The sequence below is a fragment of the Uloborus diversus genome, chromosome 2 (assembly GCF_026930045.1).
Source record: "Uloborus diversus isolate 005 chromosome 2, Udiv.v.3.1, whole genome shotgun sequence".
Classification (NCBI taxonomy): Eukaryota; Metazoa; Arthropoda; class Arachnida; order Araneae; family Uloboridae; genus Uloborus; species Uloborus diversus.
This window is the reverse complement of record NC_072732.1, coordinates 131,535,108-131,607,196: the sequence shown is the minus strand read 5'-3', so window position 1 is coordinate 131,607,196 and position 72,089 is coordinate 131,535,108. Positions and strand designations below refer to the sequence as shown.

Genomic DNA, 72,089 nt, shown 5'->3' with positions numbered 1-72,089 from the left:
GTTGGTCACTTCCGAGTTCGTTCCAATCTGTGTTCTGTATTACAATTTTTTTTTCTAGAAATGATTACGCCTGACCAAGGTGTTTTTTTTTATTTGCGAAATCAGTTTGAATGAATGCGAAACAAAGATTGTGAAGGAGAAGGGAATAGAAAATCTTCAAAGATGCAGCGCAAAATGTCAAAATGAAGAACATGAGCGATTTTCGAAGGACTTAAAAGAAGTGACAATTCACACTGCCTGTCATGCTACATCAATGAGCAGTCATTCTCTTCCCTTGAAGTAATGGTTGAACCTAACATGTTAACTAAATTCCTCAAGAAAGATTTCTGGAAAATTATCACAACAAGAATCGTCTTATCCATACATTATATGGGTGTGATACGACATTTGCAATCTTTGGCCAAGGCAAAATTAAGTTGTGCAGCATAGTCAAAAGAATTCTTGAAATTAAGAAAGATATTGAAGTATTTATGGACCCAATCAGTCATCATGATGCCGTAGCTGCAGCCGGAGAAAACATTTTGAAAATATTGCACACAGGTGACGTAAAGTATTTGAACCTATCTTTGGATACTTTGCGATTTAATCTTTTTATAAAACTAGTATACAGAGCTAAAATAAATCTTGCAGAGCTACCTCTAACTTGCGATGCTGGACGTTGTCACTCATATCAGAGCTACCACCAAATTCAAAGTTGATTGGGCAACATAATTGATCCAGAGAAATGGAGTTGGGAACGCAGAACGCAAGGTCTAATGCCTGTTAACACGAAAAGAGATTCAGCTCCTCAGACTCTTTTAAAGATTGTATCTTGTACCTGCAAGAAAAATCGTACTGGAGCCTGTTCTTTTCGCAAGGCAGGTCTAAAATGCTCCAGTACGTGCAAACACTGCAGTATCACAAATTGTGAAAATGTTGCAGAAATTTCATTTTTAGATGAGACTGCCGATGAAGATGATTTGTTCCAGGAGCTTTTGGAATTATCGCAACAAGGAGATGAACAATTAAAGGACTACAGCTTCTTTCTAACCCCCTACATATTCTGAACCGGGAGAACCTGGGCCTTCAAAACGGCTTCGAAAAAGATAAACAACGTATTTTGTTGTCCTTTCTCTATTTGCTTTAAGGACGAATAAATCTCCCTGTAATTTAGATGCATGTATTAAGCTTCTACATTTGGATTTTCATTTTCAAAGGTAATTCGTTTGGGTTTTCCATGCCTCAAAAAGTCAGTTTCTGCAGAATTTTTTCAAAGTGTTTATTACGTATTGCTAGTGTACCTTCATTTATGCATTATTATGTCTATTAATATTTATTCATTCACATTTATATTCAAATATCACATTTTTGCTTATAATAGAATAGATGGTACGAATTATGTGCTTTAAATGAATGTGAAGATTATGTATTTTAATTACAAACTGCAATATAAATCATATGTTATTGGAGTCTGATGAAGACTACCTCTGTCAGACCAGAAATATTAGTTCGTGAGCGGTGGGGGAGAGTTTATTATTATTATTGTATCAGCATAGGATGCATGGTTTTGTTGACTGTTAGCTTATTAGCTACCTAATATTCATTCCTTCACATTAATATTTAAAAATCGCATCTTTGTTTGCAATAATTAGACTAGAATGTACAAATCATATGCCTCAAATGAATGTATATATTGTGTAATCCAGTTACAAACTGCAACATCTGTTGTTGGAGTCTGATGGAGACTACCTCTGTCTGAACAGAAATGTTAGTTCGTGAGCAATGGGGAAGGTTTTTTTTTATTATTGCATCGTCGTATGTGACTTTAATGAATGTCTATATATGTATTTCAGTTTCATAATACATCGTCTGTTTTTGGAGTCTAGTGGGAACTAATCTGTCAGCCAGAATTGCTACTCTGTGTCCGGTGTGTGTGTGTGGGGGGGGGGGGAGCAAGAAACTCAAACTGTCGATAAACTCTCTGAAACTAAAGCTTCTATTCAAGTTCTAATAATTGTGACGCCTTGCTTTCGGTATGAAAGCTTTTTTTTTCGGAGTGGAGGAAAACTGCCTAATTTCAAAGAGCTATAGCAAGCTTGCTATTTGTGCTACAAAAAAGATGTAAATACGAAAGTTGTAGAAAATTTAATGTTCTATAAACTTTATATTTAACACTTTTTTCTAAGTTGAACCATTTCGGAGATATTTTGGAAAAAACGCAAAAAGTCATAAATTTTTGTGGTTTTTCGGCCCCCAAAAGTTCTCCCGGGGTCTTTCGTGTTGGATAACTTGGTTTTTCCATGTCGGCACCAATATATACAAATTAAAAAAAAAAACTTTGACCCCATTTTTTGCAAGGTAAAATGTATCTATTGACTGAACTAATAAACAAAGTTTCCAACTCCTTTTTTTTTTTTTTTTGGAATTGCATAGGAGGAAGTTACTGTTTCCCATGTATACATTTAAGGGAAAACATTTGAAACCATACTTTTTATTAAAAAAAAAGAACTTTATTAACTGGCGTAACTATTCTTACCAGCAAAGATAAAAGTTTAAAATAATGCGTTATTTTTTAAATTTACTATAAAAAGTGCGAACATATACTGAGATACTTTTTTGACACTGGATCATTGGATTTAAATAAATAAACGAATAAGTAGAGGACTGTGGGGCAAAGAGAAATAGTTAAGATGACCGAGTTTTTTCAAAATGAGTGAATTGGAAATTTGTTTTGAAAATTACAGTACATAAAAAAACATTGTATTTTATAATAAAATTTGCATTGAAACAGTATTTTTTATTTTTGGCAGTAAATTTGTGCCTTCAAAAAAAAAAAAGGTGATAATTTTTCACTTTTTTTTCATGAGGAAAGTGAAAAATAAAATATTTTTCTAAAGAAATACTTTCTATTCAATTATAAAAAATATTTTTGGTTGAATGAATCAGTAAACAAAAGGTTGAACGCGTTAAGGTAAAGATACTGAAACAAACGAATAGTTTAAAAAAAAATATTTAATTAATGTATGAAGCAAAATAAATGAGCGAGTAAAACAGTGAATGAATAAGAAAATAAGTAACTGAATGAATCAATAAGTGAATTAATAAATGAAGGAAGGTAAGCGAATATTAAGTATTAAGTTATGAATGAAAATGTATGCGATGTAGTAAATAATTGAGTGAGTAAACGAAATAAACTATTTCACTTTGCCACATCCACTTTGTCCCGCATCGCATGTACTTGACTAATTGAAAAAAAAAAAAAAAACATAAATAAGCTTAACTTTAACTAAATTAATACTGCACCGAATATTAGAAGGTCTCAATTAATATTTTAAATATTAATGACAAAAACTTTATCATTTTATAGCAACAAAAATAGTTTTTGACTTACAACAAAATGTTACAATATGAGTATCAATTTTTTAAAAAATGACTTGAATTATCAAATACTTCAATCTTCGGCGATATTTTTTTCCTCACTGGAATAGACTTTTTGCATTACTACATACTTAAAATATTACCAGATAGGTGGCGCAAAAAGTAGAATAAATACTTCACCATTTCACTTTGTCACATTCCCCTACTTTTACACAAAAATGTAGACATTTAATTAAGTTTTATATTTCAAGAGAGTAAAATTATTTTTTTAAATTCTATATTTCTGTTCAAAACTTTTCATCTGCATTTCTACTTGAAGTTTATGATTAAACTGAAATGTACAAACGGAGACCTAGCACAGTTGATACAAGGTTAAATTGATAGAAGGGCTTTAACTTTTGGGTACGTATATGCTCAGAACTGAGAATCTTATGATGAACCAACTAACTAATGCTGACTTGATCAACTTGAGCGTGAGGATGTTCTTTTTTTCCTTGCGAATTATTCGTATGAATTTTGTTTTTATGCTCAAAGTGGGTAAATCGTATAGGTTGCGTATAGCTGATTATATCATATTAAGTAAGATACTACAGTGTTCCTTGATTAGGTGCCACGCCATGTTGCCACGATTTGTAGCTAATATTCGAAGTTGCATTTTCAACGTTTTTGAATTAACGTAATGACGTTGTTTAGGTCAAGTTGATACACCGCAGTTAATTCAAGTTGATGTCGTGTAATGATTTAACTCATAAGCTTTTAAATGTTTTTCTTTTTTCAGAAATGCTTAGAAATGGACAACCCGTTTCAACCCAATTCCTCTTGAAATATTTGAAATCGCGTATTTTTCAGGTGATGTACATTTACTACATATGTTTATATTAACTATAAATTAGATTTACCTTTATCATCTAACTCGGATTAAGGCGAGTCGGTACCCTGTAAACACGCAATTTTAAATTGCTCAAATTTATGTAGGCACCTTTTCTTAAAAAGTTTTAATGATACAAACTTACAAATTTTAGTATTTTCAAGAAATATCTACGATTCGATTGAAGTGAAATTTTAAGGCAGTTCTTTTTATATCATTTTTTTTTCAAATTTTAAATAATATTTACATTTCAAATTTCAAAAAAGGACCTTTTTGATCTTAAAAACAGCTGCTTAAGAAAAGTGCGTCCGAACGCAAAAACTTCATTTCTGTATAAGGTAAACACGCCAGTAGTATCCAGTTATTCAGTACCGGCCACTTCAAGGTTTAAAACGCACTGGTAGAAGCCACAGTGAAGTATATTTTTAAACTGTGGGTCTACAATATTAATTACCTCTCTTGAAACTCAATGAGCGTATTATAGCCCAATTCTTCCTTTTTCGTCCCATTTTCTAAAAATGCCAGAATTTCAATTTGTTCAATTTTTTATTCAATGTTTCCCAAACCTCAAATTTGATCCATTAGTGGTCACTCCAAAATCTGAAAATTTCAGTAGTGGCCATCTGGCATCCTCCCATCCAAAGAATTTATGTTACTTATTTTAAATTCAAATAACTGATGAATAAAATTGATTCAATATGATAGTTACATTAGATACCATTACAATATTAATCATATTATTATTGTTCATTTCTTTCTACAAAGTATATAAGTAATCTTGAAGTGGCTACTACTGGTGTGTTTATCGAAATTATGAACAGATAAATAAAATAAAGTGAAATTTTTGAAGTTAATATAAAGTAATTTTCTAGAAAAAGAACAAGAACTTTTAAAATTGACTTTTCGAGAAAATTAGAGCTTGGAAATAAAAATGTACGTACATTTTAATACATTCCTGCTTCATTAATATTAAAATTCAGTTATTTATAATCTACATAGAAACATGAATTTGGTGTCGATTGGAAGCTCTTGATTTAAATATTTTGAATATATTGAAGCCGAAAAATTATTTTTTAATGGTTTTAGAGAACCTACTCCCCTTAAAACGTCAAACAATTCGGAAGAATCTTCCTTTAAAATAACTCTTGAAAATTTCATCTCGTTGCTCATTACGTCAGCATAACAGATTATTTATTTGTATATCAGCTTGACCCACGCGTTGATACATTTTAAAAAGTTTTTTTTTTTTTTTTTAAATATTTTTACAAACATATGAAGTAAAATATGTCAACAAAGGTGTTGAAACTATTATTTGATAGGAAAATAATAATAGTATTATAGGAAGTTTCATTTTTGTACCTAACATTAGTAACAAAAATGAGAAAAATCAAAATCAAAATAGTGTATCAACTGTAACTGGTCTTCCCTGTTATAAAATGTTATGTTTATTGCCATACATTTACATATAAAATAGATAATTTTTCACAATAAGTAATATGCTTCCAGTACTCGTTTATCTACCATCGGAATTTTCAAAACGTTTGTATTCATTAGATTAAAATCAATGTTAAGATAGAAAGTCTCATTGGATATTTAACTGAGATTTTGTAACAAGAATTAGATTTGAATAATGTGTGTCAAAAATATAAGAGAAAGAGACGTTTTTTAATAAGAACATAAATCCACGTACTATAGCAACTTACTGATGAGCAGAAACTTAAGAAATATCTAGATCATATGATATAATATTGAAAATACAACTGGATAAAGCGTATGGAAAAAAAATTATCATCATTAAAAATATAATTTATGATTAAAAATGGCAATTGATTAAATGCAATATAATTTTGAATAAAGCCAAATGAATAACAAACCTTAAAAGGAGTTGGTACTCAAAACCTCAAAAAAAAAAAAAAAAAAAAAAGAAATTTTTCAGTTTTTATTCAAATTTATGTATACGTAAAAGTAAATCAATTAAAATATTAATGGGGTAGGGTACGTACAATTTTACTTTTAAACACGATTTTCTCAAAACGTCAATTTTATAAACTCATGTTTCTTTTTCTTGGAAACTACTATACATAATACTTTGAAATATTTACCACATTTTATTTATACTTTCATAATTATACTGAAATGAAACCTTTGCCTTAGGAATCACGTTTTATTTCTAAACAGCTATTTCAATGTTCATAAACTCTCCTTTTTTTTCATTTAAAGAGTAATTATTGGCTAAACCTTAATTGACACAATTACTATAAAACTTCACTTCAGTAGACTCTTATATATCTCTTGAAAACATTGTGAAAGGCAAGCTTCTATATCATTAAAGCTTTTTGAGAAAAGGGTACATAAAGTTTCAATTTAACAGTACGCGTATACAGGTTACCGACTCCCCTAAAGGGGGGGGGATTGATACATGCGGCACTTAAACCGAATGATATATTTTTTCCTCACTACTCTTTAGCATGTTACTGTTCCTTTTAGAACCCTGATAATCTGTTAGTGCGCGTTACTGACAATTTTGCTTAAAAGAAGAAACTAATTTTGATGCTGAATAACAGATTACCATCCTATTTAGTAAACCATGTTTTTTATTTCATCAAACGTAAAAATGTTTCCTTAGCTTTGGGAGTATTCTGTTACTACTAGCTTTGAAACTTTTAATACACTTAAATCGAAAAAATATAGACAAATATCAAAATTCTCATTTTGAACATAAGTGTTGAATTTTTTATACTTGTTAATATACTTATTTCTAAACGCGTTACAGTAAAACCTGTGAAGTTGACCACTCTTGTAAGTTGACCATCTGGTCTAAGTTGACCGCTATTTTCGGGCACAGAATCAGCCCTTATCATATAAATTATCCTCTGTAAGTTGATCACCTGTTTCAGTTGACCACTAAAATAGGACACCGCAAGTGGTCAACATACACAGGTTTCACTGTATTATGCATTTAATTTCAATATTTCTCAACTTAACGTTGATAAAAAAAAAAAAAAAAAAACTTGCATGCATATAATAGTTAGATATATTACTTACTGTTAAAATTTTGAACCAAGTTGATTCAATGCATCTAATAATTAGTGAAATTATAGATTACATTTTATTGAAAATGAAAACCCTACAATGTGCTATTCTGAGTGCATAATTTTAGCTATGAATTTTACCAAAATATATTGGTTAGTCTAAACTATTTTACGCTACAGATGATTAAGATTCTTCAAAAATTCAAGCAATCGGTAACCAACATGAAGCTTATTTTTATTAGTATAAAATACTGTTTTCAATCATGAAAGATGAGATTTAAATGAATAAATTTTATTGGCCATCTGAGAGTGTAGGAATAACCAAAAATATTTAATTAATCATGCATTTACAAGTCTCATATAATAATCTAATAAACAAACAAACAATAAAGAGTTAAAGGTTTCTGAAAGTGGAGGAAAGCACTTTTCTCTTTTATTTAAATTACAAACTAATAATACTTAATTAAGTTTAAGCAGCAGTAAGAGATAAAATATTAAGAGAAAATAGTTAGAGGCTTGATTTTCTAAAAATAAAACCTACAATAATTACTAAAAACACCAATACCAATTACACAATAGTTTTCTTATAAAACGGGTATTAAAGATCGGTAAAGATTTCATACATTCATGTCATCTTAACTAATACTTAATTATACTTAATCCGCAGATTATCATTCCAACTAGTACTAGTTTTTAAAAGAGCGTAAACATTAAATACTTGGACAGTAGCTTAACTTTCTAAAATATAACTTACTTTCACTATCAGAAATACCAATTCTAATTACTCAATAACTTTTCTTATGAAGCTAGTATTAAATACCCCTGATGATTTTAGCAATTCATGCCACTCACAACCAATTTGGGGACGGAAACATCTATTGGCTCCATGAATAGTTTCGTCATTTTTTAAATTTCTTTAATTGGCGGAGAACGTGTCGGAATATTGTGAAAAATAATAGAGGCGTGGTATTTCCTTTATCAGGTGCGAATGTCACTTTTAGATAGTTTGACAAGTAAGTCAACAATGCAAACTCTTATCAAATGTGTATTCACAGATAAAGTTACATGTGTACGTACATATTTTTTATAACACATCTTAAGTAAAAAGAGAAATTGCATGACATAAAGGGAAATGTATAGAAATAGTGCAAAAGGGAAATATAATTGTTTCACTAAAATACGGTAATTCGAACGGTTTTAAAATGGTTTACTAGATTTCTGATCTTTCACAATGTTAATAAGTGCATATTTTCGCACAAAAAGTCACTCAAGATCTTATGAAGCTATTTGAATAGCAATGTAAATATTTGATAAATGATTGAGATAGTATATAACATTCGTAAAATCCTTTTTTTTTTAAATTTCAGATACATATTCAATGTTCAATAACGGATTATAGTAAAAATGCATGTATAACTATAGTGTATAGTAAACCCTATCCCTTAAATAAAGACAAATTCATAAAATACAATTCACGGTAAAAACAAGAATGGGGGGGGGGGGGATTTTTTCTTTCATGTAATAATCAGCAGTATATCAAACAAAAGTTAAGGTTAATTTATTTGAGAAGTTTTCCCACTTTGAGAAATAATGTACCTTCACTTTCTCAGAAAAAATCCTTGAAATAACCTTTAATTTTTGAGTTAGCGAATTTCTATATGAATCTTTAAATTGAAATTCTTTTTGAATAATAAGCAAAAGCAAAATTATATACAAACCTTTAATATTCGTTCTTAAAGTCTTTTTTCCGCTGATACGTTAAGTCTTTGGGTAAGCAGGTACTCGCTTTGCATGCGAATAAGTACACTCATCAGGGGTGCCCAACTCCCTAGGAGCTAGGACACACCATCCCCTAAATACCGCAAAGGCCGCCTCTCCCAAAAAAAGAGAAGAAAAACCCTCGAATCCCCCCCTAAAAATTTCAATGGCTCAGTCTGCGCCAAAACCCTTCCTAGGTGGGCACCCCTGTATTCATTCGGGTTTTGAAGTCAATGGCTAAAGCCCACAACAATTCGTGGGCCCGGGGCCAGATAATGTAAACTGTCCTTCTGCTATGCTCCTCCTCTCCCCACCCGGCGACTTATACATTTTTAGACAGAGATTTTTGAAATGGTTTTCCCTTAGTGCTAAGTTATAGGCATGGGCGGATCCAGGGAGGGAACCATGGCCCCCTCCGAGAAAATTTCAAAAATAGTTAAAATCCCCTTTTTTTGAGCAAAAATGTAAAAAATTTCCCTCATAATGCATACAAAGTATAACAATAAGGAAAACAATGAGAGGGGGGCATGGTCACCCTGAAAAAGTTTCAAAAATAATTAAAAACCTTTTTTAAAGCTAAATATTAAAAAAAAAATCCTTATTAGTCCTCGAAGTCTAACATGAATATTAAAACAATGCCGTGAGTCATAAACCTAAATTCACACTGAGGAAGTTTCAAGTAGATTTTTAAGACCCTCTTTTAGAGCTTAAATTGAAAAAAATCGAATCCGTTTTTTTTCGTTCTAAGCGGACCTCCGAAACTCTTCAAACCCTTACCTTACCAAAGATAATCTAAAATGCGTTTTAAAGTCTATAAATTAGAAAAATTTCCTGCAATAAGCCGTTTAATCTCTCCTCCCCTTAACTTGTAAAAATCGTCTAAAACAGTCTTTTTAAATCTACAATTTCTAACAATTTCCAGGGGAGTGTTCCAACCTTCTTCTCCCCTACCATTACCAAAGATAATTAGAATGCATCTTTAAGACTGCAATAGTAAATTAGAAAAATTTCTTGGTGTGGACCCTCGAATCTCTCCTCCGCGTATCATCACGAAAATATCGCATTAAACTACTATTTTTCCTCTAAAACTGCAAAAAAAAAAAAAAAATCTGCCGAACCCCCGAAGCTTTTTCTTCTTAACATTATTGGAAGTAATGTTTGCGTTTTTAAAGTTTCAATTACGAAAAATGGGCGGGGGGGGGGATGGAGTCGCACCCGAGTCCTTAATGTTACGAAAGACAGTTAAAATGAATATCTAAGATTACAAATCCGAAAATTTTCCTTAGATTGGCCCTCAAATCTCTCCTCCCTCTAACACCATCAAAGATCGTCTAAAACTGCATTCTTCGAGCTACAATTTCGAAAAATAGACAGGGGAGCGCCACCAAATCTCTTCTCACCTAACATTACCAAAGATCGTCTAAAATGTGTTTTTAAGACTACAGATTCCAAAATTTTCCGGAGGAGAAACCCCCGGACCCCCTTTACTTCGGAGTTAATATTATACTTACGGTTGGTTCATATCGGCTTCCTCTTAAATCAAAAGTCCTATACAGTCGCCTCAGAACAAACAGTACTGATTACAGGAATACCACTCTGAGGCGACGATATATGCACACGTTTGTTAAGAAAAGAGGAAAATTATTGGGACGGTTACAGACTTTATGTTAAACTTGTGTCGCCTAGTAAAAATTCCTTAAAAAATACTTTGGTTAAAGGTGGGCTATATTGATATTTGTAATATTTAAAAATTTCCAAAGCATCATATTTTTCCAAATGGCCCCCTCCGAGAATTCTGTCTGGATCCGTCCATGGTTATAGGGGAATATGGGGCAAAGTGAAATAGTGAAGTATTTACTCTGCTTTTAGCGCTACATACCTAGTAATATTTTAACTATGTAAGTAACACGTGTAAGACTAATCCAGTAAAGAAAAAATTACCTCTGAAAATCAAAGCATATAGTATAAGTAATTTTAAAAAATTGATACTCATAAAAAATCTGAAATTTTATTTGTTACGAGTTTAATCAATATTTTTCAAAGAAGTGTTTCAGGTTAGTTTTTATTATTTTTTATGATAATTAATTTTTCACGTATGGTTTAACTTAAAGTTCATACAGCAACCAGAATTTTTTTAATAAAATATTATTAACAGGTGTTTAAGAGGAATGGTCCCACTTACCCCGTAAAGTTTTGCTATAAGGGGTAAGTGGGTCCCCCTATAAAAATGATAATTTCAAACTCAAAAGCAACTCTCTGTTTTAATATTTGTATTAGTGAAAAACAAGAAAACTGTGATGACCTAGTAGCCCCAGCGTAGGGCTACTTGAACCCAACTTAAAAAAAAAAAAAAATATATATATAAAGAATTAAAATTGTTGTTTCAAAAAGGCCTAAGGTGGTAGCAGAACGTCTGAAAAGTGGTAAAAACAAGGTTATCCGTTCACATTATGGGTTTAACAAAGCATTCAGTGAAAAACACGCAAAAAGTATGAAATTTCGAGTCTCAGTAACTTTACGGTATTCTCATTTATTAATTAGTTCATTTACACTATTTCATTTAATAATCCCTTATATATATTTCTTCATTCATTCACTTATTTTCTTATTTCTTTCACTATTTTATTCACTCATTAATTTATTTTTTCCATATATTTACTTATTTACATATTCGTTTATTATTCATTTTTTTTTTCATTTATTCATTCATTCTTTTATTTTATAATTTATTTTAACAAAAATAACTCACAATTGTGACTAACTGTGATCGAATAGAAAATATTTTGTTAGAAAAATATTTATTTTTCACTTTGTCCCCATGAAAAACAAAGTGAAAAATTTCCACCTTTTCTTGGAGGTGCAAAATTATTGCCAAAAATAAAAAATAATAATTCAATGCAAGTTTTATTGTTTAATATATTGTTCTTTCTTCATGTACCGAAATTTTCAGAACAATTTTCCAATTTGTTCCTTTTGAAAAAAGTAAGTTATCTTAACTATTTCACTTTACCCCACATTCCCCTACTACTTTATATGAACTTATGATAGTCGAAAAGCGTTTCAGCTTACAATTATCGCGAGATGTAGTTGAAAAGTTATGAATCAGCAAATATCATAACATATTCACAACTTACCGGAAATAACTGACGGAATATTTTATTTTAGCTGCTAGGAAAAACAAAATGTTGTTAATAAGTACATGTGCGATTCTAAAATTGAAATAAAATTTCAAAGTAAATGATTGAAACAGAATTTAAACATACATTTACTATCGTTGAAAAAAACAAAATTTTAAAGTAGCAAAATCTATTGTTTTACATTTTTCTTGCTTTCTTTAAGGAGAATGCGTCTTTTACCTCTCCAAAGTCACAAGCCGCGGTGTTCTGGAGCCACTATAGCTCATGAGTTAAGTCGTTCTTGATTCATGAATGAAATCTTCTAAGTCCAGGCCCGGATCTATAAATTTTCGGGCCCCTGCAACAAAATTTGTAGGGCTTCTCCCCAGTGGACAGCAGTGGATATTTGCAACGTTAATAAGTCTTAGTGCTAGTTTTATTATTTTAAATTTTCTATTGTTCATTTCTTGATCCCCTAAGGGACGTGGGTTCTTATGTCTTCAGTTGGTATTTTTGGCCCACACCAATGCATGGGCCTTTTAAATTAAAAAAAAAAAATCGCTAAGACCACAGACACAGCACATTTTATTTCTTTCAACATCTACCGGCTCTCATTGAAACACCCTATAGAAGAAATTACAGTTACTCTACTTTCCCAGTAAAAGTCAGAGAAAGAAGAAAAAGTATGAAAGAAGGCTTAATGCATCTTGAAAATATCGCGAAAAACAAAAAAGAAAAAAAAAATATTAGCACAAAATAAATAAATAAATATCGAAAAATAAAAAATTGGAAAGTAGGGTATTGAGATGGGGAAAAATGTCTGTCTGCCCCCCCCCTCCCAATAACTTTCTGAGTGAATAGTCAGACTCGAACAAATTTTTTTTTGTTCGAAAGATCTCAGCGAGAACACCTCATTCCTATATTTCACTTTTCTATTTGAACTATTTTTCGTTCAATTTTGAACAGTTCAAAAAAACTTAACATCAGTGCCTATGGGGAAATTCAAGGTAATTCTAAACTTAGAGGCGACTTTGCTTCAAACAAACTTTGTAGGAAAAAGTTTTTGATGAAAAACAGGTATATAAAATATCTTTTTGATTTGAACAATTTTGAACAGTTCAAATCCCTTAACATTAGCGCCTACGGGGAAACTGAAAGTCAATGTAGATTCCGCACTTGGAGGCGGATTTACTTCAAACAAATTTTGTTGGAAATAACTCTTGACGACAAACTCCTGAACTTTGGCAAACATTTTTACACAGAGGAAAAATGACTGGCTCTGATTCTTGGATCTTCGACTCCGACATCCCAAAATAAGTTTGACTCTGCAAACATTGGCAGAGTTGCGGATTTTAAGGGAAATGACTTATTTCAACTCCAAGTCATTGAATTAAATACCTTCGGCTCCCGAATCAGATTCTTTTATCCCAAAATGAGATCGACTACGACGCCATGGTTTTAACTGTAAAATATTTATTGTCAATACGACTTGTTTTTTTTTTTCACTCTAAAGTTTTAATTAATGTACTCAGTTTTCAGTGGATAAACACAAAGTCCTTTATGTTTCTACATAAAAATACCCGCAGACAATTTTTTTTTTTTTTTGAGAATGAAAATTATTTCTTTAAGTTGACATTTTATTATTTTTATTTATTTTGGAAGTACATTAATTCGTTTAAAAAATTATATTTTTTGGCAACAGGGGAAAAACAAATGATTTTTTTTTATCTGATGCATTTATTTTCATAAACTTATCAATTTTAATTATTATTTTTCTTTTTGAAAGCGGTTAAAGATTTTTTTTTAATGGACAAAAGTTTATCAGCTGCTTTGTTTAATAGGTGCTGCTATTTTATTTGTTCGTTTATTTATTTATTTATTATTTTATGCATCTAATTTTTTAGATGAGTAAAGCATATTTTATTTCTAGAAATCAGCTTATAATATTAAAAAATTATGTTTGAAACAATTTGCGGTTTTAGCTATTTTTGAGGATATTGATCAGATGCTACAAAGTAAATATGGGTATATGGGAAGGTTCGTTTAGTTCTAGACGGAACTTCTTGTTCTTCTTTCTCTGACTTTTACTGGGAAAGTAGGCTAAAAATGAATCAAAAATTTTTTATTCAGGTTAGATGTACTATAAAGAAATTATCATTTTGCAAGATATTTCTCAGTTGTCCAATAGTAAGATATGTTTTCCATTCCAAAAATTGCAGGTTCCATTTCAACAAGTCAAAATATTAAGTTATTTTTTCCCAGCTACAGTACTGTATATATAATTATAGTATTACCAATAGAGACCATGTATAACAGAAAAACTAAAAATATTAGGGAGCTTCAAAATTATTCCACAGTACCTCTATGAGAACAGGGAAAAAAATGTAACACTTTTTTAAATGGGAGGAAAAATAGACAGCAATGCAATAATCGGTAAAAAAATAAAGCCAAATCAATATAGATGGTAGTTGATAGGGATGTTATTGAAGTCAAAAGGTTAGCCAGAAAAGTGAAAGAAGGTATTTTTAGAAATAATTTTAGCCACAGAAAGCATGAGAAGGATTTTAGCAGGTGTGCGGGACAGGAAGTGGAATGTCAAAACATTTTGTTAGTAGCCCAAACAAGTTAGCGAAACGTTACTAATGTATACATTGGAAAACTGCAAATGAACTGCAACGATTAAAGAAAAATTATGAATAAAGCAGAAAGTAAAAATGTTCAAATAAATATACAGGGTGTAACAGTACAGCGTTTAGACTTTCAGGGCAGATAGAGTACACCTAGATGATGGGAAACCACATAGCAATGCGTGGTCGGAAACACTTTCCTGGCGCGGTAGTGACGACACAAATCACCAAAAAGAAAAAGACAAGACACGAACAAGAGTAGAAAACATATTTATTATTCTTGAAAAAACTAAGAAAAAAGAACATGAAGGAGCCAACGATCGTCATCAAAGTAGGTGTTCGAAATTACGACTCCGGGCCGTGATGCATGCCTCACATCTCTGGCGCATTGAAGAACGAACGTAAAAGCGAGTGCGGCAACAAAAACTGCATGTGCGCATGCATTTTCATCTGACACTTTGGGTTACGTAACGTTGTCTATCGTATACACCAGAAAAAAACTTACCAGCATTTTTGCTTTATTAGAAATAACAAACATGTCTTTTAATCTTATTTGTGTCATGTCTTCCCTATACCTTGTGTCAACACTATGTTATTGCGTCAGGAAAATGTTTCCGACCATGCATTGCTATGTGATTTCCCATCGTATAGTTGTACTCTATCTGCCCTGAAATTCTGTAAACGCTGTACTGTTACACCCTATATTGTACTGCACCGAGGAAAAGGAAATTTGAGATTGATTGAAAGTTAAAAATTTGAAGATAAATGAAACATTCAAAAAAAAAATCTTAAAAATGTGATTTTATCACCAGTGCATCAATACAATGTTCCAAACAGCTCACCATTCAAAGGTACGGTCGTTAATTTTTAAAGTGAACAAATGGATCCGTTGATTTTAAGGATTTGTTCCTTTTGATCTGTTCCTTCATCAAGGACACATCCCTGCCCTAAAACCAGTTAAACGAAAAAGTGGAAACTCTTCTTTTCCGGGAATGTAGTGCTCAAAAGTTCTAATCAGCAGTAAAAAATAAATAAAAAAGTTTTAAATTGGCATTTCTGAGAAAAACAGAAAAAAAAAGAGATTATTTTTTTCTTTTTTTTTTTAAAAAGGCTGTTGAAATAAAACTTACAGCACATATTTCAAAATGTTGCATAGAATATTAAACAAAAAACAATTATCTTTAAAATAAAATAAACCACAACAAATAATGTTGTACCGTTGCTGAGAAAAAACACTTTAAAGAAATATCACAAATCAAAAATCACAAGTGAGAAATGATGACTGGGCCAACCTCTTTAGCGGCCTGTTTCTCAGCCCAGGAATTTTTTTGCACAAAACCAAAATATACCCTGGTCTCATTTTTTCATTCCAAGACTATCAAAGTAACACCCTGGTTGGATTGACATGGATTCTACAAAGCAGATTCAAAGTAGTTGTTAAAAAAAGTTCCAATTTGTAAACTAATTGAAAAATTTAGAAGATGCAAAACGATTGAAATCTGAAAAACTGCATGCGAAGAGCAAGCTCAATGTTGACAAGTTTACAAAAATTAAAATTTTTATTAAAAGTGTTATTAATTGTGAAAATCCAGTTAATGAAAGTCTGAAATAAGTCAATTGCTTCAATGCACTAAATTTGTCGCTTGTTTAAAAAAAAAAAACGTGTGTGTGTGTGCCAAAATAGGATTTTTCTGTTTTCTGATTAAAAAAGAAAAAAAATCAGTTTTCCTTAGCACACAAATAAAATCTGTAAAATGTGAAAAACAGAACTAGTTCTTAACACACTTTTTAAAAAACAAACCACAAAATTCAAGGAATAAAGGTGCATTTAAATGTTTTTCATGGTTTTGGAACACTTGAAAATGAAACTTTTTATGCCAAACAGCATTTAGGTTTTTTAAAGAGCATATGAAACATGTTAAATGTGAAGAGGAAAATTATGGAATTCAAGAGTTTTTTTATATTTTTGTGAAAATGTATTTATTTACATCACATTAAAACATAACAGTATGTACAAAATAGTTAATCATCTTCCTGAATTTCCTTGAGAATTCGGAGCAGACTGTCCAGGTATTTGTTCACCATTATCTATTTGTCTTAACAGTCGAAACAGAGCAGCTGCCTCCCTAATGTGACTGAATCCTATACAGAAGGCTTGCACTTCAATAAATAAGTCCTAAAAATAAATACATAAATAATGCATTTATTAATACTTTCAGTAAAAATTGTTCTATCTTTCACACATAATTAAGCACATAGATGATCTTTTTTTAAGCAAACAAAGAATATCAAACATGAGCTTTTTGCAACCTAGGAGGCACTGAAGAATTTGAAGGGAGGTGTGAAAGTGTAAAAAAATTAAGTAGAACAGTAAACTAACATAATTTACTCAATTTTGTGGTCACAAGTAATTTGTTTCATCATTATGTTTTTTTTTCTTGAGATTTCAGTACATTTTTCATTCATATATTCCGGTGAGATTGCATTTCTAGCATTAGCATATATTAAGTCTAAACATTGAGCTGGACATTGAAAATTTTCTGAGGAGTGCTTTGAGTAGTCATTACCCATATTTAAAAACTTGCAGAGACACAATGGCAACCCATTCATGCTGTGAAAGTGATTGATATTAAATGACAAACTTACTCAGATACTTCAAATTAATTTGTATTCCATTTTTTATTCTTTGATTTCAAGTGTTCAAATAATGACATGTTCAAAATAAAGTTAAGTGTAATAATATTAAATTTTGTGAATGAAATTATTTGAATTTTTCATTTCAAAACCATTTTTAGCAATTCGAACTAGCTTCTGCTTCAAATTCTGACTGTACAATAGGGTGGGTCATCGTCCTTTGGTAAAAAAAAAGTTTCCGATTTCCATCGGGCAGGGCAAGAAAAAAGTGCCAAATGACGTTTTAAGGTTATATATAAAATTTCATTCAATTAGGAGTTAACTTTTTGCCAACCGATTCAGTTTGAAAAACCCGTATTTATAGAAAAGTCTATTTTCATTTAAAAAAAAAAAACTAAAAAAGAAAATTACAAAAATATATAACAAATTAAGGTTGTCCAAGTATTAATCATTTATTTACAAAAATGTTTATGATACTCATTAATTTTCAAAATTAAAAATATTCATCTTAAAATAGCTTGAAAGTCCTTATTATCTAGTTTTAGCATAAGTTTCCGGGGCTCCAGTTAGTTCTTCATAAAAGCTTCTCTTTCTGCACATTATAGATGAAACTTATGTCAGTTTCAACTGCTCTTCCACAGGGGTGGACCAGTGGCGTACCAAAACGGATGGGGGCCTGGGGCGCTACTCGAAATGGGGGCCTATCTGGTATTGAAACTGAAGTTTCTCAAACTATGTGTACGTACCATATATTACAGTAATTACTTTAAGTAGTACATTTTTACGTATTTCAGGTAGTGTTGGTTTGATTTCGGACACTATTGTAAATACCACAGTAAAACACATGGTTTTCAGTGAAATTAAATAAATACTATATTTTTAATAAAATTGTGCTCTGTCAGAAAATATCAAAAACAGAAAAAAGTCTTAAAATTATATTGTATCTTAAAAATTTATTGCATCTGAACATCCAAGTATATATTTAAAAATCAATTGAATTTTGCAATTCTTCATTACAAAATTCAATTAGTACTCATGAATTGAAATATTTTTTAAAAATATTAGCAACTACATTTTACTGACCTTTTATGCATGTGTAGAAATGAGGGCATTCAAAATATAGAACCGATTTCTAAAGCGAAGAGCGTAATTTCCCCTGATTATCGGACAAAGCGCTAGGAACTATTTCTTTCGCTTGGCCGCAGCTCATTTCTCCACAGTCAAGTAAGCTTGCAATCGGGTATAGAATGGATGGGAGGAGGTATTATACAGTCAAGGTCAAAAGTCCCGAAGGATTGACCAATTAAACAGTTTTATGCTGTCGAAAGGGGGATAGCAAAAAGGAAATCCCCTTTGCTTGAGTCAGAAGGGGTCCGTCCGATTGGCTCTTAAAAGTTATATATATAGCTTCAGGCAGAAGACGAAACTTAAAACAACAGAAGTGCAGCTGGTAAAAAAAAAAAAAAATCTGGCTGATTCTTCCAACGCCACAAAGGATAGACAATTGCTAATTAATGAATGGATTTTCTTGGTTATATGTTTGAATTTGGTTTCAAAAATAGTGTATGAATTAAGACTAGACCGTCGTAGTCTTAATACACAAAACAAAACATAAAACAGATATTTTAGCTGTATACTGTAATGATCAAAAATTATAAACGTGCATCTGTTATGCATTCGTTTTTTTTTTTTTTAATTATTAATTGTTTGAAAAAAAATGCATAAAACTGTGCTGAAAGCACTTAACGAAATAAAAGCTAACGATTTTTATAGATTTGGTTAATTTAAAAATTTGGAGCCCCCATTAAATTCGTGACCCAAGCGCTCATGTGCCTTTGTACACTAGGACGGGGCCTATGTCAAAGCGGGGCCTGTGGGACATAATTTGCCCTCTCTTTGTTTAGGCAAGAGGGACTGAGAAAATATTCACTCTACATAAAAAGACAACTTTTTATTTATCTAAACCATGACATAAGGCACGTCTGGCGAAAAAGAAAATGAATTAAAATTTTGGGGACTGTGTCAAAGCGGAGCCTGGGTATCATAAACCCTCCATTGATCCCGAAGAGGAGTCACTGTGAACAAATATTTGTTCTTAAAAAAAAATTATGATTTATTAAGCCAACTTGTTTAAGCATTCAAACCAAGATCCAAGATATGCGACAATATTGGTGAAAACCAAAAATTGAAAATTAGGGGCCTATGTCAAAGCGGGGCCTGGGGCGGACTGCCCCCTCCGCCCCCCTTCGGTACGCCACTGGGGTGGACATCCCCATAGGGTGATGGCAACCCCCCTCCACATGCTGGGAAGTACCCCCCAGAGCGAGAGCCCCTACCCCCCCCTCAAAAAAAGGTCAAAATCTGTAAAATCAACCCTCTTAAAAACTTTAATGCTGCAGTCTGCGCCATGAACCTCTGTGGGCAACCCAGCCTTTCAATAGCCTGTGTATATGGCATGGCAGCAGGATTGCTATTTTGTCCACTTTTTGTAAAAAGTCCGGAATGCCGGAAGAAACTGGACGAAATGGACAAAACTGGACGAAATGGACAAAATGAAAAATATTATAGAAATTATGAAAAATATAATATAGTACATTATTCTAATACATTTTCTATTATGAATTAATCATTTAATTAAAATAGAATCATTAACTTTAGAATTTCAAAAATGTAAAATTTTTTCAAATACACATTGGTGCAGCTAATTTTAGATCATTATTTACATAAAAGTAATAAAATTTAGCAATCTGAATATGCTATTGGGTAAGATTAGACTAATATACACAATAGTAGAAAATAAACTCAATGGGAAAGTCCAATGAAATGCTTGGAGACAGACATACAAAACAAAGATTTATATAGTCTAAAAATATTTTATAACTGATATATTTTTCGAGTTTTTATTGATGTCACTCCATAGTAAAATATTTATGTACTTGCATATTTTATGGATATGTTAATGTTATACAAATTAAGAAAAATTACTACTTTAGTAGGTTTGTGGGTACACAGAACAGTGTTCCAAAAGAGGCTATAATAGGCAAGAGGGTAGATAGTAGGGCTCGACCGATGGCATTTTTTGGCCGATGGGCCGATGCCGATTGTTGGCCCATTGTTCAAAGATGGCCGATGGCCGATTGTTTTCCTCCAAATGGCCGATTGCCGATGGCCGATGCCGTTGGCCGATGGAAAAAAAATCAAACAGAAATAAATTAATAAGATTATCAGGGATTTAAAGGATCGTTTATTCATTTCACTTTACTTCCTTTCTACGAATAAGGAATGGTATAATCACAAAAAAAAAAAAAAAACAGATTTCGACCAAAATTTCTATTTTACGATCACCCAATTTAAATTTCATAAAGTTTTTCCGGCACATTTGTATATGCATAACTACTTAAGAACATATAGATGACCGAAATATCCATTTTGAACGCCTCCTCAGTTAATTATCGCAAATTCTCGCGTAAACTTGCGTCACTCAAAAACGTTATGAAATAGTATGTTAAAAACACATACGTACGTAGTATGATCTAAAAGTTCAGGGACAAGTTGTATAAAACCTTATCCTGAATAGTTCACATTACCGAAGCACATCTATCAACAAAATAGTCGCCTTGGACGACTATGCACTTCTGCCAACGTTCGTGTAGCTTTTAGAAGCACTCCTGTGGAAGACATTTTTCGCAACCTCCTGTAAGGCCTCTTGCGCTGCTTAAACTTCATTGTGGGGAAGAAGGCAAGTTTCATGTTGAGGCTTAGCTCCGAGTGACTTTTACTTGTTCCCAGCCAAAAAAAAAAACATTTGCATGGACGTCGCTTTCTTCCGTCAGGAGAAGATAAAGCTGCATCATAGAAGGTAGCGAAAAACGGCTTCCAGGACTGATTCCAGAAGTTTCATGAACACTGGCAGAAGTACATAGTCCCTCAAGGTGACCTTTTAAAGGTGAACGTGCTTCAGCAATGTGAACTATTTTGAGTAAGGTTCTATACAGCTTGTTCCCGAACTTTTGGATCGTATCACGTACAATCTGTATAGGGTGTAGTTATGCTTCCCCTTTTTTGACTGCTGTGTGATGAAAGAGAAAGAACAGCCAAAAAAAAAAAAAAAAAAAAGAATGAAAAAAAAAAGGAAGAAAAACAAAGAGACTGTTTAATAACCAATAGGTTTTTTTTTTAATTGAACATATCACTAAGATTTCAGTAATATTGTAATAATGTATGGATTTAGGTACACTAAAAATAGTTTTAAAACATTAAATTATGTTATTTAATCATTCAAAAAAATAATAATAACAATAAAAAAAATAATAAGAATAAAACTATGAAACCGTCAACAAATTACGCAATTAAAGTGGAAAGATTGCACGTAGACATTTTTTAGTCATCAAATTAAACAAAAAAGGTATCAGATAAATTACAATATTAAATCATAATAGGAATATTTTTGTACTTATTTAAAATTTATGAATAGAAAAGTTTGCATTTTTCATAAAAGCTATCATAGTGACATACATTTTGCTGAAAAACGAAATAGCCATCAAAAGAGCGAGGTTCTTAAAACGCAGCTACAAAAAAAAAAAAAAAAAAAACTCAATATTTACACCAAGTTAATAACCGAAATAAATATACTACATGATCTGATGTTTGCACACATAATATTGAACAATTTGATTGTTTAATCTTTTATGAAGCTTTACAAACAAGTTCAAATTAAATTTTTAAATTTAACAATAATTTTCTGAAATTTTTTTTAAAAAATGCATAATAAAAAATCCTTGAAACTTTTCTATAAAAAACGAAAATAACTGATTCATTGATTTTATATAAATACATAAAAATCGTTACTCACAACAGAAAAAAAATCGATCGCTATTAATGATGCAAAAAAGAAGGCGCATTACGAAATATAGGTGAAACAAGTATGAGAAATACGCAAAATGACATTTCTTGAATAAAATAAATAATCGCTCTAAATATTTAAGAAATGCTTGAAACGACGAGGGATGGTTTGGGGGGGGGGGAGTCACCCTCTGATTTTGGAGTAACTCACACTTCGGCCCCAACTTAGGCCTCATTTGCTTAGTACAGAACCGCTACCACCAACGCCTCGGAAGAGTTTCTGAATCTACTTCAGCACTTCCGAAGAAAAAATTCAAAAGTTCCTTGGATTTTCGAATTATGTTACCATTCAAAACGTCTTTAATCAATTTCTTACATTAATGCTCTAAATTCTTTCTAAACAATAGATAAAGTTTGAATAAAAAAATATCTAAATATTGTTAATTTAAAGAACTCAGAAGTACAACTAGAGTTTAATTTCAGAAATTGAGGTAGTGGGAGGAGGGGCACGCAAGTGTTCTCGGAAATTCAAAAAATAGTCGTAAAAAATCGAGTTCAAAATAATCATAAAAATGGAGCTGAAAAAACCTTTTTAAACTTGCACCCGAGTTTGTTTTGACGTGCAGTGGCGGATTTAAAATATAGCAAATGTTGCAACTGCACGAAAGGCCCCATAACTATAGGGACACCGTAGGAGTTACAAAAATGCTTATGATAAATGTTTTACAACTTCTGTGATAGAGAAATGGGGCCCCAAAATGTATTTCGATGGGCCCCAAACTTGTAGCTCCGCCGAAGCGATACAGAAAAGACTGCATTAATGTGATTCATAATAAAAATATCGAAAAATTAAAAATTACCGTCGGTTCAACGGGAATCTACCAAAATGACACAAAAACCGGTTTTGCCATCTCATATTTGTTTCCATGGTTTCCAATGCGGCAATGTATCACCAAATGATCGTCAGTCTGAGACACTATATTAGTTTTACATTGAAATAAGTAATTAATAGCTACAAAAAAGGAGTAAACCGGCTTTTCAGAACACCCAATCGAAGACAAAAGGGAAGCGCACAACTGGAACGTACGCACACCCCACATGCGAAAACTTAACCTTCTACAGCTTACCATCTTTGAGTTATGACTTATGAGAGATATATACGTACATCCAACTGCAAGAAACAACGCAATAATTAACTTGTTTGGTACCTGAATGTAGTATTAAAAACTCTTTCAGAGGTGACTAAAATAGAAATTCATACTGAAATTTAAGTAAACAGTTTTAAACTCCCAAAAATCAAAAACTCCCTTTACTTTGTATTAAAAAGTAAAAACAGCAAAGGTCCTTTAAAAAAAAACATCGGCCTATTCCATCGGCTTTTTGATGTATTTTAAGGCCGATGGGCCGATGTTTCCTGCAAGTTAGCATCGGCCGCCGATGCCGATGGCTAAATTATTGAACCATCGGCGCCGATGCATCGGTCGAGTCCTAGTAGATAGCTTTAAAAGGGCCATTAATCTTCATTGGGGACTAATAAATTGATTAGGGGGAACAGCCTAGTCAGAGCCAGTTGCTGATCATCACATTTGTATTTGTTCTGCAAGAACAGATTTCACTTAATGCAAACATTTCTTTTATTAATGTCAAGTAGTTTTTTCTTTTAATATGATTTTTAATGTTTTGAAACTCCAACCTTTAAAAATTTTTTATTTATACTTTATAATTTTATAAATGCACTTATTATGGGCAATGAACCTTGACATCACAGACAAACATCATAAAATTTACAGTTGATGTGGCTTGTTTTATAAATGCTATTACATGCATTATAATTTATTTTAACACTCATTTGATTTATTAACACACTTCAACTGACCTTACTTCTTTTTAATTTTCACTTTAAAATATTTTACCATCAATTGTTTATGTACTGATTTATGTATGATATTTTTATCTTAAAATATTACTTGAATAGGAAAAATCAATATAATTATTTTCAAACTTCAAATTTTTTACTCAAAACTTTCAGTTTACTGATGAAGTGGACAAAATGACATTTTGTCTGGGACGTTTTTTTCCGGCGGTTTTTTCTTGGGTGGACAAAATAGGACAACCCTGCATGGCTGGCATAGTAAACAGTTCTTTTTGCTGAAACAAAGAGTTGAATATCTTCTTCAGAGATTGATTTCAGAATTGGTGAATCAGTCACATTTTTCCAGTCATTGAGATCAATGTAAGATTCTGCATCAAACTTAACAATAAGAATGTGAAAAATTTGTCTTTTGGGAGTATATTTTACTGAACACTACGAGCTTATAAAATCCAAAAGGCTGCCAATTCACGGATGTGCTGATCCAAGACTGTCAGCATTGTAATAAATTAATTTTTAGGACATACGAAAACACTGTTTCTTTGGATTGCGGGATCTATTTTGCACTTCAACTCAGTGGATATATATCTAGTTGTAATGATTTTGAACAACTGCTGAGCCAATCAGCACATAAAGGGTAATTTTTGATAGCAAACCCAATTGGAACATAAACGCTGATGACTTATATTGCAAGAACTATTAAATTTTCAGGAGAGTCCACTGAAACACACAAACGTAGAATTCGATTAGCACGAGTTAGCCATAGAACATGAGACATTTTGCTAGGCTTTGGCTCTTTCCAGTGCAGATTTTCGTGCTATTTCATGCTTCCGATGAAGCATGTTTTTCTCAATAATTTCTGAAGTGGTGGGTTAAAGTACTGCTGCAGCAATAGCTATTCCAGGCCTGTCGGATACTTGGTATCTATCACCTGTCCATGAAAGCAAATTAAAGTCCACTGTATTGTTTGTAGTAGTAAATTTATCAAAATAAACGTTTGTAGTTTGAAGCTTGTAAAGGTCTCTTGAATTCATCCTCACTGTCCGTATCCAATAGAAGAGATGCAACGAAGTAATGATACTAAAACTGTCTTCTTGAGGCTGAAGGCTGAAGCTGCAATTTCTCTCCCTGTTTTTTTTTTTTTTTTGGACAAATGTAGTCCTTAATACCTTTGCATTTGCAAGATGAAGCGTCAAATAGCAATTTACTAGCTTGGTAAAATGATCCTGATCATTTTCTTAGTTATTTTTGGATGGGATTTCAAAAGATTGATGCTGCATTTCAAGAGGTAGATTTTTAGCATCTCTTACTCATTTATGTTGCACAGTAGGCAGGGAGTGTTTGACCTAATTCACACATTTCAGCCAATTCTAACACCTAAAATGGCAAGTGTGAATTTAAACCAGGTGCAAATTGAAATATTCATCATTTGTTTCTGTAAACAAAGTAACATTTATTCTTATTGCAATCTTACATGGAACGTATCCTATTTGAGATTCCAATTGTATTGGAATCCCAAAAACTATTTACATTAAGAAACAAATCAAGGGAAACATTATGAAAATAAAACAATAACAGAAACACTAAAAGACTCACTTGAACATTAATGATTTTATTTCTGATTAATGACTGCAGAAACACACACACTAAACGAACAAGTCTATTTTGCATGTATTTGTCCCGAATTGTTTCACAAGTACTGATGCAGTTGGATATGTACAAGTGCACAAATTCAGTAGGTAAATCAACAGCCTGTAATGAAATCAATAGTGCATTTAGCCATGTACAATTTAAAACTTGAAACAAGATTACACATGAAACTTCTTGCTTTTTGTAACATAAAGAAACTAATTTAAATTTAACGGATGCAGACGCACATTTACAGGACATAGAAGGATCGAAATCTCAAATACAAAGTGTTATTTCCTGCAAATGGCAGCATATATAAATGTATATTAGTTTTTAAATATATTTCACACCTTTTATTGCTGAGCTCAATTCATGAAAAATATTTTTTCATACATACAGTGTAAACACAAATGAGGGGCATGATTTCAAAAAATTTCTACTTTTGAAACCACTGCACATATTACAGCAAGTAATACCATGAAAAAGAGAAATATACTGAGTTTTTTTTTTTTTTTTTCAAATTAAGTTCCATTACACAAATGCGAAGTCTGTGAGTACATTGTGCAAAATGTTCAATTACAAATGCTCAGTGTTGGGAACTTATTCTACACGACATCTAATCTGCAACCCAAATTGCTCCACACTGCCAATTATTTGTAGTGCTGTAAAAGGGGCTTGATAAATAGTGTCCTTGACTTAATCCCTAAAAAGAAATCATATAGCACCCAGGACAAACTGAATTACAGGTTGGACATCTGTTGTGTCGCAAAAGGCCCACACATCAAACCTTCGTAACTGAAACAAGCTTTGTGAATTTCTCTTCTCATGCACTTGCTGTAACATGACCAGTAGTTTCACAATTTTAATTTTTTAAAAGTCGGGTCCAATATTAAATTAAAATCTGTGCTCAACCTGTATGTGATTTAGAGATAATTTAATTTTGCAAGCGATTGAGTTTATTCCATAAAAAAGCAGTTGGAATCGTTTTCAACTCCTCAGTAACAAATAGTGACAAGAGTTCTCTCGGGTTAAACATAATTTTAGATATATAAGGTGATACAGGTAAAATCACATAATTGCAAAACATAGGCTTTTAGTTATGCATATGGTAAACAGTGGCAGATACATGGGAAGTGTTATGGGGGTCATGACACCACTCCCCTAAACCGTCAACAATATTATCAGTACACAATGTGTTCAAGCACTTGATGAATAAAACAAACAATTTCAGTAATATTTTCAATTCATTATTTTTTAAAAAATAAATATTAGAAATATTGCTTCTTTTCATTGCTTATGAAATTAATTAGTAACATTTATGCTCCACTAATTGCCTCATTCATAGCTGATTTGGTGCTATTTATTGAACCTCCCCATACAGTTTCCAAAATGTGACTAACAAAATGAAAGATCAGTAAAAAAAATGTGCACTTTATTTAATTAAATAGTGCACACACAATTAAATAGTGCACACACACAAAAAAGAAAGGGGGAAAAAAGCATTATACTATGTTTCCCTAAGTGTGCAAAAAGTAGAGTTTTTAAATGTTTAAATGACTTTAAACTCATGTTTACTCCAGAGAAGCCTTGATTCAAAATTTTTAATACTTTTACTATTAATATTGATGTTGTAAAGCAACGAATTTTTGTAACAATGGGTTTTGTATTTAATCATTTAATGGGGAAATTACATGAAATTTATTGTTTTCCATCATAACTTTTTAAAACTAAGTTTTTAGTAATAAATTATAGCCTAAGTTGCTTCCTGATAATGTAGCTATCTATGGTGAAAAAATGGTTGAAATCTGTCCAGTAGTTTTGAAGCTTACCCCGGACATACACACATACAGAAGTAGCCATATATGTATACAGATGAGGATAATAATCCAAAGAAAGCAATAAATTTTATGCTTGCTCCAGAGGAGCCTTGATTCAAAATTTTCATTATGATTAATTTTAATATTGCTGTTGTTAGGCAACAAATTTTTGTAACAATGGGTTTTAGATTTAATCATTTAATGGGGAAATTACATGAAATTTACTGTTTTTCATCATAACATTTTTAAACTAAGTTTTTTAGGAATAAATTATAGCCAAAGTTGCTTCCGGATAATATAGCCATGTATGGTGAAAAAATGGTTAAAATCCGTCCAGTAGTTTTGAAGTTTACTCCGGACATACATACAGAAGTAGCCATTTATGTATATAGATAATAAAGCCGAGTTTTTTCGGAAAAACAGGTATTTCTTCTTAAAGAAATTTAAAATGGGGAAACCTACCAAAAAGCGAAAAAAAATTCGTCTCTGCGTATATACTTTTGTAAAGCAGACATTAATATTTAACTTCTAGTGAAAATGCTTAGCACAAAAACTTAGAGGACTAAAATATGGTTAGCATAAAAAAATTTCATTAAATTGCACAGTATACCGTCCAAACTGTTTGATTATTTTGTGTTAACTAATTTTCCAAGTTTATGGGTTTCCTGTCACATGTGCTTCACTGTACATACAAAGGGTGTAAAATGAACAATTAATAAAATGAACATTAAATTTGTAACTTACTGTTGTCAATCTGTTTACAACTTCCATGGAATGTAAAGACATTTCCATATTTACAAGAACTGTGAAGTAACTGAAAGCATAAATTTAGCTTTTAAAAAACAAACATAATGATTTGTAGCACAATAAATATTTGAATGATGAACATGTGAAACATGATCATAGCATAAACTATTATGAGATTATTAGACCATCTAAGCACAACTTACATTAAATTACAAAAGCAAACATTTTAGTGATAAAATAGTTATGACAATTATAGATTTCAGGAGAAAGATAATAAATTTCAGCTTTGCCAATAAGTCATCGATTAGTCATAAGTGAAAAAATAAGTGTGAAGATAAACAAAGCTACCTGTTTACAATGAAAGTCTGTAAAGTACAAATTGACCTTTTTTAGCTTCAGTAATTGTTTTTTAATCATTGCTTTACATATAGTTTGCAAACAATTCATAAGAAAGTAACAAAGAAATATCTCTCACAAAAGTGTCATTCAGTTTGAAAGACTCCTTTAAATGTGAGAGCTTCGCATAGTAAGCTGATAGTTTTTAAAAGTTTTATTTACATGCATAAGCTCAAAAAGAGGCTTATAATTAACACTTACTAGGTAATTACAGCATATTAATGAAAAAATGTACAAATAGTAAAAAATAATTTCATACTCAGTTATTTGATTAGACGAAATCAGACGCAATAGAACATCAACAGCAACAGTAGGATTGTGTTCAACTAAGTCTGGAAGCTGCAAACAAACACCACAAATAAATAATATAACAAGTAATAAAACAAACACGTTAAATACAGTACACCAAATCATTAAGAGCAGAACACATCTAACAGAGATCAACATAGCTCCTGACTAACCACAGGTCACAAATAAACAACCCAACTATTTAAGACAACATGTGGTGAGTCCTCCTTAAGGGAAAAGTCAAGTTTTCAGAGTCAAAAAATGTACATTTTTTACAATTTTTTTTAGAAAAAGTTTAAATTTGTCAAAACCCTTTATACATTATTATGTATGGTTTTAAGAATATTCTATAAATTTTTGATCAAAAAATATCTACAAACAAACCGGGGTCACAGAGCTCTTTTGGAGAAAGACAATTTGTGTGTTCACTGTATCTCAGCTGACAATAATCTAAAATCAAGAACTATTTGAATTTAGTCGTCAAAGTATTAATAAATTGTCCCCCCCAAGGTTCTCAGATTCTTTGAATTTTCACTTTTAAATTTTTGCTGGCTTTTTTAAGTTAATAGTGCTTTTTTCCTCTAAAAGTGCTACAATTTTTCAAGTAAAAAAACCATTAAAAGAAATTATTTTTCTAAAACCCAATATTGGGGGGGGGGGGGGAGGTATATGCAGAATGTGTGCACCAAACATGAAATGAATCAGACCAGTAGTTTTAAAATGAAAAAAGAAAAAGTGGCTTTGAGAAAAACACATTTAAAGTTTTAGAAGCTAAAAACCCGCCGATTCCAGCTCCATAGATTATAGTCCCTGTAGCAGCTTTAACGTTGTCACTCTTTTTTTTTTTTAAATATTTATTTAATTATATTTGACTAACCACAAGCAAGCAGCACCCAGGTTCTGAGTGTCCGCGGATGTTAGAGCTACAGCTTGAAAAAGCAGAGACCAAATACTCAAATATTTTGAGAATTTGCTCGGATTGACTTGAAATTGTGGGAATATATTTTTGAAATGTTTAACTACAAGAAAAGACAAAAAAGAAGAAAAAAAAAAAAATTGATTCTTTGAAAGTGCAAAACCTTACCCCTGCCTTAAGCTCTAACAAGATAACCTACTAAGAATTGATCAACGCATTTGTTTCTTAATAAAGATAAGCATTTTCTTTGTGATATGGCAATTTCGTTTTAACAGACACATCATTTTTTGCATACAGCACTTTTATAAAGACTCCAAATATGTAAGACTCTTGTTTCATTACATGGACCTTATGAAGAAACATGGAGTCTACTTCTATAAAATACAATTACACTTTGAAGATTTTTAGAAACGAACTTTAATATTTTTGGCTCAGTAATCTCTCGAAGATACATCCAATACTGAATCAATATACATCAATAAAATATTTGTTCTATACATCTTCAAAATTTAATTGCATTATATAGAAGTAGACTCCAAGTTCAAGCAATGAAAAAAAAAGGGTCTAACCTATTTGTAGACTTTCTAAGGTCTTTAGTGCAACAATTGATATGTCTGCTACATATACTAGCCAAATACGGAAACATTTGATCTCCATTTTTGAAATCTGAGACTAAAATGACATTTAACATGAGGAGTTGACAGCTATTAACTTAGTATAATCATTTTCTTTACTCATAACAGACAAAATTTGGTTGCTCTGGTGAAAAACTACTGAAAATATTACCTTTGCAGGAGTTAGACCAATGTGATAAACCAATTTAGGATCTACTTCTAATTCAGATAATAGCTGTTGCAACTGTACAGGATTGAGGGAAGATTTAAAAGCCTTAGCCATTAACCGCTTGGCTTCTACGCCAGCAGTATTGCTTACACACATGGATGTGTCCCAAGCAACTTTGTGTTCTGCTGGATTTGTAAGATTCATCCAGACTAGCTATAAAAAGTAAATAAAAATGAATGAATTAGCAAAAGCTCATGCTAACATTTACAACGAAAACTTAGGGGGAAAAACAGCTTACTTCATCATCAAAAGCATGCAGTGGTGGAGCAAGTCGTATACATTCTGGTTTAAAAACATGACTGTACAGGTGCATCAGATCCACATAACAAAGCTTCTCTTATACTTTTCAGCTTGTTAATATCAATAGGTTCACTAAAATTCAAAAACAAAATATTATAACAAATAACGTAATTGATTTTAAACAAAAAAAAACATATAAAATAAAAAATAACAACTTTAAGTAGCATAAATTGCAGCTCACTGCAGACACCTGTTTCGGCATTACAAGGAGTGCCTTTTTCAATGCAAAAGATATGAGCTTATGAATCCATAAGCTCAGTTTTTTTTTTGCATTGAAAAAGGTGTTCCTTGTAACTCCAAAACTCATGTCTGCAGTAATCTGCAATTTGTGCTATTTGACGCTGTTATTTCTTAGTTTACTTTTTATGCACAAAGTTTTAACTTAAAATAAAATATGTTATGATAGATAAAATTCTGTAAATCAAATTTTTACCCTTGCAGGTGCATGACAATAACAACCAAGAAAATTATAATGCACAAACACACACATGAAATTGCATACAGAAGGCTTGCCATTAAGTTTTGAGATTTCATTAAAACTTTCATTTTACTCAATGGCATAATGTTGAATAAGGAAATTATTTTTGAATTTTAATGCAATACCTTCACAGTATACAGAGGGACATGGCATACTACATGATTAAACTAAGTATTAACAATATTACACTAAATTATCAATCAAGGGCGCCCATACGCAAAGGGGGGGGGGGGGGGCTCAGATACTTTCCTCATGGTTTAGCAGGATATTTTCCCCATAGAAATCGATTTCAGTCCAGATAAGAGTTATTAAAATTCGACATTTTTAATAACATATTCATCAATAGCTGGATAAGAAATGTTTTTACATTTTTGCAAAGAAAAAAAAAAATACTAGAAGCAAGGAAGTTCTAATTTCAAAGGGGGGCTTGAGCTCCTTCTTACCCCCCCCCCCCCATATGGGCACCTTTTTATCAATGCTCCTGCGTAGATAACTTCTAAACATTAATATAATAATTTTAAAGAAAGAAAATAAAACTAAGTTATTCTTATGAAAAACAAGAAGTTCTTTTTAGAGCTAAATATTCCTTAGCTGGTTTTCTAATATCAGCTGAATCTCTCCCTCACTTGGATCAGGCTCTAAATCCTTTAAAATATAGTTTTTTTTTGTTGCAATAACAACAATTTTCAAACACAATAAAAACCTCATTTATGCAAACAGAAGGTTTTAAGCCATTTCACCTCCCATATCTCTCGAATTTCCCCATAAGCCATAATGTTAAAATGTTTTTCAAACACTCAAAATTGAACAAAAAATGTTTAAATCGAAAACTAATGCATGAGAATAAGGTGTCACGGACAAGATAAAATTTTGAAAAAATAAAAAATAAAAAAATAAAGTTTTTCCAGTTAAGACATTTTCTAACAAGTAGACTAAAAAGAGTAAAAACACATCATTGAAAAAAAACTTCCAGTTACAAGAATATACACTCTATAACAAAAAAATCGATGCACCAAGAAGGAGTGATCCGATTGAAATGAAAATTGGTGGATAAGAAGACAATGCACAGAAGGGTCATTCCATAGTGACTAACGTAACATTCGCAGCTGATTTTCTTACTCTTTTTACTTACACCGGAAGTAAAAATAAATGTTTTTTGATTTAATATGCAGATTTAAAATGTACAACTTTACTATTTTTCATTTCTACCAAGAATTTGAAGCAAAATAAGCGCTGGCAGGTGTTTTTTTGCCCAAAAAGGCATCGTGACTAACGTAACATTTTTGCAACCCTGAGAAACAATGCTTATGTTACGAGGCAAATTTTTCTGAAAGTTACGCAGGCATTTAACATTGGTCGGTATATTTGTAAGAGGTAAACAGTCTATTTTTTAAAATATACTACAGATTTATTACACATAAATCTTTTTTGGCCCTTAATGGTGCTTTTACGAAAAACTGTGTGTGACTAACGTAACGTGACTAACGTAACCATCGGATAACAAGCAATGAATGCATATAAAAAACTTTTTGTAATTAATCTTTTGCTCTTATATTACTTTTACACTTTTTAGGAACCTCCTTTGAGTTGCATTATGGTTCTTTCTTTACTTTTTTTCTACATTAGTGTAAAAAATTGAATGGACGGATTCAGTTCAATTAACTCAATTTGAATGAGCGAAAAAAAAAATAAATAAATAAAAACTGCTTTTACAAACTGAATAACATTATTTTGGGCTAATTAAATCTTATATATATCTCTCTTTTAAAAAAATAACTTTATTCAAGTTGATAGTTTCGCCGAATTCCAGTATTCTGCAGATATACTAGTTATCGTCATAAGAAACTCCTAATCCTTTTCAATGGCATATTCTTTTTTAAGGTTTACTGATTCATCGAACGAATAGTGTTGTGCACCCTGAATCAAAAGGTAACATTGAAAAAAAAATTTCAAACATTTTTGCAGAATGAATTTTAATTCCGGATATCACCGCAAATGTTTGAATTTCTAAATGATGATTCTTGCATTTTCTGAAATATATGGCAGCATGCTTATTCTCACTGTATCATGTAACATCTTCAAATGTTTTCCAACGAGCTGCCATTACTTCATTTTAATAATAGGTGATGTATTTTCTAAAAAATAGACCGTATTCTTTGTTAAAACTGTCTTTCTATTTTCTTAATTATTTAGCTTGGATTCTTGCGTTGAATGCACGCACATTTAGCAGAGTACTCATTTTGCTTTACTCACCCCTTTTTTTTAATAATAATTCTTTAAATTGAAAGCATATTTTTAAAGACCTTTAAAAAAGTATTTTTCTAAATAGACAGAAGGTCTACAATGTAATATTACTGGTATTTTTCACCCTTTATATTTTTTATCAATATAGAATGCCTACTTATTCAAAATTTTTCATGAAAATGTACATTAAGTTAAATAAGTTTTAAATATTAGCAGTCATTTTTAAAATGTTACGTTAGTCACATGCAAACTGTTACGTTAGTCACATCTCAAATGTTACGTTAGTCACACTAATTATTTTATATCTACTGATACAAAAATAAATATTTTGCACCTTTTAAGTAGATATGACATAGATGTAAGAAAATAAAAAGTGATGTTTGGTTCAATCATCTAGTTTAGTTTTTATGCAGAAAATAGTTCATTTTCGTGACTAACGTAACCTAAATATTTTCAGTGAAATAACCAAACTAATTAAAATACTTAAATTATAATGTATGCAAAAAGAACAGTCAATTTTATTGGGCCAACATCTAATCTTTTAGAATAAAAATAGTTATTTTAAAAATTTGCAAAAACTTTTACATTACACACGAAAACTTAGACGCATGTTTTTAGCGTATTTTAAGCCTTTTCTACAACCTCGCACGTTTAGAGCCAGAAGAAAAATACCGAATGAAATTTTTGCAAACTGTTACTGGATTAATGTGCTAGAAAGTATGCTGAATGAAATAATAAGTCACAATTAGGGCTTTGTTGAAAAAAAATTTCTGAGGTTGAGGTTGACATTTCTATGGAATGACCCAGAATAGTAAATGATTAAATTCTCAGAACAATTGAACAATTTATGCCAGAGTTACAGTAACAAGTTCAATAAGGTATTGACTCGCCTCTAGCCTGAATACAAGCTGAAGCACGGCGTGGCGAACACCGATAAAGCTCCCGGAGGGTGTCGTGCGATATTTCCGAACAAATTCGCTCCTATTTTAGGACGAGGTTATCAACATTCCTTGCCAGATTCAATCGCCATCCCATCATATCCCAGACATGCTCGATGGGAGAGATATCTGGCAATCTGGCAGGCCACGGAAGATGTCGACAAGCTTGCAGGCAGTTCATAGCAACACGTGCCATATGTAATCTGGAACAGCAGCAAAACAGGTCTTAGGATGTCATCAACGTACCACTGTGCAGTAAGTGTACCTCTAATTACGACAAAAAGGGGTCCAGTTATCAAAGGAAATGGCACGCCAGACCATAATGCCTTGCTGAGGGCCAGTGTGACGTGCAAAAGTGAAACCAGGATCCCCCTTCTGCCCTGTGTGTCTCCAAACACGTCTTCGATGATCGTCATGGCACAGTTGGAAGCGGGATTCGGCGCTAAAGACTATATGTCCCAAGTCGGCACCATTCCAACCTGATCGAGCCATGCACCACTGTAATCTGGCTTGGCAGTGTGTAGGCGTCAGTGGCAGGTGGCGTAACGGTCAGGGCGAGCGTAGATTTCGTTGTCCCAACCGTCTGTAAATGGTCATGATGGACACAGGTGTTTGAGTTGAACCTCTGATGGTTCATAGAGATGAAGAACGCGCTGTGACAGCTGATCGGACAATCATTCTATCATCAGGATCTGCTGTGACCCTAGGTCGACCACTACCATCCTGATGCTGAATTTCACCATTTTCCACTCATCCTTGCCAGCATACTCGAATCGCCCCATCACTTCAACTCAAATGATGAGCGATTCTTCGATTTGACCAACCGGCCTCTTTCAATCCAATGATACGACCTCTCTCAAACTCTGACAGTTGCTCGTAATGAGCACGAGCCCTGCAGCGAGGCATTTTTAAGTTGTTGAAAGGTAATCTGAATCGCAATCAAACCGAAAGTTTTAACAACTATTGAAAAACTGCTCTTTATATACATCTGCTGGATGCACAGTTTCGATGCACTGGAGAAAACTATTCATTCATTGAACACCAAATTTTAATCATTTGCATATCTGGTCAAAACACTCATGCATACAAAATTTCAAAGCACTCGGATGATTGCTTCTTGGTGCGTCGATTCTTTTGTTATAGAGTGTAAAAGGTCAGAAAGAAACATCATAACGATAACGATAAAATAATAAACTTCCTGACAGCATGTAGGTGAGTGACCTAAGTCATGAAAACTCATCACAACATTTGAATTACTACCCATTTATTCCATAAACGACTACACATTACTTACACTATTTCATAAGCACTTATGTCTGACAAAAGACTATATGATGATTTCTGCTCTGACAAAAAGTGTTAATAAATCTATCTAAGAACAGCAGCAACTTTTATAGTTAAAAGAGATTTTTTTCAATGGCTAAGAATGAGTCATTAATTGCCCCCCCCCCCCCTTAGTTTCATAAAAACGATTTACGCAGTTTATAAGCATTCACACTGTAACTACCCAACTCCTACTTGACAAGAAAAACATAACGCAATTTAAAGTATCCAACTTTGTTTGAATATTTTTGACTATCTAGTGATGCTTTTCTGGATTTTGCAGATAATCAATTTTCCCAGAAGGAAGAAATTGAAAAAGAAGAAATGGAAACAACTCCTAAAGATGCTTCATTAAAAAATTTTCAACTATTTGATACAACAAAGTAAAAAAAAAAGATACCATATAGATTGTTTACGAGAATTATGGCACTATTAATTAAGCACTTGATGATTGAGCAATTGAAAATGACTGCAATATAATCACTTGAGGTGGCTGCCAAAGATGGCTAATATAGTCACCCTAGCAGCTAGTTTTCACATATTTTGTTCAAATATATTCGGTAATACAAGTGTAATATTGACATAAGGGTGTTGGTTCATGTCTAGAGGGATTTAATTATGCTACATAAACACATTTAAATTGTCATGAATAAGTTTTGTTTAAGTTAACTAGGAAAACATTTTGTTATAAATAAAGAATCCTACTTCAAAGAAATTCATTTATCGCGTTAAAGTCTGGAACGGAGTAATAAATGAGGATGTTATGTATCTATATATACATGTATGTATGAAATAAATTCTCTTTTGGTAGGAATTTTGCTTAAAACGTAGTACTTTCATCAGAGAGCTTTCATTTTCTTTTATGAAAAGTATAAGAAAGAAAACAAAAAAATCAATGTTTCAAGCAAATACATTTTTTTTCAAGCAAAGAAGTAATTTAATTATGTTAGCAAACAACTTTTGAAAGATGAAAACAACATTAAATAAACATTTAAAATACTAAACACATGAAGAAATGAAATACTTACATTGGTTTATCATCAGGATAGGGGAAAACCACAGGGATACCACTTTTGCTCGTTTGCGACATTTCAGAGTGACGTTCGGCAAGAGCAACTTGAAGGCCACTCACATCAAATGACTAAAAAAATAAATAAATAAATAAATAAATAAATCTAGTTACATAAAATTTATTACAAATCACAGTGAAAAATGGACTCGACATTAAATCCCGGTTATCACAAATTTGCCATTTCAACTGCGCTTGCGCGCGGACTTAGCTTTTTCAGATTTCTATTTTATGATTTCGTGTTGCCTGTTTATATTTAGGCTGAGATAGAATACCAACACATTAATGAATACGATTATAATATTTTCACAGCGATTTCGTGATATATCATATGAAACTACGGATATGAATAACTGATAATCTTTTTAATGTAAAGAGAAAAATGACACTTCAATATTTATTGGTTTGGAAATATTTAAGATAAACGTCAAACACGTTGTGTACTTCAAAGATGATTGGAATATGAGTACAGATATCCATCTTTTGGGGATATTTTACGTTAGGCGTAAACAGCTTAGTATTATGCAGGCAAATTTGACCATGAAAAACCCTTTGTTTGATGGAAGAACCAGACTCCGAATCCATTAATAAATATTTAAGACGTAAAAATTAATCTTTACCGAGGTCTAAAAACTAAATCAGAGAAAGTTTTGTGATTTTTAATTTTTATCTGTTGCCATCTCATATTTATTAACAAATTTAAAATGTTTGTAATTAATTTTAGCAAGACTTTTGAAATCAGTAAAGTTCGCGCGCAAGCGCAGTTGAAATGGCAAATTTGTGATAACCGGGATTTAACGTCGAGTGAAAAATGGTGCCTTTTTAATAGTATTAAAGTCCATAGCTAGCAATGAAGCACTTCTTTAACCCACTAAAAATTCAACAATTATTTAAATTTTATGACCTGACTTGAATATAATTTTGTGCAAATCTAAATAAAATAATGCAAAAAAGATTTGATCCGCCCTTTGAAGAGACTTGTCAGAGGCTTTTGACATCATAACTAGTTTCTGTTAAGGATGCAAACAGATAGCAAAGATGCATTTCAACACGTGCTCTAAACAGTAGTGTCCAACCTGTGACGACTTGCACGACACATGTGGCTGGTGAACCTGACCTGTATGGAATGTCATGCATGTTCCCAATTGAATGATATATTCTTAAACATTCCGAAACCATTCTACACCTACCAGACAACACCCACCGAACCACAGTTTGGGGTTCCTGATATAGGTCGGTATCGACTTTAAAAAAAATGTTAGCCAAAAGAAATTTAAAACCAAAGTTTCTTATAATTTTGTCATGCCTGCTAAAATGAATCATTAATAGCAAGTAAGACAGAAAATAAGAAAGAAAAAAAAACACATCCATAACAAAATGAACATCCATGAAACAGCTGGAACTGCAATTTTGAAAATCCTGATTTTGCCAAGGTTGAACGCTCCGCTTTCAACAGTATTTTTCCTTCTGAGTCTATTCCATACTCTGACTTATCCTACAGTTATTTAGCTCTATTTAGTAAATAGCTTAACATCACTTTGCTAAATAAAAACACAGATGAGCATAAAATATTTTTCTGAATGTTATGATTAAGAAACTGCCTATTACAGTCAAACCCTGCTATAACGAACCCTCATCGGACTGTCTCAGGAGATCACTACAGTCGAGGGTTTGCTACATCCGATTTTTTTGGAAAAAAGGTCTATACTTGCTAAGATACTTCTATAATGAACGATTTTATAGCACAATGTTTCTTTTACTGACTGCGATAAAAGTAAAATATTAGCATAAATTTTACACAGTAATAAACTATACAAATGTACATTTTCATTTATTCTTTATATGGGACGAAAGATAGTTTTGGTTGCAAACTTTTGCATTACATGGTCATCTCGTAGAATTAGAAATCTGCCAGGTAGCGACTAAAGTAAATATTTAAAAGGAAAATTTCTAGCATATTGAGAATTAGACTGCTTTCCAATTCCAGAATTAATTAACTTAATCCCCTACAGAAAAAAATGGCTTGCCTAATTTAGCCATGGTCAATATAAAGATAAGTATATTATCAGAGGAACATTAGGTGAGGAATGGTTTGGACCAGGGTATTCTGGTGAAAAATTTAAGTGTTACATCAGTTGGTGGTTTCCTATGAAAAAATTGGTAAGGAGAATGGTAATTGGGACAAAAGTGCTATGAAAAGCTTAATATTTTAGACATTTTTGGATCACTATAGCTGGTTCTCTTCCGTTTAGGGATTGTTACAAGCCTTTTAAAATACACTAGAGCTTCAGTTGAGACCATTTAAAAGGTTTGCTACAACCGGGGGTTTGTTATACCCCAAATTCCCTATAGCAGGGTTCCACTGTACTAACAAATAACTTTTAAAAAATCTGACATCTATTACAGAAAACCAAGTAGTCAACTAAATGTCTTATTTGCTAAAAAGGCAGTTTAGTTAATTTGTTGTGATTCTTAGTTTAAAGCACACGCCTAAGTTGCAGTACAGGGGCCAAAAGACAATTTGCTAACGTTTAAAGATTTCTTAAACTTTACCTGCATATCGGAAACATCCATCTGAATAACTTGCAAAGGAGTCTTTTTGAAGAGCTAGAATACAAAAGTAAAAACATTAAATTATATACATCAGTGGCGTACCTAAGCATGGATGACACCCGGGGCAGTAGTTTGTGATGTCAACTAGGCTAGCCAGTTTCCTGAAATGTTCAACCGGGACACCAGAACCCCCCCTTCCCCGAGTATTTCAGCATAACAAGTATTCAGAAAGGTACACACCCCTGGTTGGTTTTTAGAGTGTTTCAGAAGAATAGTTCATTCTCAATGCTATGAATAAATGGTTACTAATTATGAGCCTAAACCAGGGGTAATAAATAATACATGACGCAAGCCGATATATTTAAACATTTTATTTCCTACAGGTAAATATTTTTAAGTTACTTCAAAAAGAAGAAATTCTTTGAATGAGGAATAAAAAGTTGAACAATAGTTACATGTCTTTTGATTGGTTAGGACTTTTTAAAAAATTCTTTTTGTTTTTAATCTTGTTGTAAAAATCCTCACAAGCGAATCCGATATTAATTTTATAAGTCAATGTTACAAATCCATACCTCAGAACCAGACTAACGTAGGTTACGTACTCGATACTTCACAAGGGATAAGAAAAACATTTGTCTGGTGCATGCAAAAGATAGGGCACAAGCTCTTTAAATGCTAATGCTGGTAAATAGTTACAGAGGTTTTTTTTTAAGATTTGCCTTTGCATGGCTCGATTTGGACTGGAATTCTACATACAATGCAGTACACAATTTTTGGACTTACCTCAACCTGGCTCTGAGGAACAGAAATGACAAAGTTATTATTAAAAATAATCCATCACAGCTAATTTTTACTTCCATTTACAAAAAAGGAAGTATTGTATTCGCGAAAAAAATTTCACTCAAAAATCGACGTTAATTTCCATTTTACTCATCCCCGAATGAATGTTGAGTTTTTTCTCGACTCAATCACATGATAAGTTCCTAAGAACGTATACACATGCAAACTATCCATTTTGTCAATTCCCGAGTTAATTACGAGTTTTCTCGTGACGTCTGTATGTACATATGTGCGTATGTATGTTGCATAACTCAAGAACGGTATGTCCTAGAAAGTTGAAATTTGGTACCTAGACTCCTAGTGGGGTCTAGTTGTCCACCTCCCCTTTTGGTTGCATTCGGGTGTTTCTAAAGGGGTCTTTTGCCCCTTTTTTGGGGGAAATCATTGCTAATTTTGATGTAAACTCAAGTGGTGTTATAATTTGGCAGACACTAAGCAATATATCGCCAGTCTTTCAGTCACCAAGTTTTGTTGCCAACTTGGCGACAAATTTGCGGATTTTTTTATTTTTATAAATCTGATTTTAATTTGGTGCCAGTAATGGGAAAATGACATTAAATCGGAGTGAAAGGAAGTCATGTGATGCACACATCAGCTCGTTTTAAAACATTTTTGGTCATCAGTAAGCCTAGCAAGCCTACCAGGGGCGGCAAATAGGGGGAGCAAGAGGGGGCGGTTGCACCCCCAAATATTTTGTGCAAAATATTAAGAAATCAGGAAATTCAATTCACATAACGCGCAAATCAGTGATCATATGCAATAATTTAAAAAAAAGAAAAAATCTGCAGACGATCTTTAGTAAAAGCTGATGAAGTTCGAGCCCTTTCCAGACACGAGCAACTGTTTTTCGCTATTTAGGGTAATAACTTAGAAATTTGTGAATCATTTTCAGAACTTCCAGAATAAAAAACAGATGGAGAATAAGTTTGTTTCAACTGAAGGAGAAATTTCCTCATATGGGTTAAATGCCTCATACTTTTAAGTTCAGAGTTAAGATGATGCTTCTGCTTCTAATGTGAAAGGGTAGTGCACAGTAGGGTGCGTCTTATTTTTAAAGGTGTTATTTTTTCATGAGGCACCCTCTCATTTTGTTCCTTTGGATGAAAAAAAAATTCTCATATATGAAATATAAAAATTGAATAATATTTAGAGAGTGCTACCACTGCTGCAAAATTTGTCAACTCTCTCTCTTTTTATTTATTTAAATTTATTTATTTAGTCTGGATAATAAGTAGCAATCAGTGAAAAGTTTGTATTGTCACATGGAAGTAACAAAGAGAAAAATTACAATATTAATGAATGTAAAAGACCGAAAGTCTGAAACTGTGATATGAATGGCATTACCGAACTTTCAAATGCTTTTTTGACATTAATACATAAAATGACAACCATGAAATGCTTATTATTTTCTAGTATATATAAGAACTAGGTATTTGTGTTATGTTAAACTCAACCAACCTAATTTCATGTTGATTAAAAATTTGTCAAGAGTTGATTTTTACATCATATTTTTCACAATGAATGTAATTTTAATCATTGGTAGCACCTCCTAAATTATGTTCAAATTCTATGAAACTTTTATGTGTGAATTTTTTCATCAAAAGGAAGCAATTAAAGGGGTGCCCCATAAGAAATTCAAAACTTTTTTCAAAAGTGCATTATAAGACACACCCTAGTGCACAGGTGTGACTGGCCCGATTTTTACGAGAAGTTCCTTGGTATCTAGAGTTCATTGTTGCGATTATATTTAAAATGTACGTTCAGTTAGTGAGTGAACATTGATTCCTTCTGTTAAGAGGCATATTTGAGCAATTCAATACATTGTATACTTTCATGGAAACTTCTTACAAAAGACACGCTATTTTTGAAAAAAATTCATGCATCAACAAGTACTTTTGTTGGGTTTACTTTTGTATTGATTTAACTGAGAGGTACAAAATGGTATTCAAAAGTTAAAGTTAGAACTCTTGATTGAGCTCCTATTAAGAGTTTCTTGTTAATTTGGAATTATTAGACCCATTTAAAAAAAATATTTAAAAAAGGGACAAAAATTCACATGATGATGCAAAGTCCTATGTTTGGCTCAATATTTTGTATCAAATAATAGATTCATTCAGTTTCTAATGAAATTAACACAAGATTTAGTGATAAATCTAAGTTTAATATTATATGTGCAGGTTATTGAACAAGATAAAGAAAATATTTCAGTTACATGTAAAAGTTGTTGAACGAAGCAAAAAGAATTGTTTTGTGAAGAGCCAGTGTACTTTAATGATGAAAAATGAAGACTAGAGCACAAATTTTAAACTTGCGTGGTTTTTTTTTAACAGAAAATTTTTAAAGATGCATTTTCTAACATAACTTTGTAGCTTCAATTATTTTTCACCAATTCCAATCAACTCAGCTAACTGTGAAAGATCATTTTCGTGTCTCAGAAGGTTAGAGATTTTTTTTTTTGGTGCATGATGGGACAAGCAAGACTTTCATCTTCAGCTATACTGCCAAGAGCATGCCACTGGACATTGACGGAATATAGTACCAAGATTTCCTTTTTTTTCTGGATTCCAAAAATCGAACATTAAAAATTTACTTTAGAAACGGCAGTATCAAGATCTTTTCCGTTACAGTTTACTATAAAATAAATTAAAAGCGTGGAAATTAAAATTTGAATTTCTTTAATGACCTTACTTTAAAAAATGTAATGGTATTTTATTCCATATTGAGAAAATTCATGTTTAAAAAACTCGACCCCCCAAATGAAATGTTGAAATGCCGCCCCTGAAGCCTACCCATACCCAACCATCTCCAATTTAAATGATATGTAACAGAGATGCTGATATGTCTCTGAAACCATCCAAAGCAAATTTTCTACTTCCAAGATTTAAATCATGAGGATCTTGGAACCCCCTCTAAAAGGGCTCCAAAATGACAGATCAGCTTTAAAAAATTGTTACGTTTGGTATAAGGTTGCAGAAAATTTTATAACACTGGAGGCATGAAATTTTGGGAACTGATAGCACACTTGGCTGTAAATATGATCTAGCTTTTTACTGAACTTGTGCTCATAAGTTTTTGTGTAGCATGCATGTAAACTAGGATGGTCCAAAGTTTCGAAGGTGAAAATTTTTTGAGTCTTACCCTCTCATTTGGTTCCAATACATTAGAAAATTAGTGGTACAAAATTTTATAACATAGAGGTAGCTCAAAGTCGATTATATTCAGTACTGATGCTGAATATAAATGTATTGACAAAGGACCAAACTAATCACAAAATATGATTACTTTTTCCATTAACAGAAATTAATTACATTGTAAGATTGATACTTTTATGTACACAGTTTCAACATTACATTAGCCATGAAATATGTTCTGTAAATACACAAATGTTTTTCGTAAGATGTTGCAGTTAATGCAATTCTGCCCATTTCTTTGTATATTGACAAAGTGTTGCGCTTTGATTGAAGAAACATCAAAACTGGCAAAAGCAATAGCACCTGTTTTACTAGTACAAAATAATTAAGAAACAATAAGTACTAGAATGTCAAAACCACATTATAGATCTGATTATTGGTGCCATTATTAATAAATGCACAATTTCTAGACTTCTACACCAAAATTACTTCTCTGTAACAGATTCTAGGCCTGCTGGGAGTTCATTCATAAGGATAAATGCATTAATACTCAATAATAAGGAAAAGTGGTTGATGTAAAGGGCTATAGAATACAATCTGTTAAAAAATTGCTGTATGACTCAAAAGTGATTGTCGAGAATTTCTTGAACTGATTTGAATAGTTCAGGATAAAACCCTTTCTTAGAATCAGAATTATTGAACCGAGAGCTATGCACTATACTAAATGAATGTTGAAAATCTTTTACTGTTGTGAAATATAAGTGTATAACCCGTAAGTTCACCATCACTTCAGTAGAAGATATTGGATTTCAAAAGATTTGATACATTTGCGGAATATGTTTATTTAAAACCTAGGGTGTTAGTTCTATACTCCAGAATGCACTATGTAATGATTTTAATTTAATGAAATACAAATTTCATATAAAAATATTGATGGAAGGAGTAAATGAAACTGCATGGCTCTTTTTGACAATCAAGTGAAAGACAACGGGTAAAGCTGTTCAAGAAGTTGATGGAAAAATATTGCTGCAAAGTACCTGAGCTTCATTAACTCAAAAAAAAAAAAAAAAAAATTACTTGACACACTTTATCATGCAAAACTTGGGAGATCAAGCATATTTGCCAGTTTCGGGAGAATTATTTTCACAAAACACTAAAATTTATTAAAGGAAGCCAGTTATAGTCTTGTGGAAAGGAATTAATATATATTATAAAAGATTTTAATCAAAAAATAATAAGGTTATCCCACACTTATACCAATAGTAGTTTAGATAGAAGTTTTGGTAGGTATTAGCAGAACCACATCCAGTCAATTAAATATAATTGTTGTGTTATTGCATGATTTCAACCTACAAAATGTAAGATTTAAATGAAATATAGTTTCATTGCTTTTTTCAGCCTTTTTCTTCTGTTTTGCATTTATTGCATAAAATCCAAATATTAACCAAACTTTGAGGATGTTGAGCTACCTCTAAAAGTAAAAATTACAAACCGAAACTTCACAATAGTTATTTTTTATATAAGTAGAGGGTCATTTCACGGTATTTTTGACATTTATGTAGGGCCCACAACGTGACCTTTTTTTGCCATAACTTTTTAATTTACTGTTTGATTTGCAAATTATTTTAACTTCAGTTGGTGTGTTGGTAGGAAAAGCTCAAAATAAAATATGCTAATCAAACAGTAAATTAAAAAGTTATGGCAAAAAAGGTTGCATTACAGATTCTACATAAATGTCTAAATTACCGTGAAATGATCCTAGAACCAAATGGGAGGATAAGACCAGTAAAAATCAGAAATTTTTAAAAATGGGCCTTTTTTGGACCATCCTAATGTAAACTCTTGATAAAAATGGAAAGGAGTATTTTTCCTTGATTTTAGGATGTCATAAATTTTCTAGGGTGGAAACATAAATGTAAAAATAGAATAAGTAAAATTTTGAAAAAGAATACAATAAGTATGAGATATTCAGAAAACCATAATGGAACCTAAATTAAACTTTCTTGCAAGAACAGAAAAAATAAAACTTACATCTTTAGTTGGCATTGATATTAACTGAGATAAAAAATATTTTTCAGAGTTAGTCAAACGTGGCAAAGCCCATGGTCGTTTGGTCATTCGGCCAGTTGTTTTTGATTTTACTTCTTCAGGAGGATGCTAAACACGAGTGAAAGAAAATACAAAGTTTTTACAATTTACAAACAAAAACTTTTCTATAGTGCTTTTACATTCATGAAGACACAATGAGCAATCGTTAAAAAAAATTTAAACTATTTATAATACAATGTGTATTATAGGAAGTTTTAATTTTTTTTATATATATAAAGTATTTATAGGTAGTTTTATTATTAGTTTAGTAAAGAAGTAGAAAAATCAGATACTACTTATAAATATATACATATAGATATAGAATTAAAGAAGACTTTTTGGGATGAGTAAGGTGCTATTACTTTTCTGTTTCTTTTCTTTTTCTTTCAAATATTCATTGAATAGCATCTTTGTGATAATAATGCAAATTTAATCAATTGGCTTGATTAAAAAGGTAATTAAGAAAAAATCCAACATTTTTGACATTTCAGAGATAGAAGCACAAGACACTATAAGATGAACTCTTGAACTTCCCAAATAACGTGAACTTCCAATAGCTCGAAGGTTTAGGCTGGTGCTTTAAGATTTTGAATAGTTGAGAGTTAACTAGACATGTAAAATAAACTTACCAATAAATGAACAAATACAGATGCAAATGGATTTGCTTGAATAGGTTCCGTGCGATACATTTCATATAACAGAAATACAGCCATTAACTTTTGCTCTCTGGAAGGAAGCAAATCTTCATTTTGTAGCAGGAGGACCTATATTAAAGTATTTTATAAATTAAATATTGAAATAAACTGAAAAATTTATACAAATAAAATGAAGAATATATATGTATGGGTGTGAGTATGTTTCCTATACAAATCCAGTTTTTGTCGGATCTTGACCAAATTTGGCAGGGAGAGCACCTGAGAAGGAACCTAGGGGGTTTCGAATGCCAAAAAAGTACCCGAACTTTAAATTAGCTTAAATAAAACCATTCAGAAGGTTACCACTTTTTTTTCTCTCGATTCTGACTAAACAAAATTTTGTTTTTGTTTTGAAATAAAAATTTCCCCTTGTGCTAATTATTTGGCAATTTATCTTCTTACTGATTTTAAGAATTTTTGATTGGTTGTTTTCCTTCTTTAAGAATGACTGGACAACCGAGCCTCACTTGGCTTTAAAAGAATTATTTTTTGTCAACTGGTGTTTTTTTAAGGTTCAATACTTTTCCAAATATACTTGAAAAGCTTCACTTTAACGAAATATTAAGCACTCAACCTTCTTATAACACTAAAGTACCAAACAAAGAAGATTATGAATGTAATTAAATCATCATTTTGCTTTAAACTATCTGATACATTTGTTTCCATTATACAATTTCCCTGTCAGTAATTAAAATATTTTGACCTTGGAGCCAGTTTTGCTATGGTGAAATCGGTTTTTAACCGAATACTTCCTTTCATACTATGATGCGTTTCACTATTTTATTCCAATCGAGATTTTCTTTTTGAATGAGTACTTTTAGTGTAGTTGGTCACTTTACGCCAGAAAATGCTGCATACAGCATGATATCCATCAAAACTGATTGTCCACAAACCGTTCCAACAAATGATAACAACTGTCTTAACAAAACATAAACAGTCTCAAGACATACATTTCTTCGAAATAAAATTTAGATGCGTGATTTAAAAAACATGTTAAACTATTTGAAGTGTAAAAAGAAAATAAATAAATAAAATAAAATAGGACGGTCAAGATAGTTAAACTTAAAAAAGAAAAAAGTCTTACATCGACTTACATAATGCTTTTGAATTTGTTTTCAGCCAAGTGTGTTTGAAATTAGCCAAAGAAGCCAATATCAGCCAAACCTGGTAACCCTAAGCAAATTTAAAATTTTAAAGTGAGAAGAGACAAATTTTCATTGGTATGGCTGCAAATCGTCTGCCTGATGCGTCAATTCACAGTTTACATCAAGGCTTAACTTAATTAGACTTTATATTAAAAAACTTTTTTGTAAAAAATTGCATTTTTACAGAAAAAACACTGATGTAGATGAACTTAGAATGCAAAACTACAATTAAATCCAAAATTTCATCCAAATCGTTAGAGCCGTTTTCGAGATCCGAAATATAAATATATCAATACATACCCAGAAGAATTGCTCGTTTAAAGATATAAGATTATTTTGACGGGAAATTTTATAGTATTTTTATTCCTCTAATTGAAGTGTCATTGTTGAACACACCTCACTGGACATAACTTTTATTTCAGAGGTAGACCGTGAAAAGCCTTGCGATGCAGCTAGTATTTAATAAAACAATGACAAGAAGCAATATTTCTAATAGGTTTATGTTTTGAAGGTAGGTTTTATTACTTTTTAAAATGCATACTGAACTTAAACATTAAATTTTGGAATATTCTGATAAGAAAATTGGCTGATTATCGACTAATTAGCAAAAGATAACTGGATGAGTACTGATTAATTATAATGATAACTATTTTTAATGCAAACTTTTAAAATTATAATGTTATTATTATTATTTTTTAATTTATAATTTCCATTTCTCATAATTAATTTTGTTTGTCTACTTCTGTGATTGAATGCTTTTTTATCATCATGTTCTTTAAAAAAATAATATTCAAATATTTTATTCAAACTCTGCTAGTAGTTGAATAAAGTAGTTGAATACTTTATTCAACTATGAGCCAATTTTCATATTATTGTTAGAAAAATTACATTTTGTTAACTAGACAGGAACATTCAAGTAATTAGATAGATGCTCATAATAAATACAAAATTCTAATTTAGCAGCTTTTTTTTTATTATTATTATAAACCCAAGGGCTTTTACATTCTGTTTTTCTATTCTTTTATAAAAATCATAAGACACTATCAAAGGCAGACTCATTATTTCAAATTTTTCTAGGGAGAAGGAAGGGACAATTTGTAACTCAATACAAATACAATTCTGACAACCAGCAACAGACTCTGGGCCCAGCTAGGCTGGTCCTAGTCAGTTCATTTATAAGTCCCCAATGAAGATTAATAGCCCTTTTAAAGCTATCTTCCCCCTTGCTCATTACTGCCTCTTTTGGTAAGCTGTTCAAAGTGCCCATGACTCTAGACCTCAAAATTCAGAAAAGTTTCAAGTGGTCCATGGCCACTAGACTCAAAAAACTTGGTGGCCACCAGTTTTACCGAGTTTCGAAAACAGCGCTCTAGTACAAGAGGGGGGGGGGGGCGGTAAATTTGTATTTTTTATTAAAAATTCTTGATGGGAACTAAAAAATATTATGAAAGTTATGCTATAGGAATGCTAACAAAAAATATAAATTATATTAATCATGGAAATATAAGATGCATTGGGTGAAGGTTGGGGGCTCCTGAAACAAATAGTTCATCCCACCCATTTTTAAATATCATAAAAATAATAATAATAATAATAATTAAACCAGAAATAAAGTAATTCCCTTGAGGGACATAGCATGGTTGGTCAATTTTCCCGAATTATAAGCCCCGAAATGTAAGTGCAGGCTATCTTTGATGACGCTAAAGAAAGGAATGAAGTTCGAGTCTGCATCTCGGTAACTTTTTGAAATTGAAGTTACAAAAAGGCAATTTCAGACCATCTTTGGTGATGATAGGAGAAGGAGTTTGGAGACCTTCCTTCAAAACATTTTCAAAATTGAAGACTTAATGATGCGATTGTTTCCTAGCGATTATAGACAACTCAGGTTGTGTTGGTGGAAATAATGGATTCAGTGACTTTCTTTCGATAATTTTTCGAAAGTGAGGCTCCAAAAAGAGCAATTTTAGACTATGTTCTATGATGTTAGAGGGAACGGGTTTTGAAACTTTCTCCCAAAATAATTACAAAATTGAAGTTCTGAAACGTAATTTTAAAACTCCTCTTTCAAAGGAAAAGGAAAGAAATAGGTTTGGGTACCTCCTTGGATAAATCTCTAAATTTTATTTGCTTTTGATAAAAATGATGTGGCAATCCAGCCCCCCCCCCTTTCCAAAATATATAAATTAGATATGCAGTGAGAAGTAAGTTAACAGATCAACCGCCCCCTCCTTGAGAAACTTCTATGTATCCGGCCTTGCTATGATGATGATTAACTTAAAACAGAATTTCTGATCACTATTGAGAAAATAACAAGAGTTTAAATAGGCCTACTGGCTACTGGTAAACCCAAACTTTCTGGAATTCAAACAGGAATAATCCCTAAAGGGTTCAAATTTCTGAGGTTTCATTCTAATACAATAATTTTTTGTTTCAAACATTATCCAAAGCACTATGTATTTTAGTCACATTTGTAAACAAAATAGCTTCTGTTTATGGCATCAATAGAAAAAAAAAACACTTTACCAGAGATGAACCAACTCGATAATGGTCTTGTTTGTTGAAACTGTGATGAAAGCTTGATGCAACATTTTCAAATGGACGTTGCCCTAGACCTTCTTCCTCTAAGACACTAAATTGGAATTTTTTAAATTACTTTAAATGAGAGCATAATCATTTACTCAGACAAAAGTTTAATATGAAAACTTTTCAAAAATGAAGGAAAACAAAACAAAAGAAAATTAAATTATAACCCACAAAATCAGTAATGAAAAATAATTTGCTACAGTGCCCAAAGAACTTATTGCTCAATTTTAATTTTACACAATTTTCAGAACACAGAGTTGTAAAAAATACATATTGTTCAATAATAAGGTACAAATTATTACAATAATGTTCAAATTATGACAACTTTGAGGATTGATTTTTGACTTAATTGTGTGTGGAAAAGGAGCAACTTCCATAGAACTGTGCTTGTGCTAACAGGGTACTTCTAAAACAAAACTAAAATAAAGATACAGCCTACTAGATTTATTAATTTAAAGCAAAAATGACACATTAGAAGTTAATGAAAAAAATTATATGTACAAATATTATTTTCTTTCATTCTTTATCAAATGAAAGAGTATAAAAAAAAAGTTCCCAAAATCATGCTAAAATACTAGACATATTATGATGAACAGATCTAGATATATTAGATAAATGTATAAAGGCTGTTTGCAGAAACTTTTCTAAGTTTGCAGACAAGTTTGAAATTTTTAAAACAAATTTTTGTAAAAAATCTTTTTTTTTGCAACAGTCCTTTTAATTTTGAGGTGTTTCTAATTAATAATCCTGAAAAACAATTGAAGTTCCACCCAGAATGAAATGAGATTTCCACTGTCAAAAAAAAGAATGAATTAAAACTATAGAATGTAAATAAAAATAAATAATATAGTCAGAGCCAGTCATTTTATTTACAACTCTACAACTCTGGTTAATTCACTTTGAGGCAGGGGCGCTGACTTGCAAAAATTATTGGGGGTGCTGGACGTCACCGGTGGTCCAGGAGGTATGTAATCCCGCGGAACCCCTCCCCCCTCTTTTTCCAAAAAAAAAAAAGTTCAGATTTTTCAACCTTGAAAATGCCAATTTACATATTTTCTGGTGTATATGATTTATACAAACAAACATTATGTGGCATGGCGTTTTCAAAGTCAATCTAAGAATTGGTATACAAATTTTCTGGTTCAATTACATCATGTCAATTGCCTTCTGTGAGGTACATTTTTACAGTTCTATTTTGGGGTTGTATAGAGCCGTGGCTAGGCATTGATATAAGGTAGGGCACTTGACTTGCATGGATGGGCACTCTCAGTGGCTCTGACCTACAAACAATATTGGTAGAGGGAGGGGGCATACCACGGGTCTAACTCCGGGAAAATTCCTAAATAGGAGATGAGAAAGGTAAGTTTTACAATTGTTTAAGCATTTTCGATTAATACATTATCAACATTAGAATCTCGAAATCTCTTCTTGCTATCTTGACCCATGTTTTGGCTTTGAAAAATGAAAAAAAAAAAAAAGAAAAAGAAAAAAATACGTATGTTTCGTAAAAAAGTTAATTTAATCTATAGTATAATAATTTTGTTTTTACACTATTACAGAACAGTGAATCTGTAAAAAGATTGAAATTATGTTTAAATAACTCTTAAACAATCATTAAAAAAATAAAGAATAAATTATTGCTGTTGCACTTTGATTAATAAGTGAAATAGCTAATTTTAACTTGCTTTGAATAACGCTCAGAGTTCATTAAATAAAAATAATTACTCCAAAAATAATTTGTTTAATATCTTTATCTTTACTAATAATAAAGCTCAAAGTCTCTCTGTCTGGATATTGGGATCTCTGTGATGCGCCTAAACCGTTCGGCCGATTTTCACGAAATTTGACACAAAATTTGTTTGTAGCATGGGAGTGTGCACTTCAAAACGATTTTTCGAAAAATTGATGTATTTCTTTTTCTATTACAATTTTAAGAACATTTTACCCAACAAATTATCATAACGTGCTATAGAAAATTACGAAATTATCATAACGAGGAACCGTAACAAAGGCGAGCAAATGGACATAGCGAATTGCCGAGAAGTTCATTATTCATTATTTATAAATGTACAGGCGAACCAAACGACCTTTTAATTTATGACAACGGGCAAAGCCATGCGGGTACCACTAGTAGTTAATAAAGTTAATATAGTAGGTAACTAGATGCATTGCCCGGTTCACCTTGAAAATACAAACTGTGTCAAGTGACGCATATTCAGCAATCAGGCTTAAATAAATAAATAAATAAAAACATCATGCAAAATTTCTCTCCCAAACATTGACGACAGATATCAAAATACTTTTAAGAAATTAAATTGAGAAAGATGGACTTAAAAAGCGTAACCATGGAAACACAAAATAAAATAAGTTTAAGGAATTAAAATGTGAAAGAAAATGGTTAACAATTTGAATGGAAATGAGATTTTTTGAGCTTGGTATGAAAGGCTTGTACCTTTTTATCCTTTCGAGATAGAAGCTCAGATTTTCGACCAAAGGTCGAAATGGATCTGGAGCAAAAAATGCTGCTTTTTCCAATGGTGTCAAAAAGAAAATTGTGGGACAATTCCTTCACTTTTTATTGATACTGTAACGGATCCGGTGCGACTTCCAACTTTCTTGAAAGGACGACACAGTTCTTGATTAAGAATACAGGAAATTTATTTGCACTATGTACAGGGAAGATCGTCAACAACTGCTAAATTAATCATCAGCAATTAAGCATATATCACACAACACCATAAACTCAACGGTTACACAGCGAAATGCCTCGCAATAAACAGAGCTAATACACTCTCAGTACAAATTCTCAATCGAAACTAAACTTTTTATCATGCATAACGGCCTTTTTATACACACCGAAAGAGATCTCTCAACTATTCCAGAAAATGCTACACTGTTCCACACTGTCTTATTTCTTTTCATTCAGAAATCTTATCAATAAAAAAATAGGGGTCCATATACTTCAGCCGAATGTATAGGGGATGTATATTCATTACGGGAAACTATTTACAGGTTACGTTACTACAATAATTACTATTTACAGAGTTTGTAACATTGCCCCCTTCCTAAGGACTGCACGTCCTGGCCAGTAAAATCCCCAGAAAGGGTGCCAAACTTCTATCACAAGTTCACAAATACACACATTAAATAATAACCAATAATGCATAGGAAACACAATAATAACAAGAAACATTACTAAACATTAAAAGCAAAAAAAATTATCTATAACTTTTAGGTTATCAACCATGGTTGTTTACGTAATACTCATGAACTATGGCATTAGTATGGGGCTAACCGATCATAATGTACAACCCTAAGTTTTGCATTACGTGATTTTTGGATCCTCACTACGACGTCATTAAGTCGGTTAAGGACTTTGTAGGGTCCATCCCAATGCGACTGCAATTTGGGTGAAAGACCTTTCTGTCGGATGGGATTCCATAAGCAAACCTTGTCGCCTTCGTTGAATTCATGTCCAGTAGACCTTGTGTCGTATCGGGTCTTCATCTTCTCTGCCGCGATGCTGATTCCCTCAAGTCGCAGGGTTGGGTTTTTTGCCGGCAAAAAGGTATTTTTGCCGGGACAGTGGAAAAAACCATGGCAAAAACGGAAAAAAAACCGCAAAAATGGAAAAATGGGCAAAACCTAATCGCAAATAAAGTAGCATTATATTGTTAATCAAGAAATAGTGACAATATAATATAAATAATGCACTTTAATATTTTAGTTATGTCTCTCCATGTTACTTCTAATTTATAAGGTGAAAAATAAATAAAAAAGAAATGTTGGGATTGCAAAACTTAAGATTTTAAATATTTGCTAGAATAATTTCTTCAGAATGAGCCAATTCCTTCAATGCTAAAACAAAGAATGTTTACTTAAGTTTAGTAAATTAATAATAACATTGAATTAATAATAAGATTTTAATTAATCACTTTTTTTTATCCCACTAATATTTTTAAGCTATTTAATTAATAACAGAATATTTACTTGAATATAGAAAAATATTAACTTTTTCTCACTAAAGAAATAATGCATTTACATGCAGTACAGTAAAGATTTAGGCACACTAGTCGCAACTCTTCAAATGTGTCCTGCAAGTTCTGCTGTCATAGAGAGATATTTCTCAAATTTTTCTTTTGTACAATCAAAAATACGAAACCGTTTGTCAGTTGTTTCTCTCACGAAACTAGTTTATTGCTATGCCATGCTTAAACAACAAATAGGTTTTGATGAAGATGGTATCTAGACTATGATGATTTAAGTCATATTTCAATCTAAAGAAATGTGTATTTTGCTTTTTTGCTTATTAATTACTTTTATTTTTTTTATTTTATAGTTGAATCTTGATTAAGTATACTTTATATAGATATTTAGTATTCTGTAAAAAATGCTATAATAAGCAAGCTGAATTACATTTTCATTGTAAGTTAATTATTTGTCTTAGATGTTACAAACTGTAATTTTATGTTAATGTTTAAAAATTTAGAAGTAAAAATGCTCCATAACTTTAAAAGTAAGTTAACCCTTAAATTTTTTTAAACTATAAAAATAAATAAATTAAAATTTTATCAAAATCTTTTCATGCTTTTACTTTTATATAAAAGGAAAACTGTCCGTAAGTTGTTAACACAAAATCTATTTTTGCCATTTTGGCAAAAACTGGCAAAAACCTATTTTTGCCAGGCGGTAAAAACCATGGTTTTTTCCGCTCCCGGCAAAAACTTGCCAACCCTGTCACGTGCGAAGTTATGAACGTCTTCCAACCGGGCCTGGAGATCCTGGATGTACTCCTCAGGCGATGAAGGCGCATCCGGAGGACGACCGAAGACGAGATCACAAGGTAGCCGAAGCTCTCGTCCGAAGAGCATCTGAGATGGGGCGTATCCGGTAGTCTCGTGGACAGCACTGCGGTAGGCCAGCAGGAACAAAGGTAGCTTCTTGTCCCAATCCTGTTGATTTCTGGATACCATAAGCGAGAGATTATTCAGGATTGTGCGGTTAAATCTCTCCACCATGCCGTCCGATTGTGGGTGTAGTGGTGTTGTCCTAGTTTTCTCAATTCCGAGAATTTGACATAGGCCCTTAAACACAGCAGAGATGAAATTCCTCCCTTGATCGGAATGAATCTGCAAAGGTGTTCCGTATCTCGAGATTCAATGTTGGACTAGAGTCTCTGCTACGGTAGTAGCCTCTTGATCTGGAATGGGATATGCTTCCGGCCATTTGGTGAAGTAGTCGATGGAAACAAGAATGTATTTGTTCCCATAAGCAGTTCTTGGTAGAAGACCCAGGATGTCGATCCCAATTCGTTCGAAAGGAGCTCCAACGTTGTACAGATGTAGCTTCCCTCTGCTTCTTTTCTTCGGTCCTTTACGAGCAACACAGGCGTCACAAGAATGGCACCACTTCTCCACGTCATCCTTCGCCTTGCTCCAGAAGAAGCGTTCCCGAACTTTATTGAGGGTTTTCAAGACACCAAAATGTCCTCCAGTCGCACTACTATGTATTTCTTTCAGAACATCTGAAATCCTTGATCGGGGAAGTAGTAACTGCCACTTAGATGTTTTGCCGTCGTCAGATTCACATTTTCGGTGTAGCACGCCGTTCTGTAAATGGAGCAAGTTCCATAAAGCCCAGTATCTATTTGTTGCAGGACTGAAGATGGAAACGTCCTGCAAGCTAGGTCGCCGACTGTCACTCTCCATGAACTCCAAAATTGGTTTTATGTCAGGGTCTTCAAAGTTGATCTTTTCGAACTTGGTCGTCACTCCATGGATCAGGTTCTGATGATGTTGGAGTCACTGTCACCTGATAGGCAGTAGGGCTAGTCGTTCCATACTGTTTCTCAATTCGGGAACAATAATTACAGTTCTCCGGACAGGGTCTCCTTGATAAAGCGTCTGCATTACCGTGAGACAACCCTTTTCGGTGCTTGATCTCCATGTCATATTCCTGCAGTTGCTGTATCCACCTGGCTATCTGGCCTTCTGGATTCTTGAAGTTCAAAAGCCAAGTTTATGAGGCATGATCTGTCCGAAGCAGAAACTTTCGGCCGTAGAGGTAATGATGAAAGTGTTCTACAGCTTTCACTGTGGCCAGTCACTCCTTTCTGGTGACGCAGTAATTTCGCTCCGACTTTGATAAGCATTTGCGGAACTGATGTGATATACCCCACCCTTGGCGACTTTTTCCTGTTGGTGCCAAGAAAGCTTCGCCAAGAAAACGATGTATGATGATATATGTAATACATCGTTTTTAGCAATGCTTTTTTTAGCGCCAACAGGAAAAAATCAGATAAAAAAACATGATCAAAGCACTTCAGAACACAATATGTATAAAAACAACATAAAACCACAACAAAAAACATCACGAATATACGCTTCCAAAATACCAGAAACTAGAAAGGTTTTGTACACAAAGAACAATTACTAGAAAATATTTAAAATGCTTAAATTGACAAATTACTATAACAGCTCACCAATGAAATATGTACCAATAGAAATAAAAGCTATTTTCCAACATGCATTTCATCGAACAAAAACTTTCCTCATACTCTGCTAAAAAAGAGCAAAGCGATTCAAATCGCGATGTGTAAAGCGGAAAACATCCCAAAAATCCATAACTATTTCAGCCAAAAAAGCGCTTAGTTACTCAAATTTCGATGTATGAAAAGTAGAAATGTCTCAACTAAACATCCTAAACAAAAACAATTCAAAAATACCATACATTTATTTGCTATACAGACATGCCTTTAAAATACCTATTATATTTCACATAAAATAACACCTTTATATTTTTATAAAATGCTGGAGTCAACTTATTTTCAGAAATTCAGTACCTACAGGAGGCACGTTAATAGAATATATCTAAATAATTCGTGGCATTGATAAGAATTAACTTTTAGAACAAAATAAAGGTACTATTTTTGTAAAATTAATTTACATACAATAAAAATAAAGTTAAAAACTACAAGAACCCCTCAAGGGTTTGTAAAAAACAAAGAATTTCGGAAGTGAGAGTTTTTTTTTTGAATTCTATAGAACTTACATTTTTATGGTATAAATCCTCACACTCAGTCCAAAACAAAACATCATATGACAATGGCACGTTACAGATGTACACCACGTTGGAGTTAACTTTTAATTAATGTTCAAGTTTGAAAAAACTGGCATTTTCTAATGTTTTTACTTCAAAACACAACTACTGAATTTAAACCAACATAAAATAAGCTTTCCTGTAAGGTATATTGCACAAAAAAACACGTATCTCTTCTGCGTGAAACCAAGTAAACAAGTTTGAACAAGATTGCCTTCGCATTACCAAACACAGGTTAGTTTCACCAGGGATACCATGCTTAAAAAATTATCGCCTCATTGGCGAGAAAAAAATTTCAATTTTCTGCAAAAAATCAGATGTTGCCAAATGTATATCACATCTGTACCGCATTTGCTCCAGTAAGCGATGACATGTTCATTGCCGTCAATTTCTTGGGATAAAACAGCTCCGATGCCCTCGTGGCTCGCATCAGTGTCTAGGATGAAGTATTTTCCAAGCTGAGGATATGAGAGAAGAGGCGTTGATGTTAAAGCCTCCTTCAGTTGTAGAAATTCATCTTCGCATTCTGTGGATCATTCAAACTTTCGCTTGCTCTCCGTCAGCTTATGCAAAGGTCGTGCAATGTTGGAAAAACCCTTCACAAACTTCCTGTAGTACGTGCAGAGCCCCAGGAAACTTCGCAGCTGATGGATGTTTTCGGGACGACTCCAACTCTTGACCGCAGATACCTTTTCTGGAACGGTTTGTACACCCTCAGAAGAGATGATGTGACCAAGGTAGTTCACTTCCCGGCGGAACAAATTACATTCGGACGGGCTTAACTTCAGATTGGCTTCCTTAAGCTTTTGCAGCACCTTCCTAAGATTTGCCAGATGTTCTTCGAAACTACGTCCCACTATGATTATATCGTCTAAATAGACCAGACAGGATTTGTAGGAGAGTCCTCTTAACACTGTCTCCATAAGACGCTCCAACGTAGCTGGTGCATTGCAGAGGCCGAAGGGCATCACTTTAAACTGCCATAAGCCTTGTCCAGTTGTAAACGCTGTCTTCTCTCGGTCATCAGGGTGTATCTCAACCTGCCAGTAGCCACTCTTCAAGTCCAGGGTCGAAAACCAGTTGTGTCCGGAAAGAGTGTCCAAGGTGTCGTCTATCCGTGGAAGAGGGTAACTGTCTTTCTTGGTGATTTCATTCAGCCGTCGGTAATCGACACAAAATCTAATGGAGCCATCTTTCTTTCGTACCAAGACGATGGGAGAGGCCTAAGGACTGGATGACGGTTCGATTACATCATTCTCCTTCATCTCTTTCAAGGAGGGTTTCAACCTCTTCCTTCTTGGCGAACAGTAGTCGTCTTGGGTGCTGTTTAATAGGGGGGGGGGGGGTATTCTCCAGTGTAAATCCTATGCTGCGTTAAATTCGTACGGCCAACATCTTCCGATATAGATGAAAACAGATGCTTGAAGTCGTCCACCAATTGTTCCGCAGCAGTTCTTTGATCTTTTGATAATGGCGCACTCCCAATTAACTTTGATGTCAAGAACTCAGAAGACAGTCTCGAGGGAATTGATTCTTCTAATGATGCAGTTTACTGGAGTACAAGTTGCTAACACTTCACCTTTCCGGATATTCCTTGGCCTTTCACTCACGTTGGCGACTCTCACAGGAATTACATCCTTAGAAAGGTCCACAAGCGTAGATGCTACCAGCACTCCTTTTGGGTTATTGCTTAAGATGGGATATTCAATGAGTCTAAATCGAAAACTATTGCTTTCTTCAATGGAGCCAGGTATTAATGATTCTGACCTTGAGGGAATCGATAATTCTGTTTGGGCTATTATTTGATGAGCTGACTTAACATCACTTTCTGCAGGGAAAACGGCTATGTCTTCTCTCATTGAGTGCAGCTCATTAGTCTTGAAGTCATACTTCTTTAAAGTCCAATCCGAGAATGAAGGGGTCCGTGGTATCAGCAATGAATGCCGTATGATGGTAAGTGGCATTTCCAAACACAATTTCTAAGTTTACTTTACCTTCAATCTTGATCTGGTCACCTGTCACAATTTGGAGGGTAACGCAGGGCGGCGTCCATAGAATGTCGAGTCCAAATTGACGAGCCACATCTGTTCTAATGATTGTAACATTGGCTCCAGTGTCAATAATCAGATCCCAGGGAAACCCGTTTACATATGCGTAAACAAAAAGTCCATTACTGCCACCACTCGTCGATGAAAGCTGGAAAACTTTAAGATGGGGCTCATTCCAATTTGGCGACCTCCACCCCGCGAGATTGCCATGGCTTAGTTTTCCTGGACCTGAGAGGGAGAGGTGCTCTTCCCTTTGGTTTCTTGGCAAGCTTCACAGTTTCTTCGTAAGTGACCCTCGCCGCCACATTTCCAGCACTTAAGTGGTTGTCGATTTTGGTCCTTGGGAGCCGAAATCCTTTTGAGGGTTCCTGCGATTTCTTTTATTTGCTTTTCAAGTTCAGCAAAGCGTGACGAAACCAGATCAGACTCATCAGTTTTCACGCTGCGGATTGAATGGCGATCCTTGCGGGTTGCTTGTTGGGCAGCTTCAACTTCATTGCATACACAACAGCAGAATTCAGGTCTTTGACATCCACCATCCGTAGAGCTTTCTGGATTTCCGGATCTCAAACCCCGTCGAAGTAGTAGTTGAGTGCCAGGTTGTCTCGAACATCCACAGGACAGTCGCAAAAAGCAAGATGAGACAGTCTCTCGACGTCCGCCGCTAGCTCTTGCAGGGTTTCCCCGGTTTTCTGGAAACGGGACTTCAACTGGAGTCGGCTGAAATCTTTCTGGCACTTCTCACTGAAGCGAAGCTCCAATGCAGATGTGAGGGCGGCGAAATCCAGGTGGCTGTCCGGAAGGGTCTGGAGAATGTCCGCTGCATCACCTCTCAGGGATGCTGCAAGATGACAGGCCTTGGTAACAGAGTCCCATCCATTTGCTTCGGAAACTATCAGGAACTGGGTCTTGTACACTTGCCACGAGGATTTGCCATCAAATGTAGCGAGCTTAATTGATGGTCGTGCAGCTGAAGGTAGAAAATCACCAGCACCGCTTCCAGAGGCCGCCAATATCCTTTCCATATCTTTAAATATCTCTTCTTTAAGTAGATGAAATTTTCTATCTTCTTCTTCAAATTTATTTTCTACAGCATTGAATCGGCTTTCAACGGTATCAAATTTTTCTTCAATAGCATCAACTCGATGCTCTATGTCATTAAATTTATTTTCCATCAGTCTTTACCGATATAAGGTCATTTTGGAACTGATGTGATATACCCCACCCTTGGCGACTTTTTCCTGTTGGCGCCAAGAAAGCGTCGCCAAGAAAATGATGTATGACGACATATGTCATACATCGTTCTTAGCGATGCTTTTTTAGCGCCAACAGGAAAAAATCAGATAAAAAAACATGATCAAAGCACTTCAGAACACAATATATATAAAAACAACATAAAAGCACAACAAAAAAACATCACGAATATATGCTTCAAAAATGTACAGGGTTGGGGTTTTTTGTAAACATATTAAAATACAATGAAATAAATTATTGTGTTAATTACAAGTCGAAATTAATGCATTAATTTTTTTTTTCATCATTTCTCCGGGATACGAGCCCTCGGTCTCATAGTACTTTCGTAATGAGACCTTGGCTCGCCGGCTCTGCCTCGGTCTCATTACGAAAGTACTATGAGACCTCTGGCTCGCCAGAGTTATCCCTCCGACTGTTAATATACATTACAGTCAGAGTATGGTCACAGTTATGTATATTTTCATGGAGACACCCAAGGGTGGCTCCTTCCGTTCAGTGTACAATAATGACACAGTTTTAAGTGAGAAATATGCACCATTATTGTGCAGATTTATTAATAAATTTCCGCATTTTTAAGAGTACAACCGAAAGAACTTTCAATTGTTAACATAAAATTCAGTACCTAAAGGAGGCACGTTAATAGAATGTCTAAATAATTCGTGGCATCGATAAGAATTAACTTTTAGAACAAAATAACCGTACTATTTCTGTAAAATTAATTTACATACAGTAAAAATAAAGTTAAAAACGACAAGAACCCCTCAAGGATTTGTAAAAACAAAGAATTTTGGAAGTGAGAGGTTTTTTTTGAATTCTAAAATAAAGAACTTACCTTTTTATATGGTATAAATATTCACACTCAGTCTAAAACAATACATCATATGACAATGGCACGTTACTGATACACACCACGTTGGAGTTAACTTTTAATTAGTCTTCAAGTTTGAAGAAACTGGCATTTTCTAATGTTTTTACTTCAAAACACAACTACTGAATTTAAACTAACACAAAATAAGCATTCCTGTAAGGTATATTGCACGAAACAACACCACGTATCTCTCCTGCGTGAAACCCAAACAACCCAAGTAAACAAGTTTGAACAGATCTGTAAGATTGCCTTCGGGTTGTTAAACACAGGTTAGTTTGGCCAGGGATGCCATGCATAAAAAATTATCGCCTCATTGGCGAGAAAAATATTTTAATTTTGTGCAAAAAAATCGAATGTCGCCAAATGGGGGGGGGGGTATATCACATCTGTACCGTCATTTTTAATTTCTTTTTGGTTAGAAGTAAAGTCCTTTTTCAGCACCGTTAAATCACTTTTTAATTGGTCTTGATTTGCCAACATACTTGCAGTCAGATCACTTTTTACAACATTGATTGCGTCAAGAAGTTGTTTTAATTGATCATCCATTGGGCAAGTAATCACCATAAAAACAAAGTCTATAAATTCAAACAGTCTTTTATGAAAAAATGTCCAAAGTCACACTTACTCCAAGAAAGTCCAGAAGAAGCCCCACAGTTCTTGATTAAGAATACAGGAAATTTATTTGCACTATGTACAGGGAAGATCGTCAACAACTGCTAAATTAATCATCAGCAATTAAGCAAATATCACACAACACCGTAAACTCAACGGTTACACACGTATTTACTTCCAGATATGAAAAACAACACAGCGAAATGCCTTGCAATAAACAGAGATAATACACTCTCAGTACAAATTCTCAATCGAAACTAAACTTTTTATCATGCATAACGGCCTTTTTATACACACCGAACGAGATCTCCCAACTATTCCAGAAAATGCTACACTGTTCCACACTTTCTTATTTCTTTTCATTCACAAATCTTATCAATAAAAAAATAGGGGACCATATACTTCAGCCGAATGTATAGGGGATGTATATTCAGTACGGGAAACTATTTACAGGTTACGTAACTACAATAATTACTATTTACAGAATTTGTAACAATACGTTTAATGAAGAAAGAAGTGCCTAAATTTCAGCTAAGTCTAAAAATATTCGACCAAAACACGTAAATAACTCCTGCCGTAAATAAGTTAGAGCATCGAAACAAATTGCTTAGAATGCGGAAAACTCCACCTTTTCCAACGATATGTAACATTAATATGTGTAAGTAATTTCTCATCCCCATATTTGGGAATTTACGAGAAAATTGGGCCTAAATTGCAATAAAAAAAGAACTATTCATCGAATTTTTTTCGAACTGGTCTGCAAACCTTTTCAGGAATTACAGGAACAAACGGTGAAAATATCAGTGAAATCGGCTAGGTAGTTCTCGAGTTTTGTGAGTTCAAATACACAGACGCTTTTTGGAGACTTCATTTTATATTATGTAGAGAATAGCTGATTTTTATAGGGTCTTATACTATATATATATATATATATATATATTATAGGGTCAAATACTTCTATATTTTTATAGTATATATTTAAATATACTATAAAAATATAGAAGTATTTGAAAATAACTAATACAGTAAGATAGTAAAACGGTAATAAAACAGTACTAATATTTCGAAATTTTAAATCTAACGTTCTGTATGTAGTTAATTCTCTATTTTACAGATATTTTTAAAATTGCTTTAAATACCATTATTAGGGCTGTCTTTAGAAGGGTGCAAATGTCGACCGTCTGACTAGATTACTGAATTTGAAGTGGCTAACGACTGATCGAATATCCAATTCATCCAAAATATCTCGGTGCTTATGAAGAACAGCCAAGTTGTTCACTCGCTTCTGCCCCATTGTTGATTGGACAGACTTTATCCACAGGTTCGCACACTGGGACAAGTTCTAAGTGCTCACAGCACCGTAACACAATCATTATTCACACCACTCATTTTCAGTTAACCTGTTTTTTAACATAATAATTATTTGTTTTAACTCATTACTGAATGTATTTTACAAGGTACCTAACTATCTTCAAACAAGGAAAATAAAATATACTAAGACAAATTTGTGAGAATAGAAAGCATTAAATACCTAATACTTTTCCTAATTTATTGGGGGGGCTCTGCCCCCTCAAAATTTTTTTGAGGGGGCTCGGGCCTCCTCAGGCTTCATGGAGTCGGCGCCACTGCTTCGAGGTTGCATGGTCCCCGTCCTGACTGGAGCATGTTGTTTTAGCGAGATATATAATTTTTAAAAAATAAAGAAACAAGTGGTTTCCATTTTTGGGGACTGGATCATGACTTTTTTTGCAGTCAATTTCAGTGAAATGGTCTCTCGTTGGTGACTGCTAATCTAGAGCTTCAAATCTTACTCATATTTGATAAAAATCTTTAAAATCTTTCTTGTAACCATTTTATTTCTTATAACATACCGAGATCAAAATATGGTAAAGTACCCAGGTATATAATCATGTGTCGAGTAGATGAAATGGGAAAACGGCTTGCAAATTATCAGAACTATAAAAAAGCCAAGTGCTTGGAATTACTGTGAAATTACAGACAATATGCAGTTATGCATATTTGTGTGATGCATGATAATAACTTTGATGTTGCCGAGGAGTCTCTGATTTGAGCAGCAATTTTTACCATTTATACAGAATCTCTATGTTCCAAAAACTTACACTTGTTCTCTGCTGCTGAACCTTTTATGCCCTGTTTAAAAAAAAATATGAGCTCTAGTTCGTATTTAGTTTGAGTTCTGAATCTAAGTGCTTTTCCTGTGTACTGAAACTCTCCACTACTGTGACTTGTGCTCAAAAAATGAGCTATTTGGGCAAAAATAATGTAACCCTTTTTCTCCAGAAAGTAGCACTTTTGCGTAAAACAGTGGCAATGCCTGGCTCTAAACTTTCTTTTACAAGAATTAATACTTAGCGATATATTCTTTTTATTTAACTTCCTTTCTTTTATTTTGTGAAAATGTGCCTATAATGTAGCAATAGGTCTCACATGTCAATTTTTTAACATGCACACCTTTCAGCATTGTGGCTCATGTCTTCACTGAAAGCCCTGGATGAAGTGATTACTAATTAATTAAAAAGTGGCAATTAAATTATTAAGTGTCTACCAGTCATTGGAAGGTAAAATTTTAATTTTGAAGTCAATTTAAATGACTGGAAAAAAATTAAAAGATTATTAAAAATAAAACTAAAGAAAGGCCTGTAGCAGGGGAAATCTACGGGGGCTCTGAAATAAAAGTTTTCTAGCCCATCTGAAACTATTTTAATTGTTCACTTTCTTTGTCTTCAACATTAATTTTTCGTTTCTTTTTTCCTACGTCATTCTCATGAAATATTTTCAAACGTGTTCTGATCTGAAACTGATATTACTATGACTTTATGCACTTTTAGCTCTTAAAAATAAACGGCATTCTTAATATTGTAAGTCTATCAGGAGGTCTTGTTTGGAAGAGTCCTTAATAAGTTCAGGAATATTATTACATTCGTGATTAAAAATTTCAGACAGATTCCCAATTTAGCCACTAACAAAGAGTTAGACACATAATACATTCGGAAAAAATATAAACACTAGTACTATGTTTTTAACAAACTACACAAAACAAGAAAGTAAACAAGAAATCTAAACTGAAATACTTTGAAAATATAGTTCATAAAATGCATTAGAGCACGATTGATTGTGATTATAAACAGAATAAATAGAAAAAAATATACTTAAGAAGCGAAGACAACTCTTTCATGGAAAGCGACATTTTGATTTCTTCGGTTGAGATGAAGAGCAAACAACTTGTCAATTTTACATTATATTCTGCATTACTTCTTAGAGTACGTTGAGCTTTCTATCATAGGCTTCTTCTCTTCTAATCTACACATTTTCTACTTTGTAAATTTTTCTTTCCATTTTAGAAAGACTTTTCAGAACAGTTTTATTCTTTTTGATATGATCTAAACGAAAAATGATGTATTCAGGGCCGAAATTTCTTCGTTTTAATCGCATTTTACATGCATGCATCTCCGATCCTCATCAAAATATCAGTGAAACTAATTTTCGTTTTAGTTTTCACTTCTTTTTAGTCGAGGTCTGTGTTCTTTTCACTCTCTTCACACAGTTTAAGTCTGTTTAAATGTGCGCATGCTTAGAATGCACACAAGGTTCACTTGTCACTCAATAAAACACGTTTTGTTGGTGCAGCAACGCATTCTTTAACATTGCTTTCAATCAAAATACCCGCAAGTGAAAAAATAGATGGACTGTTTCCGAACCGTGGTAAGGTTCATTAAACATAAAAAAAGGATAGGTGCATTTTCTTCTTATTCTTAAAATTTCAAATGAGTGCAGTTCCCTAATCTCGTTAAAAACACTTTTAAATTTGACGAAGTAGAACTTTTCTAGGAGCGTCGCGGTAGTCTTATGGCTTCGCCTGAAAACTACGTTTTCAAGGGACTCTAGTTTCGCCAACTACTAAGCAGAGAGGTGTGGGGTCGATTCCCGCCTATAGCCCTGGGTGTTCTTCCTATCCTTCATTCCCTCATATAAAGTCCTTTAATATGCCCGGCGCCCAATGTTCCCACAACCCAAAATGCTAGGCGTCCAAAGTTCCCGGCGCCCATTGTTCCTGGTGCCCAAAAAGATCGACTCCCATTTGATGGCGCCCAATCTTCCCATTCCGCAGTTGGTAGGAGACTTGAGCAGCCACTTTGTCTTGCTGAAATACCAGATTGGTAGTCTCAACAAATCCTGCATTAGGATGTAAAGAAAACGATGTCTTGTGGAGTCAAATGGTCGACAACAATGTTTAGTAACGAGAAAAAAGTGGAACGTGAGTGGATCCGCAATGAATATAAACTTTACTGGCATGATTCAAGAAGCAAATAAAGAAGTTTTTCTGCTACAGAGCCAGACGGAGGACCAATAACAACTTCGTGTGGTTTTGGATTCAATGGGCAAACATTTTTAGCAATTTGTAGCCAGGAAATGAATTTGTATGACTATCAGCAAGTAATAGAAGACTTTTTTTTTCTAATGCAGGATTAGCTGGGAGGACAAATCTGTATAATTCAGCAAGACAAAGCGCCTATTCAGGTTTCTAACTCAACATATATATGGTTCAACATAAATAACATCAATCCCAGTAAGCAAAATATCTTGCCTCCGTATTGCATAGAGGTGACATGCAAGAAAAATCATCTCGCATTAATGCTGCCTCAGTATTGTTATGTTACTCCATTTATGCTGTCAGGAGGCTGCCACAATATTGACTGACAAGGTGTATGCAGCATAATATCAGGAAAATATCAAGGTAGGCTGCTTTTGTAATCCTGCATACGTATTGATATGACAGGATAATATCAAGATTTTGTCATGACAGCATGAAATCAAGGTCTACGCAAGAAGATCTTGATTTTGTAATATTGCATACGTATTGATATGACAGGATAATATCAAGATGTTGTCATGACAGCATGAAATCAAGGTCTGGGCAAGATGATCTTGCTTTTGTAATCTTGCATTTCTGTTATTCTTCTAGACTGATTAGTTTTCTAGTCTAAGAATATTTTCTTAAAACTGACATCTGATCGGAAATTCAAATAAAGATATTAATAGTACTCGCAATTTAATTTAAATAATGAAAAGTTCTTCGTTTTGCGTAATGCTTGACTTTTTTTTCCTTAAATTCATACTTCTATTTATTATAAAGACATAAAATACTTCGTAAGGAATAATTGCGGAAGTTTTTATAGCATATTAAGGAGTAAAGATAGCAATAAATAAATAGATACAATAAAGTACATTTCCGAATGGATGTCAGCAATGAAAATATCCCCTGGAAAAAACATATGAATTTATCTTAAAGAATAACATAAATAATCATTGAATAAAAAATAATCTTACTCATGAGATTGAAGTGATAATACGAAATTCTCGGCTGCTGATCCTTTGTTTCAAAGTCTAGGGACGGTCTCGGCCATTTCTATCATTGATCGCACATCGTCTGCGATATGGCTTGTCTAGTACTATATTAATAAACAAATGCAGTTATCAGTCATTTATGAGTTATTCCTAAAACAATACTATTCCCCCACTAATAACTAAGCAACCAACTTAGCGACGCCTAAAGAATGCAACGCCACGTGCAGCGTGGAGCTCTATCGAAGGTCGAAGGAAGAAGATAACATGCTTGCAATGCAAAGGACGCTGGGTGTAAAGAACTGTGTGCATGCGCAAGTATCAACGAAGTTCCCCCTGTTCTATTATGTACTAATTACCTTGACGGCGACAGCATGAAATCAATACCATCTTGACGACGTCAACATGCATTGCAATGCTGATATTTTAAAGTAATATCAATGTTGGTATTTTAAAATGAATGCAATGTTGCATACATGTTGTTATTGCAATATTGCTTTTTTAATCTTTATGCCAACTCTATGCAATATAAAACACGTCCAATATTGACGCCGTCAGTATAATATCAAGATCTGTCACGGTTGTTGCAAGAAATTTTGCTAGTAGGGATTATCATTTGGCCATCGATTAGAATTAAATCCAATGGAAAACGTAAGGAAACATCTAGATCTAGCACGAAAATTGTATGAAAATGGAAACCAATATTTTTTGAACAAGAACTGTAAAACAGCGATAGAGTAAGCATGGTATGAACTCTCCTCTCCCCATAGGTATTACAAAACTTGATACTTTCAATGGAAAACCACGTGTTTAATGTATTTAGAAGTAATGGAACCTTTAATTAACTAACATACTGTTTATAAGAAAACACAGCCGTATAAATAAACCGGAGAATATATATACATATATATATATATATATATATAAAATATATATATATATATATATATATATATATATATATATATATATATATATTATAAATATATATATATTATATATATATATATATATATTGTTACAAATCCTGTAAATAGTAATTATTGTAGTAACGTAACCTGTAAATAGTTTCCCGTTAATGAATATACAACCCCTTAACATATGGCTAAAGTATACAACCCCTTATTCTTTTTTTTCTTATTTCATTCACTGATTTTATCAATGGACCCAGACAACCACCTATCTTTAAAAGTTATCTACAAGAGATCCACTAGCCATAGAACTGGATATGAGCCAAATACAAAACATGTGCATGGGATGTCCGAATGTCTAATTGAATATCCACCAGTGGTCGAAAGGTTGAAAATTTTTAACTTCCAGTGACATCCAAAATATCCAGACGTTCTGCGGCGATCTCAGAGATATGAAGGGGATATTCTGGATAGCTCATGCACATGTAGAGGATATTTCTTTCCTATTCATAGGATGTAATGTCCAGAAAGCTTTTGGATGTCTTTATAACTGCTTATAGATATGGATTTTTGATCATATAGATGTATAGGAGATATTAGAATCGATGTTTTATAGATTTCATGTTTTTAAATATATTTTAAAGCTGGAAACAAATTTACAGGTTTAAAACACGCAACTTTTTGTGTATTAAAAAATAAGTTATTTGGAAAATATCTTAAATTTGCTTTCTCAATGCAGTGACGATCCTTTTTACTGATAAATATGAATTAAAGTGTTATATTTGCAAATAACTTATTTATTGATACACAAAAATTGTGATTTTGAAACCTGTAAACTTGTCTACAGCTTTAAAATATATTTCAGAAAAATTAGTAATAAGTTTTAAATAAAGTCTTCAGTCATAAAAGTCATTTATAAACTTTTCTTCTTTTTTTTTTCAATCTTCAAAGGAGGAATTTTCATTCTATACCTACCTATAAAATATTTTTTTTGCATACTGTTCTCGATTTTTTTCACCGATTGTCATGAATATAAGTGTTATATTTGCAAATAAATTAATTTATTGATATAAAAAATTGTAATTTTTAAACCTGTAATCTGTTTACAGCTTTAAAATATATTCCACAAAATTTAGTAATAAATGAAGTCTAGATTCATAAGTTATTTACAGACTTTTCATTTTTCAATAATCATCAAAGGATGAGTTTTCATCCTGTGGGTACCTATAAAAGGAGTTTTTACTTTTTCGCATACTGTTTCAGACTTTCCAAGTAATTTGCTTTAACCAATTTTACAAGTTAAAAAGTAGCAACTCTTTGGTGTCGATGAATAAATCACCTAAATTTAGCATCTCTGCTAATAATAATTCGGAAAAATGTTAATAACTGTAGTTAAGTGCGAAAGCTTTAATACTTTAAGTAACTTATTTGGCACCATGAGTAAGATTTGTTCCTGATACTTATGAATAAAAGTGTTAATATTTGTAAATAACTTATTTGCTGATAAAAAAAAACAATCTTAAAACGTGTAAGTTTGTCTATAGATTTAAAGTATATGCCACAAAAATTTTAATAAAAATAACATTCTATTTACAGGCTTGTTCTATTGACTTGATGATCCTCAAAGGATGAGTTCTTATCACTTGTGCACTATAAAATGTTTTATTGCACAGTGTTACGATTTTTTTCCAAATACAGTCAAGCTCGCCTAATGGAATAGCCAGTCTTCCACAAAAATTACTCTAATATATAATAACAGAATTAAAATAGACCATAAATGGTTCTGTACATTGAAAATGTATTACATTAAGCAGGATATACAGTTAACCGATATTCTAATAGGCGGGGCTCGACTGTATTTCCCCCTCCTTTCTGCAAAACGGTTCCTATTTCCTCTAAAAAATTAATTAATCTTAGTTTGCAAATTCTAGTTTTCTCAATTTTGAAGTATCATTTTCTTTTTGGAAGTTTTATACTTAATAAAGCATAATACTTCGTTTAATAAAGTTTAGTTTATTTGATAAGTCTTCAAAAAGAATTAACTATAACACTAAAATATTATGATGAATTGTGATTAATGCATGTATAATCTGAAAAAAAAAATAATAGACAAATATGAAAATATTTATTTTGTTTCATATCTCTTAAAAGATGTCGAATTTCAAATCTGAAAACTGAACTTCAATAAAATTTTGATATTCCTAGGCAAAATGACCTACCTTTATATGCTCCTTCCCCCCCCCCCTTTACATGAGTTACACACAGCAATCTCTACTTTTTTTAACTAAATTCTACGTAGTGAAAAAAGCTTTAATGTCATCAAAAATTACTGTAAAATGTTTTTATTGACTAACATTTAAAAAAATGCATACAAACAAAACATCACAATTGCATGAAAATTTGACGGGGACAAAACATCTATGTTTGTTTTCAGCAATCAGGAATTGCTTCTTGTTTTCACTTCACCGGTGACTGATGTTAGTCCTTTGATTTTTGAAAAGGAGCCTCGGGAGTACCACCGTTGACTGGCTCAGGTCCTGCTTCTCCAGCAAGCACGGTCTAAACCAGCAGCACTGACCACCAGAATCCGCTCCTGCTGTGCGGTTGCTTCTGTATCCTACACACACACCTTCAAACATACACACGTCTTTACGCACACACACGCCTTCAAACATTCACATATCTTTACAAATACACATACACAAAAACACACGCACCAGTACATGCACACTCATGATTGCAAAAAGCTTAATTTTAATTCAAGATGTCAAAAATTCAGGTTTATTATTATTATTTATTTAATTTTATCTAGTCAGGTTTTGATGTGCCGCAACTAATTTTTAACCATAACTTTCATGGCAGAACCTGTTGCTCTAATTTTGATTAATACTGGGAGAAAACCAATTTATAAAAATACTTATTTTGGCAATGCCAATGCAACATCTGGAACTTTGTTAATACATATTACAGCAGAAAAAAATACTTAGAATTTAATGCAAATATTTAGAATTTCAATTACAATAACATCATGACATTTGGAACTATACTTGCCTGCAACTTAAGTGGACAGTGACATCATCACGACACACAGAAGAAAAACCGTGTTAACAGATAAAACGTCACACTTACTAGCTTCCTCACCCTACCTGCTTCAATCCCCTGTCCGCAACGGTGGTAGGTCTATACCTTCCACCCGGCGGCCAGGCGGGGAAAATTGTTTGGTTTCATCGCAGGTAAACCCCTTGACTGGGGCGTGGTGTCGGCTCTGTAGCCGGGACCCGGCCTGCGAAACTAGAGAGTAGAGACTCACCTTCCTGTCCCGCGAGAAGCACTTGCATGCATTCGCATGGTTGGTGAGGAGTTTCTGTCCCTACCTGCTTCACAAATAAGAGGAGATCACCACCTGTGTATGAGCTGCTATTGGCTGGCGTGTTTGATTCAAATGGTTTTAATGTTCCGCGCTGCTTCGCTCGTAAAATTGAAAATATTTAAAGATTGACAGAAATTATGACTAAAAAAGGTAGTATGCGTGGGTTTAACGAACAAATCTGATTTCTAAACGGTAGAGCGTAATTTCACCCGAATATCGGAAAAGACACAATGAACTATTTCCTTCATTTGGTCTCATCTTATTTCTCCATTGTCAAGTAAGCTTGCAGTCGAGTATACAATACTCAAGAAAATTGCAGCCATAACCACAATTGCAGATGTAACTGGCGTGAAGACCTTTTCACCAAAAAGTCCAAACTGTTCCAAAATATTATCTCCCTTTTCTAATTTTTGTTCTGAAAAACAGCCAAGAAAACT

The 72,089-nt window shown here is 32.9% G+C and overlaps 1 protein-coding gene across 1 annotated transcript; it reads right to left on the bottom strand.

Annotated features, from left to right (window-relative positions):
• Window positions 1–16,733: 16,733 nt before the first annotated feature.
• Window positions 16,734–65,218, bottom strand: LOC129217337 (CCR4-NOT transcription complex subunit 11-like). The gene is given in 13 exon segments (XM_054851621.1): window positions 16,734–16,934; window positions 25,701–25,856; window positions 28,295–28,364; window positions 28,953–29,032; window positions 30,684–30,893; window positions 30,979–31,032; window positions 31,034–31,112; window positions 37,052–37,164; window positions 39,646–39,699; window positions 45,648–45,773; window positions 46,334–46,468; window positions 50,068–50,173; window positions 65,178–65,218. Coding segments are annotated over 13 exon segments (1,371 nt in total). The 5' UTR covers window positions 65,216–65,218; the 3' UTR covers window positions 16,734–16,784.
• Between the last annotated feature and the right edge of the window lie 6,871 nt (window positions 65,219–72,089).